Source organism: Callithrix jacchus, chromosome 4 (assembly GCF_049354715.1).
Source record: "Callithrix jacchus isolate 240 chromosome 4, calJac240_pri, whole genome shotgun sequence".
Classification (NCBI taxonomy): Eukaryota; Metazoa; Chordata; class Mammalia; order Primates; family Cebidae; genus Callithrix; species Callithrix jacchus.
The window spans coordinates 32,199,577-32,260,524 of NC_133505.1; the positions used below are offsets into that span (position 1 = coordinate 32,199,577).

General features: G+C 41.7%; 2 pseudogenes across 1 annotated transcript; one reads left to right on the plus strand and one right to left on the minus strand.

Moving 5' to 3' along the window:
* The first annotated feature begins 30,680 nt into the window (after nucleotides 1-30,680).
* On the plus strand, nucleotides 30,681-32,873 carry LOC144582258 (heat shock protein HSP 90-alpha pseudogene; annotated as a pseudogene).
* Nucleotides 32,874-37,028: 4,155 nt separating this feature from the next.
* Nucleotides 37,029-53,975, minus strand: LOC144582385 (Y-box-binding protein 1-like; annotated as a pseudogene). Its single transcript, XR_013534985.1, has 3 exons — nucleotides 53,882-53,975; nucleotides 37,511-37,989; nucleotides 37,029-37,207 (listed from the first exon to the last, which is right to left on the minus strand). The product of XR_013534985.1 is annotated as a Y-box-binding protein 1-like (transcript).
* Nucleotides 53,976-60,948: the final 6,973 nt, after the last annotated feature.

Consider the following 60,948-nt stretch of genomic DNA (forward strand, 5'->3'; position numbering starts at 1 on the left):
AGTTAATGCTACTATGGAAGTCATGGGACCCTTGCAACCGGGTCTGTCTTCTCCTGTCATTGTGCCTCAGACTTGGAAACTGTTAGTGATTGATCTGAAAGATTGTTTCTTTTCCATTCCTTTGCATCCCTCAGATTGTCATCGTTTTGTCTTTAGCATACCGTCCACTAATTTTGATAGACTGTATGAGCAGTATGAGTGGATTGTGTTGCCTCAAGGTATGGCTAACAGCCCCACTTTGTATCAGACCTTTGTGTCTAAAGCCATCCAACCCATTCATCAACAATTTTCTGATATCCAACTACTACATTATATGGATGATCTCCTCTTAGCTGCTCCAACTGAGACCCTTCTTTATCAAGCCTTTGAATGTTTGCAAACCTGTTTGACAAAAAATAACCTTGTTATCACACCAGATAAAGTTCAGAATGCCATTCCCTACCATTACTTGGGAAAGCTTATTGAATCTAACCAAGTTTCCTTAAGACTCATATTCTCTCCACAGCAAATTTAACCACACTGCATGACTTTCAGAAATTTTTAGGAGACATTAACTGGATTCACCCGAGCTTGAAACTTACCACAGGACAATTGAAGCCCTTATTTGACATTCTCAAAGGACCCTCTAATCCAACTTCCCCTTGTTCTTTGTCAGCTCCTGCCAAGGTGGCTTTGCAATTAGTTCATGACGCCTTGTCCCAGCAAAAACTTTCTCGTATTAAGGACAACTCCTGCTGGTGTTATTGTGTTCTTCCCACTGTTTATACTCCTACTGGGGTTTTTTGGCAACAAGGTATCCTGGAATGGCTTCATCTCCCAGCCAGCTGTGGGAAAGTTGTAACCCCTTACTTTGAGTTAGTTTCTGTTTTGGTAGCTAAAGATCGTGTACAGGCTCTTTCTCTTTTTGGTACTGATCCTCCTGAAATCATTGTTCCTTATTCTAGCACTCAGCAACAGTGGCTTTGGCAGTTCTCTGACTCCTGGCAATTAGCCTTTGCTGGCTTTTCTGGTCAAATACTGTGCCATTAACCTGCTGATAAATTGTTACATTTTTACTCCCAAAACTTCCTTATTTTTCCACAGACCTGCCTCAAGTCACCGTTATCTGAAGCATTCTTTACTGACAGCTCCTCTTCTGGTATTGACACAGGCACTGTTAAAGCACACCCTTTTTTTGTTTCAGACCCCTGAATGCTCCGCTCAGTGCGTGGAGCTCCTGGCAGTCCAAAATGTCCTGACTAATTGGGATGTCCCTTCGAATATTTACTCTGATAGTCAATATGTTGTTAATTTGGTTCAAAATCTGGAAACAGCCCCTTTGTCCTTTTCTGACTCCTCCTCTATAATTCATCTTTTGCTCCTTTTACAGCAGACACTTCACCGCAGATCGCATCCTTTTTTTCATTGGTCATATCAGAGCCCACTCCTCCCTGCCAGTTCCTCTAACTGAGGGCAACGCCCAAGCTGATCAGCTCACTCAGTGTATTTTTCCTGTTCTGTCCCCTGTACAGCAGGCTGAGACTTCTCATGCCCTGCACCATCAGAATGCTCACAGTCTGCAATTGCAATTTCAGATTACCAAAGAATAGGCCCACCAAATTGTTAAACAATGCACAGCCTGTTTGACTTACTTGCCTGTTGCTCACCACTATGGGGTGAATCCCCCAGAACTGCAATCTGGCCATGTATATCAAATGGATGTTACTCACTCTCCCCCATTGGGTAAATTACAGTATGTGCATGTTTCCATTGACACTTTTTCTCATTTTATAGTTGCTACCACTCATTCTGGGGAAGCAGTTAAGGATGTTGTAGCACATTGCCTAACCATTTTTTCTATTATTGGCCACCTAAAATCCTAAAGACAGACAATGGACCTGCTTATACCAGCAAAAGTTTCGCTTCGTTTTGCTCTCATTTTCAGATTTCTCACCGTACAGGCATTCCTTTTAATCCTCAAGGCCAAGGCATCATCGAAAGAAGCCATGCTGTTTTGAATGACCACACCAGGCTCGGCTAGAAGTCCAGTGCACTATCCATTGCACCACAGAGCCAGCTGAAGCCATGCTGTTTTGAAAAATTTATTACACAAATTAAAACATGGTTCAATTTCTGACATTACATAAAACCTCTCACACTTGGCTTAAACATGCTGTTTATGTTCTCAATTTATTAATTTTAGATGCTGATGGACTCTCTGCAGTGGATTGCCATTGGCACCCTAATAATATATCTCATCCCTAGGTCTTGTGGAAAGACACACTCACTAACCAGTGGCATGGTCCAGATCCAGTCCTAATATGTGGACGAGGACATGTTTGTATTTTTCCCAGGTCTGCTCCCTCTCCAGTTTGGGTTCCTGAACGCCTTGTCAAGCATGAATTCTTCACCAGGTGGGGCAGACGCCCTGATACCCCGTCTTTGTCGTCTCCAGCTGACGCCACCCCCGCCTCACCGCTGCCGCCGGACTCGCCGAGCAGCTTGATCAGCAAACTTCCAGACTCCGCAACGAGACAGGCCCCTGCCGACGTGGGCCCAGATGTGCCATCTGACTGCTGAAGCAGCCACCCTGGTTGCATCTTCCAGACAATCCCATTCTCCTACTGTTATGTTTATTGCTATCATGGCTATATTGTATTGTCAATTAGCACAGGCCTTCCCTCTCCCTGATTCTCATGTTATGTGGGCTTATGTTCCCAACCCTCCTTTTCTTCAACATGTTACCTGGAATGATCCCACCTTCCCCATCTACATTAATGATACTTCTATTCTTGGCTTCCCCTCTTCTTCTCATATTACTCCTCAGGTTGCTACCTATACTTACTCTACCCAAGTTGTTTCCCCTCCCACGTGCTTCTATGCCTCCAAAATCTGGGATCGTGATTCCTCTGCTAATGTCTATTCCCCTCCTTCTATTCTTTCTTTTTCTGGTTCTTATTGCTTTGATCTTGGAATTCACCGACTTCATACCTTTTCTGGCCCCTCTGACCTCTTCCCAGGTGAAACCGTTTATTCTCGTGATTGGATACTTAGCCATGTGGGAATTCGAGAAACTTATAACTTTTCCTCCACTCAGCATTTTCCCCTCATGGAGTGCCAGCGTTGTCAACGTTCTAACTCCTCTTTGGACCCTTCCCCGCACTGGCAGTTCTGTTTCCCTAACCAAAAGCAAGCTATTAATTACACCCTGCCTTTTGGTTTCTCCTTGTATGACTGGTCTGTTCCTCATCCTCTTGACATTGCCTTAGCTCATTATGAAACACCTGGTGGTTGGAGCACTCCCATTTACACTACCTTCTCCAGCAAAGCCTACACTTCTCTCTGGAAGCTGTTTGTATCCTTATCTTCTACCTTTGTTCACGCTGGTTCCCGTAGTTTATCTTATCCCGCCAATCAGACTATTTATACTAAATCCTCCGTTGCTTCTCCTTATGCTATTATTGCGGGTAATGTTTCCATCACCCAAGCTTCTGACTCATATTCCATTTATTGTGAAAACTGGATTCTTAAAAACTGCATTGATTCTTCCTTTTTCCCTGTTCATACCCTTCTTCTTGTACACCAGCCCCCCTATGTTATGTTACTTGTTCATGTTTCTGGACCCTGGTATGATGAAAGAGCCCTACTTATTTTTTAACAAGTCTGCAATCTTATGATCCACCCTAAATGTTTCCTTGGTATTCTCATTGCTAGCATTATTGCTGTTGTTTCAGTTGTAGCTACAGCTGCTATGGCAGCTGTTAGCCTTGCAAACAGTGTTCAAACTGCTACTTATGTTAATCATCTTGCAAAGAATATTTCTGTTATAATGGGAACTCAAATGGATATTGATAAGAAAATTGATGAGGGACTTAATGTTTTGGAACAAACTGTTACTACTCTTGGTGATAAACTTTATAATTCAAAACCACCTGGCCCTTCATTGCCATGCAGGTTATAAATATATCTGTGTTACTAATACTCCTTATAATGACACTAAATGGCAGTGGCCTCTTGTTAAGGCCCATTTACAAGGAATTTGGACTCATGACAATTTATCCCTAGATGTTTTCAAGCTTCAGCAGGAAATTCATGCCATTGATTTTTCTTGTCAGGAGCTGCCTGAGGATGACACAATCACCTGTGATATTGTTGACACTTTGTCTTCTGGTTCACCAGCTTTCACCTTCCCTCCTTTTCGTCCATGATTGCTGTTGGTGCTTGTGTCCTCTTTCTCATCCTTCTCTTACCATTCCTCTTTCACCTTGTGTTCTCCACCCTCCAGCGTTTTCAGCTCCAATTATTTGAGCTTCATTTAAAAACACGGAAAAGAGAGAATATTGTGGGGGTCGCCCCTGCAACCCCCACAAGGCTAACAACTTGCCCTCCGCCATTAGGTGAGCTTGACTCCTTACACATTTTCCCTGGCTGGAGGCTATTGAGCTATGAGTGAGAAAAAATTAAGAAGAGAATGAAAGAGGAAATGGAGAATGATTAAGCAGGACACTATCCTCAGGCTTCTTGGCCGATGAGATAATGGCCAGGTGAATGCTGAGGTGAGTTAATTGGGTATTGTGTTTCCCTTTCTGGCTCCTGATCTAAGAATTTGTTTACCAGGCATTGTTTCAGCCTAGGACCTCCCCTGCAGTCCTTGTCTCTCACAGATGCACAGTTTACTGCTGAGCTTGTGACTTCTAGTTAATTAAAGATTGTTATCCAAGTTACTGATTGTTTTTGACAATATCAGTAATCAGCATTACCTATTTCCCATTGATCTTTTAAATTAGTATTTGTTCCCTTTGACAGTTCCTCAGAATCATCTCCCAAGGAATTTTCTGTTCCTTTTATTGTTTGAGTAATGATATACATTGAGGTAATGATGTTAAAGAAGAAAGTATATAAGGAAACCTACTGCACAAATAAAATCACTGTATGGGCATAGCCCATCCAGTCCTCCAGACACCTCCTCTCTCTGTCTCCTTTCTTTCTGTGTACACCCTCTTCCAGGTTTGGGACCCTCTCGCTGGATGAGATTCACTGGCTCACGTTCAGTTCACAACAGATGGGCACATTTGTTTAAGTCCTCTTTTGCTTTTTAACATCATTTGAACTTTCCACAGCCTACCTGGCCCACCAAGACCAAGGACATCCAAAGCTTGGGATGTCACCAAGGGAGAGATCTTTGCCTTTATGTGGTGACTGCATTAAATTAAGAAGGATGATAAGTGCCTACTTCAAGGAAAGAGGTCCCGGGCTGGGGTGGGCTGTGCACAGCAGAGGATCCAGGCTCACCACCCACTGAGTGCTCCTTGTTGCACATCACGGGACCACGCTGTTGGCACCTGCTCACTCTTGCAGAAAGGGCTGTGTGCCTGGAGGTACGCAGGTCCCCGAGGTCCTGGCTGCCTTTCCCAGTGTTTCTGAGGTTGCCTTCCACATCACCATATTGTCAAAGTTTGTACATCTTTTGTTTTTCCTGTTGTTTCTTCATGTATTCATTGAATTTTTTCTTATTGAATCTAAAAACTAGGTCACGTTTGACAATTGATACTGTAAGTGATCATCTATAACACCTCACCCATTTGATGGGGCAAGGTGCAATGCCATTTTACAGCAGTGTAGACTCAGTGAGGTAGCCTGGCTTCCTGAAGGTGTTCACATTGTTAGTGGCTCACATTTCCATTCAGATCCTTGTCTCTAAAATCCAGGCTCAACTCTCACCCCAGTCCATTTATTCCAAGACACACAATAAAGGCCAGAATAAGATTCAAGTTGTTTTATTGTCACTCACATATTTAATAGAAAAAGAAATGCAGCAAATGGCTTAGGGTAATATATTTTTTAAATCCAGGTTTGTGCAGGTTGGTCTATTTACATCTTGGAGCAGAGCTGTTTCCACATCAGGCACAGTGACTGCACTTCTCAGATGCTCCTTTGCAGATGCAGCACTGGGCACACTTGACACAGCCTATGGGGCAACAGGAACAGCAGCCTGAGGTGAAAGGGAAAAATGAGAGGTGAGCTGACTTGATCAGGCGCCTCCCTGCCCCAATAGCAAGTTTGACTGCAGCTCAGATGGCAGACCCAGAGGGCACAAAGCCCTCTGAGAGAAAATGACACAGCCAACAGGGACAAAGAAAGCCTAGTTTCCCAGAAGAATGTACTCAGTGCCAGCCTTGGATTTCCTCCCAACCTTAGCCACAGCCCCAGATTCCTGGAGATGGCCCCACACTCACTCTTCTTTCAGGAGGTGCATTTGCACTCTTTGCACTTGCAGGAGCTGGTGCATGTGCAGGAGCCAACTGCAAGGAAAAGAAAAGGCGGTGGTCAGTGAGTGAGATGCAGAAGGTACAGCAGTGGGTCAATGGGTCTCCAGTACCCCTCCTCTGTGCAGGGGCAGCCCTCAGAACTCTTGTCCTGATCAGGACAGAAGACCACAAGCCCCATGTCCTCCCCACTCAGGCTGGAAAGGGCAAACACCCTCCTGTTTTACCCCACCAGGAAGGTCCCAGGTGCACACACAACCCAGAAATACTGAGATTCCGAGCTGGAACCTTCTGTCCTGAACCTGAGGGTTCAGGGTTTCCAGTCCCCATCCACCCTGATTGCCCAGAGCCACCCTGATTGCAGAAAGGGCTGTGTGCCTGGAGATACGCAGGTCCCCGAGGTCCTGGCTGCCTTTCCCAGTGTTTCTGAGGTTGCCTTCCACATCACCAGAGCATTGGGGGCAGCAGGGTGGGGGGGGAGTCTGACCAACTGGGTGATTTGCAGCAGGACAGCCTTGAGACTCGGTATCCGAACTCTTACTTAGAGACCCAGGGAGGAGGTCAATGCTCTCAGGGGTGTGATCAGGAAGACAGCACCTAACCAAGTAAAGGAATCCCCTTCCTTTCAGAACTTAAAATGCGACTTCCAGGTCAGGCGACATGGTTCATGCCTGTAATCCCAGCATTTTGAGAGGACAAGGTGGGGGGGCTCACAAGGTCAAGAGTTGGCGATTAGCCTGACCAATATGGTGAAACCCCGTCTCTATAAAAAATACAAAAATTAGCTGGGTGTGGTGGCATGCATTTGTAATTTCAGCTACTCCGGAGGCTGAGGCAGGAGAATTGCCTCAACCCGGGAGGCGGAGGTTGTAGTTAGCCGAGACTGAGTCATTGCACTCCAGCCTGGGCGACAGAGCAGGACTCCCTCCAGGCCCTGTACCCCCCACAAAAAAAGTGACTTCCTGAATTGCAGAGACCCTCTGTCCTGGGGATGGAAATGGGGATCCCAGGGTACAGAGTTGGGCTTCTCTTACCAGTGGCTCAGGAGTAGTTGGGGTCCATTTCGAGCTGCGATGAGGCTAGAAATCCCACGCGAGAAATTCACGGACTATGAGGCATGTGGAAGGTGTGGCGCAACCCAACAGCCTCGGCTGCTTTTATAGTCAAGGAGGGACCTGGCGCAGAGGCCCCACCCCGCACTTGCACCCCAACTTGCTGAGTGCGAGCCGCTGGCGGTCCTGGGCTGGGCTGTGCACAGCAGAGGGACCACGCACACCATCCCCAGCTCTACTCCGTGCGCACCACGGGACCACCCCTTTGGCTGTGCGCCCGGTGGTGCGATGCGTCCCCAAGGTCCCCACCACCTTTCCCAGTTTCCACGAGGTTGCCTTCTACCCTCCTCCCTGCCGGTTCCTGGAACCCAGACTTACCGTAGCGATAGTCTCCACCTCACACCTCGCCCCACCGTTTTCTGCCTGGCCTGTCCCAGAGTCTGTGTGCAGCTTACTGCTCGCTTACCAGAATTGGCTGAGTGCGGGGCGGGGAGGGTGTGGTTTTGAGCGAGTTGTGTGCAGAGCATCCGCCACCCCTGTGGCTTTTATTTCTCCTTGTCCTGTGCCATGCTTGTCCCTGTCCACACCTTGGTCCCTCAAACAAGCTCCTCCATCCACAGTAACATGGGAACACGGGTTGGCCCCTCTCTCCTGTCCATTCTGCTCGCCTGAGAGGATGTGGGGCAAATTTATTTAGGTCCTCCTTCACAAAAAACTCTCCATGTCCCCATAGGCTTAGGGCCACCTCATTATCAGATGGCAGTTCTGGACATGCAAGATGTCCCCAAAAGAGCGATGACTTCAGGTGATATGCAGACCCTGCTTTAAATTAGAAAGCAAAATGGGGGAGGTGGCAGGAAGCTGTAGTCTCAGCTACTTCAGAGGCTGAGGCAGCAGGATCGCTTGAGTCCAGGAGCTTGAGTCATGCCTGGACAACACAGGGAGTCAACGTCTTTAAAAAAATATTTTAAAAAGACATCCAGTTATTTCTCTAGTACATCTGACTATTCATAACATTAAGTTGATACCATTCCCACCCTCCCCTACCCCATGCCTTTCTCTTTTGCTTTTTTTTTCTTTTTTTTTGAGACGGAGTCTGGCTCTTGTGGCCCAGGCTGGAGTGCAATGGCAGGATCTCGGCTCCCTGCAGCCTCCTCCTCTTGGATTCAAGTGACTCTCCTGCTTCAGCCTCCTGAGTAGCTGTTATTACAGGCCCCCACAACCATGCACGGCTAATGTTTTTGTATTTTTAGTAGAGACGGGTTTCACCGTGATAGTCAGGGCCTCCTCTGTGCAGGGCGGGCCTGCAGAGTTATTTTCCCAATCAGGACAGAAGAACAGTAGCCCCATGTCCTCTCCACTCACGCTGGGAAGAGCAACCACTCTCCTGTTTTACTTTGCCAGGAAAGTCCCAGGTCCACAGGCAACCCAGGAATACTGAGATTCCGAGCCATAACTTTCTTTCCTGAACGCTGAAGGTTCAGGGTTCCAACCCCCATTCACCCTGATTTTTGTTCAGAATCTGCACAGAGAATTGGGGACCAGCCAGTAGTCCCCTGACCAACTGGATGATGTGCAGCAGGACAGCCTTGAGCCTCAGTATCCTTAACTCTAACTTAGAGGCCCAGGCAGGAGGACAATTGTCTCAGGGGCATCATTAGGAAGAAAGTACCCAACCAAGTAAAGGAATAACCTTCCTCTCAGAAGTTAAATGTGACCTCCAGGCTGGGTGCAGTGGCTCATGCCTGTAATCCCAGCACTTTGAAAGGCCAAGGAGAGCACATCATGAGGTCAGGACTTCGAGACCAGCCTGACCAACATGGTGAAACCCCATCTCTACTAAAAATACAAAATTTGGGGGGGGCCACAGTGGCTCTGGCCAGTTGTTCTGGTGCTTGAGGAGGTGAGGCCATGAGTTCAAGGCTAACCTGAGAGGTGGAGGTTGTAGTGAGCCAAGATTGTGCCATTGTATTCCAGCCTGGGCGAGAGAGCCAGAATCTGTATAAGAAAAAAAGAGAGAGAGAGAGAGAAAGAAAAGAAAGGAAGAAAAAGACGCGTTGGGAGGCCGAAGCCAGCTGATCTCGAGGTTGGTGATTGAGACCATCCTGGCTAACACGGTGAAATTTCGACTCTACTAAAAATACAAAAACTTAGCTGGGCGTGGTGGCAGGCACCTGTAGTCCCAATTACTGGGGAGGATGAGGTAGGAGAATTGCTTGAACCCGGGATGTGGAAGTTGTAATGAGCTGAGATCACGCCACTGCACTCCATTTTTGGAGACACAGTAAAACTCGTGCTTGCACCTGCCCCGCTGAGTCCTCGCCGCCAGCGGTCCTGGGCTGGGTGGTGCGCAGCAGAGGCGCTGGGCGCACCATCCCCGGAGCTCTGCTCCGTGCGCACAGCGGGACCGTTCCTTTGGCGCCAGAACGCGTGCGAGGGGCTTTGCGCACAGCGGCCCGTGGGGTCCCTGAGGTCCTAGCTGCTTTTTCCAGTTTCCACGAGGTTGTCTCCCACCCTCTTCTCCTCGAGTCTGCGACCCCAACCTTGGCATCGCCGTGGTCTCCACCCCACCCGTCGCCCCGCCGTTTTCAGCACTGCCTGCCCCGGAGTCCCTGTGCAGCCCCAGCCTCCTGCTCCAGTCCGGGGATTGGCCGAGTGCAGAGCGGGGAGAGTGCGGTTGCGAGCGAGTTGTGTGCAGAGCTCCCGTCACCCACGTGGCGTTCGTTTCTCCTGTTCCCCGCCATGCCTGTCCCTGTCCACACCTAGGTACCTTGGACCTGCTCGTAGGTGCACAGCAACACTAGAACATGAGGCGGCCTCTCTCTCCCGTCTATTCTGCTTGCCTGAAAGAATGTCGGGGCACATTTCTCCACGTCCTCCTTTGCGTATAAGTTTCCATGCTCCCCACATCCTTAGGGCCGCCCCACTACTGGTGGCAGTTCTGGACATGCAGGATGTCCCCAAAGACAAATGACTTCAGGTGATACGCAGACCCTGCTTTAAGTTGAAAAGCAAGACGGGGGAGGTGGCGGGAAGCTGTAGCTCCAGCTACTTAGGAGGCTGAGGTGGGAGGATCGCTTGAGTCCAGGAGTTTGAGTTATGCCTGAACAATATGTGGAGTCAACCTCTCTAAAAAAATATTGAAAAGAAGACATCTAGTTATCTCTCTTCAATATACCTATTGCATAACATTAAGTCTATCTCAGTGTTCTTTTGTTTTTGTTTTGTTGTTGCTGTTGTTGTTGACACATTCTCAATCTGTCACCCAGGCTGGAGTGCAATGGGGCAATCTCCTCTCACTGCAGGCTCCGCCTCTTAGGTTCAAGCAATTCTCCTGCCTCAGCCTCCTGAGTAGCTGGAATTACAGACATCCGCCACCATGCCAGGCTAATTTTTTTACATTTTTAGTACAGACGGGTTTTCGCCATGTTGACCAGGCTAATCTTGAATTCCTGACCTCATGATCCACTCACCTCAACCTCCCAAAGTGATGGGATTACAGGCGTGAGCCATTGTGCCTGGCCACCAGTCCCTTTTCAAACATTTCCATTCTTTGAATCCTCAGAACAATCCTAAATGGAATTAGAATCATAAACCCATTTTCTAATCAAAAGACTACTAAGAAAAGAGTTCAAGTAACTGGCTAGTCATCACAGAGATGAAAAGTTTTGCACTGATTTAAATCCAGCCAGTCTCTTCAAGGAAAGTGTCCATGATAAATCGTTCCTTTGGCCCAGGTATGTCGCCAACATGTCTCTATTGCTGGAAATCTTTTAAGCAACAGGGGCCTGGCTCACACCTGTAATCCCAGCACCTAGGAAGGTCGAGACCGATGGATCACCTGAGGTCAGGAGTTAAATACCAGCCTGGCTAACATGGTGAAACCCCATCTTCACTAAAAATACCAAAATTACCCAGGCATGGTGGTAGTCACCTGCAATCCCAGCTACTCAGGAATCTCAGGCAGGAGAATTGCTTGACTCCAGGAGGCGCAGGTTGCAGATTGTGCCATTGCATTCCAGCTGGGAACAAAGACGAAACTGTCTCTCTAAAAACGAATCCAAACAACTCCCAAATAAACAACAGGAAGCTATCAGCTACATTGGGGTACTGCAAAGACAACCATAAATGTAATACATGCACATACACACACATGCACATGTGCACACACACACATTAATGTGGGGCTATCTTCCATGTGTGGGACAAGATTTATTTTAATTTTCTTTGGTAAAAAAGAGTTTTCTTTTCATAAAAGTATGTTTAAGAAAATATGAATAATTTCAATGTAAAATATTAACTAAAAGATGGTGCAGGTGGTAACAGAAAGGCCAGTCATTCCTCTGTATCTGACATGAAGCACAGAACTTTGCTCATAAATTTATAAACCTAGTGTTGATTAAAAGTTTCTGGGAACAGTGAATGGTCTCTTTGGACCACAGGACACATGCTTTGTGTGGTAGATGAGAATAACAGGATACACAGCTGAGCACTCCAGGCCTTTGTGTGCAAAGAAATAAATATCCCCTTTGCTCCTTAAAGTGATACAAAAAAGCAATAGTTAATATTGTAGAGCACCCACCTCACACAATTTTAAGTTCCTTCTAAGTGTTAAATTCTTTAATGTTATAAGCCAGAGGTTAGTATTATGCCCCTTGTACAGTGGAGGAGACTGGGCCACAGAGAGGTTATGTCATGCAGCTAAAAGTGACAGAGGTAGGATTTGCACTCGTGCATGCTGACTGCACCATGATACCCTCACCCACTACTCTGTGCCACCAAGTCATGTGAAAAATAAGGACATGGAAAATGTAGCACAGAGGCAGCAGTAGGAAGTGAACTCTGTTGACAGTCATGTCCTGCTGCACAGCTCTGTGATTGCTCTGGGCATCAGTCTCATCTCTCAAGCCAAGAGCCAAATTTGTGCATCCCAAAGAGTCTGTATCTTTGAATTGAGATAGGCAAGGTTTAGCATCCAGTGGCATCATAATCTACCAGCTGTGTTCAGGGCAACAGGTCCAGGGCAACATAGGTTCATTCATCCCTTTACTTCTGAGATATGTGACATTGGGTAGGTAACTTAACTACTCTGGAAGATAGTGTCAGCACTCCAGGCCCTGCATATTTGCTGTCCCAGTCTTGAGGCCTGTGACTGTCATTCCTGAAGTCGTGTGATTAGATGAGATGAAGGATGGGAAAGGCTTTTATGTCTGCTCAAATGCAGGGGCAGCATCTGATTGAAAAGTGCTTTCCACAGGTTATCCACCCTCCTCCTGGCAGGATCAGCCAGGTTGCAATCCCATTCCCAGCATCCAATCCACAGCAATGTTTTCAAACCTTTAAGCATTCTCTTAGCTTTACTATTTAAGCAGATTCATTCTCCAAAAAAGCCAGTGTACAGAGAATCATCATGATTGCTACTATTTATTAAACCCTAGTCAGGGGCCAGACCATGCTGTTGGTTAATCCCTGCATTGAGATACAATCTGCTTTCTACAAACAAGGAAGTGAAGGCTCAGAGAGTTTCCATGATGCACTCAGGCCACATAGCCAGTACATGGAAAAGTGGGCTGTGAACCAGGACTGCCTGACACTAAAACCCATGACCCAGGCACAGGCTGCCTTCTGAAATCTCTTCACAGGGCAGCAGTTGGCAAGCCTGGTCTTCACCTCTAGGCCAGAAGGATCACCTTCCTCTTTGATTGAACATCAAATTGCATTCTCGCCACATAGCCAGGGGAACTAATTGCTGGCTTTAATTACAAGTCAGCCAGAGCCTCACTTCTTCCTAACGAGCCCCACCACACTCTCCAAACTGCAGAATCTGCCATCATGCCTGCATAGGCAGACATGAAGTATTTCATATGGAACCCATGATCACACACACCTCATTGTGTCAGGAACATGCCAGGTATTTCCTTCCAAATTCCCAGTCACTTTACTGGTTTGAAGTAGTCAAGGGCCGAAATTTGAAAGAGGAACAAATTCAGCCTGATCTTGGGAGAAATTTCCAAATATTCAGAGCCATTTCACAACAGGGAGCTCTCAGGGGTCAGTAAGTGTCTTGTCAGTGAGTCTGGGAAGGCCAAGCCTGATGGTCCCTTGTGGGGAAGTGCTGGGCAGTGCTGCTCAGGTTATGTAGCCACACACTGGGGCCTGTTTGCTCTTTCTTTCTCTTTTTTTGTGACAGAATCTCAGTTGCCCAGGCTGGAATGCAATGGTGCAATCTTGGCTCACTGTAACATTTGCCTTGGGGGTTCAAGCAACTCTCATGCCTCAGCCTCCCAAGTAGCTGGGATTACGGGAACATGATTTCATACCTGACTAATTTTGGTATTTTTAGTAGAGATGAGGTTTTATCATGTTGGCCAGGCTGGTCTTGAACCCCTGGCTTCAAATGATCCACCCACCATGGCCTCCCAAAGTGCTGGGATTAGAGACAGGCCTGAGCCACTACACCTGGTCTAGTTTGCTGTTTCCTGTCTGCAGTGAACATCATCATATGTTCAAATCTTGTACATCTTTCATTTTCCATTATTTCTTCATGTAGTCATTGAATTTTTTTCTAGTTGAATATTAAATATTGGTTTTGTATCTTTCGTTTTATTTCATTATCTCCATAATCGATACAATCACATTTACCAAGGTTTGAGTCTGCAATGGATAGAAAATAAACACTGTCCCTTCCCATAGTGTTTAAAAAGCCCCACTGTGTTGGTCTATTTGCTTTGCTGGAAGGGAATCCCTGAGACTATGGAATTTAAAAAGAAAAAATGTTTGTTTTGACTTCTGCTTCTACAAACTGTGCAGAAGTGTGGTGCAGGCATCTACCTCTGGTGAGGGTCCCAGGAAGCCTACAATTCTGGCGGAAGGCCAAAGGAGAGAAGATACATCACATGGAGAGATGGGGAGCAAAAGAGAGAAGGGGCTGGTGCTTGGCTCTTTTAAACCACCAGCTGCAGAATGACCTACCAGAGGAATAACTCTCTTCACCATGGGATGGCACCAAGCCATTCTTTAGGGATCACTCCTCATGATTCCAAAACCTCCCACTAGACCCAATATTGGAGGTCACATTGCAACATGAGATTTGGCAGTGACAAAACATCTGAATCATAGCACCCATGTAGGATTCAAGAACTGAGGAGTTGGGTTCCAGCACTGTAGACACTTTAGAGCCTAAAATCAAATGTGGATCAAAGTTGGGCAGGAAAATCAGAAAACAAAAATGAAGGATGAAGCTTCTGTGCCACATTTGACATGAGACTGGAAGCGATCATGTATGGTTCCCATCCATGTAGTGTGGCACAGTGCAATGCCATTTTACAGCAGTGTAGACTCAGTTAGGTAGTCTGGCTTCCTGTAGTTGTTCACGTTATTAGTGGCTCAAATTTTCATCCAGAGCCTGGTCTCTAAAATCCTGGTTCAACTGCCACCCCAGTCCATTTTTTCCAAGGCCACACAAAGAAGACCAGAGTAAGATTCAAATTAAAATTGTTGTATTGTCATTCACCCATTTAATAGAAAAAGAAATGCAGCAAAAGGTTCAGGGTTGAATTTTTTTAAAATCCAGGTTTGTGCAGGTTAGTCTGTTTATATCTGGGAGCAGGGTTGTCCCCACATCATGCACAGCAGCTGCACTTCTCTGATGCCCCTTTGCAGATGCAGCCCTGGGCACACTTGGCACAGCCCATGGGGAAGCAGGAGCAGCAGCCTGGGGAAAAAGGGGAGAGTGCGAGGTGGCAGTAGACTTGACCAGGCACCTCCCTGCCCCAATAGCAAGTCTGGCTCCAGCTCAGACCCCAGACCAAGAGTATGCTTTTTTAGCTTGGTGCAACTCTGTTTTGAAACCATGGGTGGTACAGTTGGGGTTTGTGTCACAACAGAAAAAGTATTTGCTGTTCTGTCTCAACTCAGGCCACAAAGCATGGAGAGAAAATGACACTGCCAACAGGGACAAAGAAAGCCCAGTTTCCCAAAAGGATGCATTCAGGGCCAGCCTAGGGCTCCCTCCCAACCTTAACCACAGCCCCAGATTCCTGGAAATGGCCCCACACTCACTCTTCTTGCAGAAGGTGCATTTGCACTCTTTGTGCTTGCAGGAGCTGGTGCATGTGCAGGAGCCACCTGCAAGGAAGAGAAAAGGTGGTGGGCAGTGAGATGCAGAAGAAGTGAGTCAATGAGTCTCCAGTATCACCTCCTCTGTGCAGGGCCAGCCCTCAGAGCTCCTTTCTCACTCAGGACAGAGGAACAGAAGCTCCATGTCCTCTCCACTCATGCCGGGAAGGGGAAGCACCCTCCTGTTTTACCCCACCAGGAAGGTCCCAGGTGCACACACAACCCAGGAATACAGAGATTGAGAGCCAGAACCTTCTGTCCTGAACCCTGAGGGTTCAATGTCTCCAGCCCCCATCCACCCTGATTGCTCAGAGCCTGGACAGAGCATTGGGGACCAGCCAGCAGTCCCCTGACCAGCTGGGTGATTTGCAGCAGGACAGCCTTGAGCCTCAATGTCCAGAACTTTTACTTAGAGGCCCATGGAGGGGGGCAATTCACTCAGGGGTGTGATCAGGAAGAAAACACCTAAAGAAGTAAGTTGGGGAGAGATATTATGGGGAGAAATGCCAGATATAGTTGAAGGGGAGAAAGGCAGCAAATCACACTGCCACGTGTGTACCTATGCAACTATCTTGCATGTTCTTCACATGTACCCCAAAACGTAAAATGCAATTAAAAATGTTTTAAATTAGCCAGGCCTCGTGGTGCATGCCTTCAGTCCCCAGGCTACTCAGAAGGCTGAAGCTTGAGGAGCACTTGAACATGGGAGGTCAAGGCTGCAGTGAGCCACAATCACATGACTGCACACCAGGCCGGTGACAGAGCAGAACCCTGTCTCAGAAAACTGATCTCTGGAGAAGGCATTTTCTTTTTCTGCAATGTAGCCAAACAGCTAAGTATGTCTTAAAGTCATCTTTTAATTTTTAACAGGGCAAGAATGTTTTATAAAACCCCAATCTCCAGAGTTGCGATGGGGCAAATCCTGAAGCATACATGGAAATCCCTGACAGTTAAAGCATCTCTCACCCCATCCAGTACTTCTTACCCCTGGAGCATGAGAATCACCTTCAGGAAGGGAAACTTTCAAAATCCCTTAAGCCAAAGTTGTGACAGAGCAATCAGATCAAAATCACTGGAGTTAGATCTAAAAAACAAGATGGTTTCCAGATGATTATAATGTGTAGCCAAGCCACAAAACAACAGCTTTAACCAGCAGCTTTTGTTATAAATGATTTCTCAAATGAGAAATGTTTGCTGCTGAATTGTGACCTTTCAGTTTTACCTGCATTTCCTACTAAATATTCTTGCAGACCCAACCTCTTCTACTCATTTTGTTTCTGATTCCCCCAGTTCCATGTGTGCTCAGTGCATCCTGTTCACAGGTGCTGTGTGTGTGCCCTGGCCTGGGGAGCATCATTCTCAGGGGAGAACCTTGCTGAAAACAAAGCTGCATTCCAAAAAGTTAAAACCATGCTATTTACTGTATTGAGGTAAAAATTAAAAGACCTAGCTGGCTCACCCAAAGGTTAAAACATAAATAAATAACTTGGAACATTAATATACACCTGATGATGTCCTGAGCAAATATGTTCCACGTTAAAATAAAACAAAACATTACTATTATACTAAAATATTAATTTAGGATTATTATGCACATAGGTACTATTTAGATTTTTATTAATGTATAACATGTATACAGAAATATATGCACAAACATTTATGGAACACTGCTCTGTTGCCCAGGCTGGATTGAGTGCTGTAAGACAATACCGGCTCACTGCAATTTCCACCTCCCGAGTAGCTGGGATTACAATTGCCCCCCCACTACACCCTGGCTAATGTTTGTATTTTTAGTAGAGATGTGGTTTCACTATTGCCCCCACCTCAACCACCCAAAGTGCTGGGTTTACAGGTGTGTGCCACCACACCCGGCCTATACAAGTATTTTATTACAGAATGTTAAAAAATACAAAAAAGTATAGCAGAACTGTCACCCAACTTTAATAGCCTCTAGTCATGTGTCATTTTTGTTTCATTTATACTTCCAGCCATTCCCCTCAGTTTTATAAGATTTTAGGTTTTTTGAATAAAATGTATATTCATTGCAACGTACAATCTGAACTGTACCTTTTTGACAAATGAATATACTCATATAAACTTTCCCCCTTTTAGAAATAAAATTACAACACGTTGCAATCATTAATGTGCATATTAGTTACCTCAAATAATTATTTAAAATCTAGATTTGTATTTAATAGGTCTGAGATTTGACTGAGAATTCATATTTCTAACAAAGTACAAATCCATAGGGCACATGACAACTGCAATGTCTGTTTATCTACAGTAAATACAATTTGATGGATAAAATTAAAGGCAATTGACCTAAGGCAAAAAAAAAATACCAAAAAACACAAAGCATTAGTGCTATGTGCTATCTCTAGGAGCATTTGGTTACTAACAACAAACTAAACAATTTTATTATTCTAATAACCAAAATTGGTAAAATTTCTACTATTTTTTTCATAGAAATGCTCTTTGCCAGAAAAAAATTTTATATGAGAGCAAAAATGGCAAACATTTGCAAGTAAATTTTCTTTTTTTTTTGAGATGGAGTTTCGTGCTTGTTACCCAGGCTGGAATGCAATGATGTGATCTTGGCCCACCACAACCTTCACCTCCTGGGTTAAAGCAGTTCTCCTACCTCAGCTTCCCAAATAGCTGGGACTACAGCCTGTGCCACCATGCCCAGCTAAGTTTTTGTATTTTTAGTAGAGACGAAGTTTCACCATGTTGACCAGGATGGTCTCGATCTCTTGACCTAGTGATCCACCTGGCTTGGCCTCCCAAAGTGCTGGGATTATAGGCATGAGCCACCGCGCCCAGCTGCAAGTAAATTTCTTATAAAAGTAAGTAGCAGATATTTTTTCAAGCCCATGGCCTTCAGATTGTTACCCAAAACTCAATCATGTACATAGAAAGTGCAAATAATTTTCATAGCTTCCTATTAAAATTATATTTTAATGACTTTACAAATTATAACTGTTTTTAAATAAAGTTCACTATAATTTTGTATATGACATATGATAAGTTCCCCTTAAAGTTACCTTAAATTTACTTAATTGTATTAGGCAGTGTCTGTCTACCATCCAGTACTATTAGGGGATCCTCTCTCCATTTGCACAGGCTTCATAGCTGGGGAAACAGGGATTCACAGAACACAGGCTTTTCCCTGCATATTTTTCCTCCTCAGATATCAGTTCATCTGTCAACTAACTCATGTGAGAGTTGAGGCCATGCATTCCCCATTATTCCTGGGCAGTCTCCTCAAAGGAAGAAAAGGTCAGGAAGTCCTGTTATGGGATGCCTGCTAACAGGCTAAGCTCCCTAAGCTGTGGGAGCTTTAATCATCAGGTGTAGACTTTTCAGAAGGGAGAAATGAGGCAGACATTCTGAACCTGAAACTTCATCACATTTTGTTTCATCTTAGGACAGTTTTGACAGGCTGTTTTGGAAAATGTCTGGAAGGTGAACTCTGAAGAAGAGTGTACTTTGATGTGACTCAGATGAGGTCTTTCATGCGGATCAGGAATTCAATGCCCAGTATCTGACCTGGTATCTTTGAGGTCATAGGTTGCCTCTTTCTATCAAGTCCACTGTTACCAGGGAGTAGGCTGGAGATTCTAAATGGCTTCCAGAACCCCTCTCCCCTCTCTGATTCTCTTTGGAAGACAGGGTCTGAAAAAGACAAAGTCAGTATTTTTGGGAAATTCTAGAAAGTCTGGTTGGAAACCTGGGAGGACCTCTTGCCTGATGCCTTAATGCTCAGTTTTCAACTCTAGCTTGGTAGGCGTAGAGCTGGGTTTGCATTTATATCAGCACAACCCATGTCAGAGTTGAAGAAGTAGCCGGGATAAAGTGTCTTGGTTGCAGGCTGGGGAACATCTTAAAAGCAAACTAGTCTGTTGACTTTCATCTTGGCAATGAGTGTTGGGTCCTAGCCAAAGTGCTTGAATGCAGCATGAGTCCAATCCATAAATACACCTTCTAATGGAGAAATGTTTGTATATTTTCAGTTTGATGCAATCAAGGTGAAATTACAATGCTATTGGCTTCTTTACTTTTTATTATTTAATATCAAATTTAAGACAAAACACATTAAATGCTTATTGATGTACATATTTGTTCTTCACCAGGCTCGTAGTATCTGCCTAATTTTAAGCTTTCTTCCATTTTGTAGGTTTCAACTTATTTTATTGTGGAATATTAAATCTAATACAGACATTGTCCTTTTACATATAATTTCCTTTTATGTAATATATTTTTTTGGCATTTTACCTTAAATTATGGACTATTTTTATCATATAAATAGCTTCATTTCTATTTAGAAGATTAAAGTATTGGGGTTTCTTGTCTTGTAATTCTTATATTACTTAGTAATGAGATAAACATTAATTTTTTCAGGGTATTTTAAATTTTAGATAATCACTCATTATATCCATGTGAAGCTTGTTTTTACTGCATGTATGGGTTGGAGAGTTGTTTTCACTTCTGTTTCAGCTTTACTCTGATCTCCCTAGAACTCTTCGCTCTTGTAGTTGGGAAATAGCAGGTTCTCATTCCAATAAATGGGACAAATTCAATAATACCCCACTACAAATGAGTTAGAAAGTAGGACATGTCTTCAAAGCATAAACAACATGAGCCTACATATGTACAACAATAGTAATGTGTAAGTTACAGTTTGGATGAAAAATAAAAGCACAGAAAATTTGTTAAAGTAGATTAAAAGGACATCAGGTCTCAAGAATTTCTGAGCAGACAAAATTAGTTAGGTCTCATAAGTAATCTCAACCTTTCTTGATTTGCAAATATAAGCAAAACTTAAATTATTTCTCATAGCTGCCTATTTAAAAAACAAAAATTAAGCTCAAAAATCAGGAGTAGTCAGCAATCTTATATAAATAGGAACTGTCCAATAAGGTAAAAAAAAAGAAAGGAAAAACCAATCAAAGAGGAAAGAATAAAAAATTTTGTACTACCACTAAGCAAATGATTTCTTTCTACATTTTTCCTTTGAATACCTGCTTCTTACACTGTAAATGAAACACTATGTTTCAGCAGATGTTCTACAACTTATCAATTTCTTTTACTCAAATAAACACTTTACAATTTCATTGTGTCTCAAATTACTTATTAGAAGAATAAATAAACTATCAAGGAATCAACATTACAAAAATGTGTACAGAATATGAAAAAAACCATATAAAGTTTTAAAATATATGAATGTAGACACAAGCAAATAGAAAATTTGTATCATATTCTTAGGCAACAAAACTCGATATTATCAATGTAAATTGTCCTTAAAGTAAGTTATAAATTCAATTTTCTTTCAATAGAGATACCAGATACCATTAGATATGGGAAGTAGGCATGTTACTATTATATATTATACAGATGAAAACACAAATAAGAATAGCCAAGAAAACTAAAAAAAAAAAGACTGGCCAGCCCTGTGAAAAATCTTGGTTGATTAAAAAACACAGATCATTGAAACTAAAAATTCAGAAATAGACCAAAGGGCCTATGAAAGTGTCAAAGTGCATCCAGGCTGCTACACAAAAATATTTTAGACAGAGTAAGAATTAACAACCTAAATATTTTTCACAGTTCTGGAGGCTGAAAGTGCAAATTTTGTGTTTGGTGAGAGCCCTGTTCCCCATAGATGGTACATACCTTCTTGCACAAGGGACAAAGGTGTTCTCTTTAACATCCTCTGAAAAGGCATTTATTCCATTTATGAAGATGAAGCACTCTTGGCTTAATCATCTGGCTTAGGCATCTGGCTTTGAGAGAGTTCTCAAAGGCCAGATGCCTAATACTCTCCACATATAAATTTGAAAGGGGACCTAAACATTCAGGCCAGAGCAATAATTTAGTAAGCAATAAAAGCAATGTGGAGAATGGCATCATTAATACTTGAGGTATAAAAATATGATGCTCTTAACACAAAAATAATTCATTTTTCATGGCATATAACAAAATAAAAGTCCAATGAAATTATATTTTTCATAAATATAAATATGTATGGCAAAAAGTTAAGTGTTGATAAGGTTAATTCTACAGGTGGTATCAGGATTTCCTAGGTTTCTGAGGATGGGCAAGGCTCCAGATTTTTCTTCTGTAATGTTTTCCTAGAAGGTGCCAATGCTCTTATGCAATTTGAAAGTAGATAAAAATGTTTGTTTCCATTTCAACATTTTCTACATTTAAAATAATAAAGGCCAATTTATAAATAATTCAACTATGATTCATCAGTGGTGCTGTGCTTAGGAAGACACAGACTCTCTGACACACACACGTGTAATTTTTGGTCAAATGGATTTCTCCTTGTGCCAGAGTCACAAATGTTACACTTGATCAGAGGTTTTCACAGGCAAGCATTGCTCTGCAGCCCTACCACAGACTTTAACCCTGAAACTATGATCCAGAGGTGAGGGATAAACATCCACCCTAGTGTTCTGATCTACATGAATCATTTCTTAATAATAACTTACATGGATCTGGAATCTTTTGTGAATTCATCAGCCACACACAGATAGATTTGAAAATTTGGACAGAAGTTTTTATTCTCACTGGGACTCCTGCCCTGTACTGCCAGCTTCTCTAGAAGTACACTTTTCTAATCACTCCTGAGACATTCCATCTAAAGTTATCTCTCTGTGTCAACATTATTGATCTCATAAAGTGGGATGAGAAATAGTTTAGAATCCAGCTATGCTAGTGTCTGTGTCCAGGATTTCTTACCTGACTTATGTTTCTGACTTACCTGACTTATGTTTCTGACTTACCTAAATATTGATAAGTGCAGATTTATCTCCAGAAGGTAGAAAAACTAAAGAAGAAATTCCAGTTCACAGAGGAAGACCTAATTGTTTCCAGATTAGGTCAAACTTAGTTTGACAGGAGTTCTGTGGCAAGCTCTTAGCTGACTAAAATCTGTGTAACCAGTAATAGTGTCAAGATGGCTATGAGTCCAAAAGCCAAAAGAACAGCTTTAGGTGGAGGCTAATCCTTTACTGAAGGCTCTAAATGTCAAAATCAAGATTTGATTGGCCTCAGGATGAATTGCACAAAGCAAATCTCCCCAAATATTTTTACTAAACCTTAATTGGAAAGTAAGACTCTAAATTGTTTAACCCTCACAAAAAATAAATTTCTGATCTTTTCACCTGGGATCTATATATGTGTGTTGGAGCATGCCTTTACCAGACAGCATGAAGTTACAACTCCCCTTGTGCCTCTACTTTGTACTTGCACAGACTTTCAAATACAGAGGTGAGAGCTTAGGGTTTCCTGGTCTTTGCTAAGCATGGCCCTTTGAATCCCCATTTCCTTCTATTATTAGGACTATGACCAGAGTCCCGATTCCCAGCAGCTTTTTGCTTTATCTCCTACGGCCTTTCAGTATGATTATTTTAAGGCCCAATTGATACCTTTGTTCCTGGTGGACTGGGTAGTTGATTTCAAAGTAAATGCTTTTACAAACATCTCAAGCTATTAATTTAAGTTTTCTCTGCTTTTTAAATGAAGTAATTCTGCTGTCACCTTTCCTCATAACTTGAGGGTTATAAATAAAGAAAGCATAAATATTTAATACAAATATTTAAAATACAAACAGCATAAAAAGAGACTGGGGGTGACTATATTAATAGCAGACAAAATACACTAAAAATTAGAAGAGAAAATAAGACATTATATAGTAATAAAATGTTTACTTGGCAAAAAGATAGTAATATTTTAAACAATTACATACCTAATAACAAAACATTAAGATATAGAAAGAGTAAGTTGATAGAATCAGAGCAACAAATAGACAGTTCTAAAATAATAGCTGAAGATGTTAATACTCCACTCAATAATAAATAGAATAATGAGACACATGATAAATTAGAAAGTAGAGAGCCTTCTACTCAAAGAAGGCGCTGTAGGACCAACTCAGGATTGTAGCTCCCAGTGAAACCTCGGATGGTGAGTAGATGCCACATTTCCAGACGGATCTTTATTGCCCACAGACCAGGAGATTCCCAGCTGTAGAAGCCGGACGGGCCACCAGCGCGACTGCTTGGGCTGGCGCAGCTGTTTGGGCCGGGGCCACAGTGCAGTGGCATTCCATACAAAATACACTGGTTTGGTTGCCCTATTAAACCGGCAATGGGAGATTTCAGAAGGCAGATTAGCACATTCATCTGATTAAATGGGACTTAAACAGAAAGCCAGGCCATAGATTCCCAGGCAGCAACGTGGTTCCAGCTGGCATGAGGGTCGCTGCACAATAAATCCCACAGGTCCTGGAGCCCTTTCAGCAGGCTACTGGAACACCTGAAAGAGAGTAAACTGTTCAACTTTAAAAAAAAGGGGGCTCTGAGGCAGGGAGCCAGATGATCAGGCTCGGCGGGTCACACCTCCACAAAAACAAACAAAACATAAATTGGAAATGCTCAGGGTCGAGAGCTTGACAGCAAGCATAGCTGAACCCAGAATGGTGCAGTTGATAGAAAGAGGGGCATCTGCCATTACTGAGGCACTCAACCCCTACAGAAGTATACTGCCATTCCTGATGCAGCCTGCCATTGCCAAGGCAACCCATCATAACATAGGGAGTCCACAACTACAGAGGTGGGCCATTAGCACAATGGCAGCTCTAGCCACACCTATATTAACAAGACTATAGGGAATTACACACGACAGCAGGGCAGAGCCCACAGCAGCAGGGCAGAGACCATGGCAACAAAGTGGACCCCATGGCAAAAGGGCAGAGCCCACAGAAGCTCAGCATAGCCACTACAGGCAGGCAGTAATTAGGCTGCCTCCCTGCTGGGCAGGACAGTGCAACAGATACTCATAAATAAAGCCCTAACTCTTCAGAACCAAGCACCTGAGGAGAAAAAGGGGCTTTATGAGTTCTGCTGCAGTAGACTTAAACATACCTGCGTAGCAGCCTTGAATGAACAATGGAGCTCACAGCTCAGCACTTGAGTTCCTATAAAGTACAGACTGTCTCCTCAAGTAAAAAGTACTGATAATCTTCTCAAGCAGCTCCCTGAACCCTGTACATCCAAAGAGTCACCTCACAAAAGACCGATCAGACTGACATTTGGCAGGCATCATTCAGGGACAAAGATAGCAGAAGAAGAAACGAGTAGCAATCCTCATGGTTTTGCAGATGCTACAGGTGTACCCCAGGCAAGCAGGGCCTGGAGTGGACCTCAGTAGTCCTACAGCAGAGGGGCTGGACTGTTAGAAGGAAAACTAAGAAACAGACATACTTCATTATTGACAATCTGGACGTCCACTCAGAGACACAATTCAAAAAGCAGCAACTACACAGACGACAGGTGGATAAATCCACAAAGATGGGAAGAAACCAGCGCAAAAAGGAGGAAAACAGCCAAAATCAGAACACCTCACGTCCCACAAGGGACCACAACTGCTCACCAGCAAGGGAACAAAGCTGGACAGAGAATGACTGTGATGAAATGACAGAATCAGACTTCAGAAGGTGGGTAATGAGAAATTTCCATGAACTAAAAGAACATGCTTTAACTAAATGCAAAGAAACTTAGAACCTTGTAAAAATAATTATAGGAAATGATAACAAGAATGGACAACTTAGAAACAAATATGAGAGAATTGATGGAGTTGAAAAACACAACACGAGAACTTCACGAAGCATGCACAAGACTCAACGGCCAAATTGACCAAGCAGAAGAAAGGATATCAGAAGTTGAAGATCAATTCAATGAAATAAAATCAGAAGGCAAAATTAGAGAAAAAAGTGCAAAAAGGAATGAACAAAATCTCCAAGAAATGTGGGACTATGTGAAGAGAGCTAATCTACATTTGATAGGTGTACCTAAATGTGATGAAGAGAATGAATCAAAGCTGGAAAATACTCTTCAGGATGTTATCCAGAAGAATTTCCCCAACCTAGCAAGGCAGGCCAATATTCAAGTCCAGGAAATACAGAGAACACCACAAAGATATTCTGCAAGAAGAGCAACCCGAAGGCATATAATCGTCAGATTCACCAGGGTTGAAATGAAGGAGAAAATGCTAAGGGCAGCCAGAGAGAAAGGTCGGGTCACCCACAAAGGGAAGCCCATCAGACTCACAGCAGATCTCTCGGCAGAAATGCTACAAGCCAGAAAAGAGTGGGAGAAAATATTCAACCTTTTGAAAGAAAACAACTTACAGCCCAGAATTTCATATCCAGCCAAAATAAGCTTCATAAGTGAAGGAAAAATAAAATTCTTCATGAACAAGCAAGTACTCAAAGATTTTGTCACCACCAGGCCTGCTTTACAAGAGCTCCTGAAAAAGGCACTACACATAGAAAGGAACAACCAGTACTAGCCATTCCAAAAACATGCCAAATGCTAAAGAGCATCAACAAAATGAAAAATATGCATCAACTAACAGGGAAAACAGTCACCTAGCATCAAAATGGTAGTATCAAATACACACATAACAATATTAACCCTAAATGTAAATGGGCTAAATGCACCAATCAAAAGACACAGACTGGAAAATTGAATAAAAAACCAAAACCCATCGGTGTGCTATATCCAGGGAACCCATCTCACATGCAAGGATACACAAAGGCTCAAAATAAAAGGCTGGTGGAAGATTTACCAAGCAAATGGTGAGCAAAAAATAGCAGAAGCTGCAATTCTTGTCTCTGATAAAATAGACATTAAAGCAACAAAGATCAAAAGAGACAAAGAAGGACATTACATAATGGTAAAAGGATTGATATTACAAGAAGAGCTAACGATCCTAAATATATATGGACCCAATTCAGGAGCACCCAGATATATAAGGCAAATTCTTAATGACTTAAAAACAGACTTAGACTCCCACACAATAATAGTGGGAGATTTTAACAGTCCACTGTTAAAATTAGACAGATCAACCAGATGGAAAATTAGCAAGGATATCCAGCACTTGAACTCAGACCTGGGACAAGCAAACATGATAGACATTTACAGAACTCTCGACCCTAAGTCCACAGAATATACATTCTTCTCAGCATCACATCACACCTACTCTAAAATTGACCACATGATTGGAACTAAATCACTCCTCAGCAAATGCAAAACAACTAAAAGTATAACAAACTGTCTCACACCATAGTGCAATCAAGTTAGAACTCAGAATTCAGAAACTAACTCAGAACCGCACAGCTTCATAAAAACTGAACAACTGGCTATTGAATGTTGACTGGATAAACAATAAAATGAAGGCAGAAATAAAGAAGTTCTTCAAAACCAATGAGAATGAAGACACAACATACCAGAATCTCTGGGAAACATTTACATTGGTCTCTAGAGGAAAATATATAGGTATAAGTGCCCACATGAGAAGAGTGGAGAGATCCAAAATTGACACACTAACGTCAAAATTGAAAAAGCTAGAGGAGCAAGATAAAAAAAACTCAAAACCTAGCAGAAGACAAGAAATAACTAAGATCAGAGCAAAACTGAAGAAGATAGAGACATGAAAAACCCTTCAAAAAATCAATAAATCCAAGAGCTGGTTTTTTGAAAAGAACAACAAAATAGACCACTAGCCAGATTGATAAAAAAGAAAACAGAGAATAACCAAACAGATGCAATAAAAAATGATAAAGGGGAAATCACCACAGATTCCACAGAAATTCAAACCATCATCACAGAATATTACAGACAACTCTATGCGTATAAACTAGTAAACCTGGAAGAAAGGGATAAATTCCAGGACACCTGTGTCCTCCCAAGCCTAAACCAGGAGGAAGCTGAAACTATGAATAGACTAATAACAAGGTCTGAAGTCAAGACAGAAATTAAGAGCCTACCACACACACACACACACACACACACACAAAAAAAAAAAAAAAAAAAAAAAAAAAGCCCAGGTCCAGATGGGTTCACAGCCGAATTCTACCAGACACACAAATAAGAACTGGTACGATTCCTTCTGAAACTATTCCAAATAATCCAAATAAAGGGAATCCTTTCCAAATCATTTTATGAAACCAACATCATCCTGATACCAAAACCTGGCAGAGACTCAACAAGAAAAGAAAACTTCAGGTTAATATCCATGATGAACATAGACGCAAAAAGCCTTCAATAAAATACTGGCAAGCCAATTGCAAAAGAACATCAAAAAGTTTATCCATCATGACCAAGTAGGATGCATCGTGGGGATGCAAGGCTGGTTCAACATATTGAAGTCTATAAACGTAATTCACCACATTAACAGAACCAAAAACAAAAACCACATGATTATCTCAATTGACGCAGAAAAGGCATTTGACAAAATTCAAAAGCCCTTTATGCTAAAAACCCTCAATAAACGCGGTATTGATGGAATGTATCTCAAAGTAATAAAAGCTATTTATGACTAACCAACAGCCAATATCATACTGAATGGACAAAAACTGGAAGCATTTCCTTTGAAATCTGGCACTAGACAAGGATGTCCTCTCTCACCACTCCTATTCAATATAGTACTGGAAGTTCTAGCGAAAGCAATCAGGCAAGAAAAAGAAATAAACGGTATTCAAACCGGAAAGGAGAAAGCCAAACTGTCTCTATTTGGAAACGACATGATGGTATATTTAGAAGACCCCATCGTCTCAGCCCAGAAACTCCTGAAACTGGTAAGCAACTTTAGCAAAGTCTCAGGACACAAAATCAGTGTGCAAATATTACAAGCATTTCTATACACCAATAACAGACTTAGAGAGAGCCAAATCAAGAACGAACTGCCATTTACAATTGCTACAAAAAGAATAAAATACCTAGGAATACAAATTACAAGGAACGTAAGGGACCTTTTCAAGGAGAATTACAAACCACTGCTCAACGAAATGAGAGGACACAAATAGATGAAGAAACATTCCATGTTCATGGTTAGGAAGAATTAATATGGTGAAAATGGCCATACCGCCCAAAGTAATTTACAGAATCAACACTATCCCCATCAAGCTACCATTGACTTTCTTCACAGAACTGGAAAAAACCTCCTTGAACTTCATATGGAACCAAAAGAGAGCCAGCATAGCCAAGTCAATTCTAAGCAAAAAGAGCACAGAAGGAGGCATCACACTAACGTACTTCAAACTATACTACAGAGCTACAGTAATCAAAACAGCATGATACTGGTACCAAAACAGAGATATAGACCAATGGAACAGAACAGAGGAATCGGAGGCAACATAATATATCTACAACCATACAATCTTTGATAAACCTGAAAAAAAACATGCAATGGGGAAAGGATTCCCTGTTTAATAAATGGTGTTGGGAAAACTGGCCAGCCACGTGCATAAAGCAGAAACTGGACCCCTTCCTGACACCTTACACTAAAATTAACTCCAGATGGATTAAAGACTTAAACATGAGACCTGACACCATAAAAACCCTAGAAGAAAATCTAGGCAAAATCATTCAGGACATAGGAGTAGGCAAGGACTTCATGACCAAAACACCAATAGCATTGGCAACAAAAGCCAAAATAGACAAATGGGACCACATCAAACTCCACAGCTTCTGCACGGCAAAAGAAACAGTCACTGGAGTGAATCGGCAACCAACAGAATGGGAAAAAATTTTTGCAGCTTACCCATCTGACAAAGGGCTGATATCCAGAATTTACAAAGAACTCAAGCAGATTTACAAGAAAAAAACAAACAAGCCCATTCAAAAGTGGGCAGAGGATATGGACACACACTTTACAAAAGAAGACATACATGAGGCCAACAAACATATGAAAAAATGCTCGTCATCTCTGGTCATTAGAGAAATGCAAATCAAAACTACATTCAGATACCATCTCATGCCTGTTAGAATGGCAATCATTAAAAAATCTGGAGACAACAGATGCTGGAGAGAATGTGGAGAAATAGAAACACCTTTACACTGCTGGTGGGAGTGTAAATTAGTTCAACCATTGTGGAAGACAGTGTGGCGATTCCTCAAAGACATAGAAATAGAAATTCCATTTGACCCAGCAATCCCATTACTGGGTATATGTCCAAAGGACTATAAGTTGTTCTACTATAAGGACACATGCACACGAATGTTCATTGCAGCACTGTTTACAATAGCAAAGACCTGGAACCAACCCAAATGCCCATCGATGACAGACTGGACTGGGAAAATGTGGCACATATACACCATGGAATATTACGCAGCAATCAAAAACGATGTGTCCATGTCCTTTGTAGGGACATGGATGAACCTGGAGAACATCATCCTCAGCAAACTGACACAAGAACAGAAAATAAAATACCACATATTCTCACTCATAGGTGGGTGATGAACAATGTGAACAAATGGGCACAGGGAGGGGGAATAGGGGAGGGACAGCGGAGAGGGGGAGCTGGGGAGGGATAACACTGGGAGAAATGCCAGATGTGGGTGAAGAGGAGGAAGACAGCAATTCACCCTGCCACGTGTGTACCTATGCAACTATGTTGCATGTTCTGTACATGTACCTCAAAACCTAAAATGCAATTAAAAAATTGTAAACATTGAAAAATGAAAAAAAAATAGAGAGCCTGACAAACAAAACAAACCAAATCGATCTCACAGATATATACAAGACACTCCATCAAACAAGAGAGTACACACTCTTCGCAAATGCAGATGTGGAATTTTCCATGTTGGGTTGTATATTAGATCAAAAATTAAATCAATAACAGAAGAAAAACTAGAAAATTTGCAAACTTGTATAAATTAAGCAACATACTCTTAAACAACCAACAAGTAAAGGAAGAAATCACAAGGGAAGTAGGAAAATACAGAGGAAGAAAAATGACAAAGCAACATATCAAAAGTTATTGGAAGCAGCAAAAACAGTGCTAAGATAAAAAGTCTGCAGCTAGCGGGGCACAGTGGCTCACACCTATAATCCCAGCACTTTGGGAGGCCGAGACGTGTGAATCACAAGGCCAAGAGATCGAGACCATCCTGGTCAACATGGTGAAACCCTGTCTCTACTAAAAATACAAAAATTAGCTGGGCATGGTGGCACATGCCTGTAGTCCTAGCTACTCGGAAGGCTGAGGCAGGAGAATTGCTTGAACCCAGGAGATGGAGGTTGTGGTGAGCCGAGATCTCATCATTGCACTCCCCCAACTGGGTAAAAAGAGCGAACCTCCGTCTCAAAAAAAAAAAAAAAAAGCCTGCAACTAAAAAACATTTAAAAAGTACAAAGACCGCAGTTGCTTCAGCATCCTGGTGCTGCTGCACTGTGAAGCCTGTGCAGTCCTTTAGCCAAGATGCCTGAGGAAACCCAGACCCAAGACCAACCAATGGAGGAGAAGGAGGTGGAGACGTTCGCCTTTCAGGCAGAAATTGCTCAGTTGATGTCACTGATCATCAATACTTTCTATTCGAACAAAGAGATCTTTCTGTGAGAGCTCATTGCAAATTCCTCAGATGCCTTGGACAAAATCCGGTATGAGAGCTTGAAGGATCCCAGTAAACTGGACTCTGGGAAAGAGCTGCATATTAACCTTATGCCGAACAAACAAGATCGAACCCTCACTATTGTGGATACTGGAATTGGAATGGCCAATGCTGACTTGATTAATAACCTTAGTACTATGGCCAAGTCTGGGACCAAAGCATTCATGGAAGCTTTGCAGGCTGGTGCAGATATCTTTACAATTGGCCAGTTTGGTGTTGGTTTTTATTTTGCTTATTTGGTTGCTGAGAAAGTAACAGTGATCACCAAACATAAAGATGATGAGCAGTATGCCTGGGAGTCCTCAGCAGGGGGATTATTCACAGTGAGGACAGACACAGGTGAAACTATGGGTCATGGTATAAAGGTTATCCTACCCCTGAAGGAAGACCAAACCGAGTACTTGGAGGAATAAAGAATAAAGGAGATTGTGAGGAAACATTCTCAGTTTATTGGCTATCCCATTATTCTATTTTGGAGAAGTGGAAGTCAGCAATGATGAGGCTGAAGAAAAGGAAAATAAAGAAGAAGAAAAAGAAAAATAAGATAAAAAGCCTGAAGACAAACCTGAAATTGAAGATGTTGGTTCTGATGAAGAAGAAGAAAAGAAGGATGGTGACAACAAGAAGAAGAAGATTAAGGAAAAGTACATCGATCAAGAAGAACTCAACTAAACAAAGCCCATCTGGACCAGAAATCCCGACGATATTACTAATGAGGAGTATGGAGAATTCTACAAAAACTTAACCAATGACTGGGGAGATCACTTGGCAGTGAAGCATTTTTCAGTTGAAGGACAGTTGGAATTCAGAGCTTTTCTACTTGTCCCACGACGTGCTCCTTTTGACCTGTTTGAAAACAGAAAAAAAAAAGAACAACACCAAGTTGTATGTATGCAGAGTTTTCATCATGGGTAACTGTGAGGAGGTAATTCCTGAATATCTGAACTTCATTAGAGGGGTAGTAGATTCAGGGGGTCTCTCTCTAAATATTTCCCATGAGATGTTGCAACAAAGCAAAAATTTGAAAGTTATCAGGAAGAAATTGGTCAAAAAATGCTTAGAACTATTTACTGAACTGGTAGAAGATAAAGAGAACTACAAGAAGTTCTATGAGCAGCTCTCTAAAAACATAAAGCTTGAAATATGTGAAGACTCTCAAAATTGGAAGCTTTCAGAGCTGTCGAGATACTACACATCTGCCCCTGGTGATGAGACGGTTTCTCCGAAAGACTACCGCACCAGAATGAAGGAAAACCAGAAACATATCTATTATATCACAGGTGAGACTAAGGACCAAGTAGCTAGTTCAGCCTTTGTGGAACGTCTTCGATCTAGGCCAAACATGGCCTAGAAGTGATCTATATGATTAAGCCCATTGATGAGTACTGTGTCCAACAGCTGAAGGAATTTGAGGAGAAGACTTTAGTGTCAGTCACCAATGAGGGCTTGGAACTTCCAGAGGATGAAGAAGAGAAACAGAAACAGGAAGAGAAAAAAACAAAGTTTGAGAACCTTTGCAAAATCATGAAAGACATACTGGAGAAAAAAGTTGAAAAGATGGTTGTTTCAAACTGATTGGTGATGTCTCCATGTTGTATTGTCATAAGCACATATGGATGGACAGCAAATATGGAGAGAATCATGAAAGCTCAAGCCCTAAGAGACAACTCAACAATGGGTTACATGGCAGCAAAGAAACACCTGGAGATAAACCCTGACCATTTCATCATCGAGACCTTAAGGCAAAAGGCAGAGGCTGATAAGAATGACAAGTCTGTGAAGGATCTGGTCATCTTGCTTTATGAAACTGTGCTTCTGTCTTCCAGCTTCAGTCTGGAGGATCCCAGAGGGATGCTAACAGGATCTACAGGATGATCAAACTTGGTCTAGGTATTGATGAAGATTACCCTACTGCTGATGATATCAGTGCAGCTGTAACTGAAGAAATGCCACCCCTCAAAGGAGATGATGACACATCATGCATGGAAGAAGTAGACTAAGTTCCAGCTGAGGGATGACTTACCTGTTCAGTATTCTACAGTTCCTCTAATAATATATTTTCAAGGATATTTTTCTTTATTTTTGTTAACATTAAAAAGTCTGTATGGCATGACAACAACTACTTTATAAGGGGAAAATAAAGATTTCTGTCGACTTCTAAGTGATGCTGTGATACTTTAGGCAGTAAAGCAGAGCTAGTAATGCTTTTTTAGTTTCACATTGACTTACATTAACAGATCGAGGTACTGTGTGTTGTAAGATGTATGTAACATGTTAACTTTGTGGTCTAAAGTGTTTAGCTATCAAGCCAGATTCCTTAGTAGACCAAATCTTGTTATCGAAGTGTTTCCAAGCTATACCTTGATGTTTAGAAGAGAAGTATTTGTTATATCTTGTAGGATCTACTCTCTGAACTTTTCATTCCCCGTACCTGCCAATTCTGCATGTACTAGTCCTCTAGAAATACGTTAAACAGAAGCAAATTGATGAAACTCTCCACAGGGCTTGTTTCCCAAAGAAAAGTATTGTTTGGAGGAGCAGTTACTAGCCTACCCAAGCATATCATAAGCTTTTCAAAAATAACTCAGAGCCAGCCTTGTGGATGGAAATGTAGTGCTCAAGTTACATTCTGCTTAAAGTTGTAACAAATACAGATGAGTTAAAAGAAAAAAAAAGTACAAAGACCTTAAATCAATAATAACTTTGTCCCCTAGCAATTCAGAAAAATAATACCAAATTAGATTTAAAGAAAAAAGTAATAAATAAAGCTTTTAGCAGAGATAAATGAAATAGAGATTATACAAACAACAGAATACCAAGAAACTAAAAACTAGTTCTCAGTTCTTCAAAAAAGAATTAACAATTGGCAAATCTTCAGCTATACTGAAAAAAATCAGAGTATTTACATAATAAAAAGAGAAATAAATATGAGACAATATTAATTCTAAAGGATAAGAATGTTTTAAAAAGTGTACTATAAAGTATGAGAGGACAATAAATTGGAAAATCAAGATTAAATAGGCAGATTTCTATGTATACAAGACTTGATTACAAAGAAATACAAAATCTGAATATACCTACAACTATTACGGAAATGGAATCAGTCATTAAAAACTTGATGAAGAAAAACCTTTGATTTGTTGGCTTCACTAGTGAATTATGTCAAGCATTTATAGAAGAAAAATTATTTCCAAACTCTACCAAAACTACTCAGCCAAATCCGAGCTAGCCACATTCAGCAGCCTACTAGCAAGATTACACCCCATGACCAAGGAGAATTTATTATTGGAATGCAAGAAAGTTTTAGCATATGACTGGTTTCTGTGCAGTGGTATTTAGAAATTAATTGCAACCAGTTACAGATTTCTTTACTCCATCTCCACTCCCACTGCTTCACCTTTCTTAACAAACATTTTAGCATATGAAAATTAATCAATGCATAGAGCACATTAATATGTTTTTATTAAAAAATATTATTAATACAGAAAAAGGAGTTTACAAAATTCAAAATATTTTACTTCTTTTTACACAAAGACAATTATTTAAGATCTTTATTAACAGGTGTTTGCAGTTTGTTGACTTTTTGAAAAAATCAAGTTGTAAACTTTTATTACAAATTAAAAATGAAGTTCTTAAAAATCTCAATTTGACCAGATATGAAACAATTTAAAAACCTTTAACGGTGTATTGAGAAAAACCAAGCTTTTTTAAAAAACACATTTGTTATTACCAAAATGAGACATCTTTAGGTAAAAATAATAAAAACCCCATGCTGCATAGATAATGCAGGTAGTTGTATTTATCTTGTCAATGGGCAAAAGCAAGCACTTAAGGTGTTCAGCTCCAATCTTTAGTTCATTTCTTATTGCTAGAAATTCTTTTTTTTTTTAATTTTATATTGGATTATAGGTTTTGGGGTACATGAGCAGAGCATACAAGACAGTTGCGTAGGTACACACATGGCAGTGTGCTTTCTTTTCTTCTCCCCTTCACCCACATTTGGCTTTTCTCCCCAGGCTATCCCTCCCCACCTCCCCCTCCCACTGGCCCTCCCCTTTTCCCCCCAATAGACAACAGTGTTTAGTACTCCCCTTTCTGTGTCCATGTGTTCTCATTTTTCATCACCCGCCTATGGGTGAGAATATGCGGTGTTTCATTTTCTGTTCTTGTGTCAGTTTGCTGAGGATGATGTTCTCCAGATTCATCCATGTCCCTACAAACGACACAAACTCATCATTTCTGATTGCTGCATAATATTCCATGGTGTATATGTGCCACATTTTTCCAATCCAGTCTATTATCAATGGGCATTTGGGTTAATTCCAGGTCTTTGCTATTGTAAACAGTGCTGCAATGAACATTCGTGTACATGTGTCCTTATAGTAGAACGATTTATAGTCTTTTGGATATATACCCAGTAATGGGATTGCTGGGTCAAATGGAATTTCTATTTCTAAGGCCTTGAGGAATCACCACACCGTCTTCCACAATGGTTGAACTAATTTACCCTCCCACCAACAGTGTAAAATTCTTCCTTTTTCTCCACATCCTCTCCAGCATCTGTTGTCTCCAGATTTTTTAATGATCGCCATTCTAACTGGCGTGAGATGGTATCTCAATGTGGTTTTGATTTGCATCTCTCTGATGACCAGTGATGATGAGCATTTTTCATATGATTGTTGGCCTCATATATGTCTTCTTTCGTAAAGTGTCTGTTCATATCCTTTGCCCACTTTTGAATGGGCTTGTTTGTTTTTTTCCTGTAAATCTGTTTGAGTTCTTTGTAAATTCTGGATATCAGCCCTTTGTCAGATGGGTAGACTGCGAAAATTTTTTCCCATTCTGTTGGTTGCCGATCCACTCTAGTGACTGTTTCTTTTGCCGTGCAGAAGCTGTGGAGTTTGATTAGGTCCCATTTGTCTATTTTGGCTTTTGTTGCCAACGCTTTTGGTGTTTTGTTCATGAAGTCCTTGCCTACTCCTATGTCCTGGATAGTTTTGCCTAGATTTCCTTCTAGGGTTTTTATCGTGCCAGGTCTTATGTTTAAGTCTTGAATCCATCTGGAGTTAATTTTAGTGTAAGGTGTCAGGAAGGGGTCCAGTTTCTGCTTTCTGCACATGGCTGGCCAGTTTTCCCAACACCATTTATTAAACATGGAATCCTTTCCCCATTGCTTGTTTTTGTCAGGTTTATCAAAGATTGTATAGTTGTATGTATGTTGTGTTGCCTCCGGTGCCTCTGTTTTGTTCCACTGGTCTATATCTCTGTTTTGGTACCAGTACCATGCTGTTTTGATTACTGTAGCCTTGTAGTATAGTTTGAAATCCGGTAGTGTGATGCCCCCCGCTGTGTTCCTTTTGCTTAGAATTGACTTGGCTATGCGGGCTCTCTTTTGGTTCCATATGAAGTTCATGGTGGTTTTTTCCAGTTCTGTGAAGAAAGTCAATGGTAGCTTGATGGGGATAGCGTTGATTCTGTAAATTACTTTGGGCAGTATAGCCATTTTCACAATATTAATTCTTCCTAACCATGAACATGGAATATTTCTCCATCTGTTTGTGTCCTCTCTGATTTCGTTGAGCAGTGGTTTGTAGTTCTCCTTGTAGAGGTCTCTTACGTTCCTTGTGAGTTGTATTCCAAGGTATTTTATTCTTTTTGTAGCAATTGCGAATGGCAGTTTGCTCTTGATTTGGCTTTCTTTAAGTCTGTTATTGGTGTAGACGAATGCTTGTGATTTTTGCACATTGATTTTATATCCTGAGACTTTGCTGAAGTTGCTTATCAGTTTCAGGAGTTTTTGGGCTGAGGCAATGGGGTCTTCTAGGTATACTATTATGTCGTCTGCAAATAGAGACAATTTGGCTTCCACCTTTCCTATTTGAATACCCTTTATTTCTTTTTCTTGCCTGATTGCTCTGGCTAGAACTTCCAGTACTATATTGAATAGGAGTGGTGAAAGAGGGCATCCTTGTTGCTGGAATTTCTTATTTCTTCTTGTTGAATGACTAAACCGGATGATGGTAGAGATGGTAAGCTGGCATTTACTCAGGCCAACCCTGCTCAGCTGGTGGATTGGCTGCTTCTCTGTCTTTGCCATCTTGTGGTTTAGGGTTTTCTGGGTGTCTGCAGCCGTAATTGAAGTTGTGGCGGTACCGACGTTGAGGTGGCTGCTGACCTTGGGTCTCATCTTCTTGGTTTTCTTTATCCTCTTCATTGCCGTCCTCTCTAGGCTGACTTTGGCAAGGAGGGCCCCTGCGGAATCATGGTCTATATATCCGATACATATTCTGCCTCACTGGTCTACCTTGTTCTCCTGCACCCTGGTTGTCAGCACCTTCCATCACTTCTCCCTGTACAGGAGGGTTGGAATATTGTGGTTGATGCCCACAGGGTCTCCGCATGTAGTAAGGTGGGAATCTCCACCTGTGGTAGGGCCGGCATTGTTGGGCCTGGCCTTCAGGAGCACTCTCTGATCCCTCGTTCTTTTCCCCACTCTCACTATTCTGGCAATTTTGCTGGCAATTGCGTGGGGGACCCCTATGACATGGATAGCATCTATAATGGTTACGGTCTGTTGCATATTTACTGCCTTGAACTGGAACACCACCAGGACCTGTAACATTTGCTGCCTCTGCACCTTTTTCTCCTTCAACAACATCAAACTCCACAGTCTCTCCATCTCCTACACTGCGAAGGTACTTCCTGGGGTTATTCTTCTTTATGGAAGTCTGGTGTACAAATACATCTTCCTTGGTGTCATTCCTGTTCATGAAACCATATCCGTTTCTTACACTGAACCATTTTACTGATCCCAAAACCTTCTTTGCGAGGACCTTCTTGTCCCCGCCGGCAGTCACCGCCAATGTGAGGCCACCCGGGCCATCGCTTCCTGTGCCACTGCCCATGGTGCTGGGCTTGGTGTCGGCTGCGCTGAGGGAGGGGGCGGCGGGGGGGTGGCGGGCAACTGCTGGGTCTCAGCCTCGCTGCTCATGGTTGCAGTGATGGTGACTGGAGCTGGCTTTGGCAGCTATGGCTTTTCCAGGGATGTGATGGTAACTAGGCCGGCGGTGGTGGTGGGGCTGCTCAGGGTTCTCTGGGGTCCACTCTCTGCTCCCACTACCGATCAAACTCTCAAAATATTTTTATAATAAATTAGGAATTTATTGTGTTCAAAGAAATAGAAGGAAACCATCTTTGTAAAATTCACATATAAAAACCAACAGCAAACAACATATTCCAAAGGAAAAGACCAAAAGGCTTTTCTCTAAGCTCAAAAGTAAGGCAAGAATGTCTGCACTTGCAACTTCTATTCAACATGGTTTTGGAAGTTCCAATCAGAGAAATTTAAAAAAAGAAATAAATAAACTGCATCAAAATATGGACAGAAAATATATCCTTATATGTAGAAAATTTTAAATATTCCACACAAAAACTATTACAATTAATGAATTCGGCAAAGTAGAGCATTTAAAATTGACATAAAAAAATAAATTGTATTGGTGTAGACGAATGCTTGTGATTTTTGCACAGCTTCTGCACGGCAAAAGAAACAGTCACTAGAGTGGATCGGCAACCAACAGAATGGGAAAAAATTTTTGCAGTTTACCCATCTGACAAAGGGCTGATGTCCAGAATTTACAAAGAACTCAAACGGATTTACAGGAAAAAAACAAACAAGCCCATTCAAAACTGGGCAAAGGATATGAAGAGACACTTTACGAAAGAAGACATATATGAGGCCAACAATCATATGAAAAATGCTCATCATCACTGGTCATCAGAGAGATGCAAATCAAAACCACATTGAGATACCATCTCACGCCAGTTAGAATGGCGATCATTAAAAAATCTGGAGACAACAGATGCTGGAGAGGATGTGGAGAAAAAGGAAGAATTTTACACTGTTGGTGGGAGTGTAAATTAGTTCAACCATTGTGGAAGACAGTGTGGCGATTCCTCAAGGCCTTAGAAATAGAAATTCCATTTGACCCAGCAATCCCATTACTGGGTATATATCCAAAGGACTATAAATCGTTCTACTATAAGGACACATGTACACGAATGTTCATTGCAGCACTGTTTACAATAGCAAAGACCTGGAATCAACCCAAATGCCCATTGATAATAGACTGGATTGGAAAAATGTGGCACATATACACCATGGAATATTATGCAGCAATCAGAAATGATGAGTTTGTGTCGTTTGTAGGGACATGGATGAATCTGGAGAACGTCATCCTCAGCAAACTGACACAAGAACAGAAAACGAAACACCGCATATTCTCACTCATAGGCGGGTGATGAAAAATGAGAACACATGGACACAGAAAGGGGAGTACTAAACACTGGGGTCTATTGGGGGAAAAGGGAGGGCGAGTGGGAGCGGAAGGTGGGGAGGGATAGCCTGGGGAGAAATGCCAAAGGTGGGTGAAGGGGAGAAGGAAAGAAAAGCAAACTGCCATGTGTGTTCCTACGCAACTGTCTTGCATGCTCTGCTCATGTACCCCAAAACCTAAAATCCAATAAAAAAAATAAAAATAAATTGTATTTTTGTATAGCAACATAATCTGAGAAGTAAACTATAAAAGTAATTTAATTTACAATAACATACAAATAATAAAGTACTTAGAGTGTAACCAAAAAGTAAAATTTCAATGACTTAGTGTAGACATTAAAAATAAATCAATTTATAAGTTTATGTAAAATCTCAAAGGGACCCTAAATGGCAAAAATAATTTTGAAAAAAAAATCAGTTAGAGAAGTCACACTTACTGATTTAAGAACTTAGTATAAAAGTTTTAAATAATATACTACAAATAGACTAGTAGAGTAATATGGAAAGCCAACATAAATAAACATGCTGAAGTGCAATAAAATATATGTTAAAAAAGAAATAAAATATTTGAATATGTTTTTTAAAAAATTAAAAATATTAACATGCATATATATGGTCTAATAATTTTTATGAGAAAGAAATTGTCTTTACAATTGGTGCTAGAAAACTGGGTACCTACATGTAAAAGAATAAAACCGAACCCTAAGAAATAAATTAACTAAGTGGATTAGAGACCTAAACATAAGAGCTAAAACTAAAAGTTCTTAGAATACAATATAGGTAAATGTTATAACATCGGATTTGGCAGTGATTTTTTTTAGCAGGACACCCAAAAAGCAAGAAAAAACGAATGAAAAATAGACAAATAGAACTTTATCCAGAATATACAAAGAACAATTCAGCAATAATGAAACAAACTACTTGTTTGAAATATAGGCAAAAAAACTTAAACAGTCATTTCTCTAAAAATTATGTAAACTGGCTAATAAGCACATGAAACGATGCTCAACAAAACTAATAATTAGTGAAATGCGAATGTAATCCCAAATTACATATCACTTAAATCCCATCAGCATAGCTACTACCAAAAGTAAAACAAGCAAACAAACAACAAAATCACAAGTGTTGGTGAGGATGTGGAGAAATTAGAACATTTGTACACCGTTGGCAGAAATGTAAAATGCTGCAGCTGCTATAAAATAACAGTATAGTAGTTACTAAAAATGTTTACACAAAAAATTACCATATGACCCAGCAATTTTACATCTGGGTATGTAATAAAAGATATAAAAGCAAAGACAAAAATAATACATGTACACCCAGATTTATTGCAGCATTACTCACATCACCCAAAAGGTGAAAGCAACCCAAATGTTATTTGAATTATCATCAAGGAATAAATCGAAAAAAATGTGACTTATACATGCAGTGGAATATTACTGAGTTAAATAAAATAAGGAAATTCTGGCACATAATATATCAGGCGTAAACCATAAGAAATTGTGCAACGTGATATGAGCCAGACATAAAAGGACAAATACTATATAATTCCACTTATGAGACACTTAAAGTAGTTAAATTCTAAAAATCCAAGTAGAAGAGCTGTTCCTAGGAGCCAGAGGAGGAATAACAGGGAGCTGTTATTTAATGGATATAGAGTTTTGGTTTTGCAAGTTGAAAGATTGTCCTTATGAATGGGAATGATATTTGTAATACAATGTAGATGTACTTATTTTTTTTGAGATGCACACTTAAAGTAGCTAAAATGGTTAATTTTATGTATACTTTACCAAAATGTGAAAAATAATTTTTTAATTATACTTTTAGTTCTGGGGTACATGTACAGAATGTGAAGGTTTGCTACATAGGTATACACGTGCTGTGGTGTTTTGCTGCACCCATCAACCTGTCATCAACATTAGGTATTTTTCCTAATACTATCTTTCCCCTAGTCCCCATTCCCCCTGCCAACAGGCTCCAGTGTGTGATGTTCCCCTCCCTGTGCCCATGTGTTCTCATTGTTCAACTCCCACTTATGAGTGAGAACATGCCGTGTTGTTTTTCTGTTCTTGGGTTAGTTTCTGAGATTTATGGTCTCCCACTTCATCCATGTCCCTGCCAAAGAAATAAACTCATTTTTTTATAGCTGCATAGTATTCCATGGTGTATATGTGCCACATTTTCTGTATCCAGTTTATCATTGATTCTTTGGGTTGGTTCCACGTCTTTACTATTGTGAACAGTGTCACAATAAACATATATGTACATGTGTCTTTATGGTAGAAAAATTTAATGTTCTTTGGGTATATAGCCAGTAATGAACTTGCTGGGTCAAATGGTATTTCTGGTTCTAGATCCTTGAGAAATTGCCATACTGTCTTCCACAATGGTTGAACTAATTTACACTCCCACAAACAGTGTACAAGCATTCCTATTTCTCCACATCCTCTTCGGAATCTGTTGTTTCCTGACGTTTTAATGATCACCAATCTAACAGGCATGAGATGCTATCTCATTGTGGTTTTCATTTGCATTTCTCTAATGACCAGTGATAATAATCTTTTTTTCTTATATATTTGTTGGCTGCATAAATGTTTTCTTTTGAAAAATGTCTGTTCATATCCTTGACCCCCTTCTTGATGGGGTTGTTTTTTTTTCTTGTAAATTTAAGTTATTTGTAGATTCTGGATATTAGCTCTTTGTCAGATAGAAAGAATGTAAAATTTTTCTCCCATTCTGTAGGTTGCCTGTTCACTCTGATGATAGCTTTTTTCTGTGCAGAAGCTCTTTAGTTTTCTTAGATCCCATTTGTCAATTTTGACTTTTGTTGCCATTGCTTTTGATGTGCAGTCATAAAGTATTTGCCCATGCCTATGTCTTTAATGGTATTGCCTAGGTTTCCTTCTAGGGTTTTAATAATTTTAGATCTTACATTTAAGTCTTTAATCCATCTTGAGTTAATTTTTGTATAAAATGTAAAGAAGGGGTCTAGTTTCAGTTTTCTGCAAATGGCTAGATAGTCTCTGAACACCATTTGTAAATAGGAAATCCTTTCCCCATTGCTTGTTTTTGTCTGGTTTGTCAAACATTAGATGTATGTAGATGTGTGGTGGTATTTCTGAGTCCTCTGTTTGGTTCCATTGGTCTATAAACAACTCTATGCAAATAAACTAAAAATTCTAGAAGAAATTGATAAATTCCTGAACACATACATCCTCCCAAGTCTAAACCAGGAAGAAGTTGAATCTCTGAATAGACCAACAACAAAATTGAGGTAGTCATTCTAAAATTGAGTAATTAATAGCCTAGCAACAGAAAACAGTTAAGGACCAGATGGGTTCACAGATGAATTCCACCAGAGATACAAAGAAAAGCTGGTATTATTTCTTTCGAAACTCTTCCAAACAATAGAAAAAGAGGGACTCCTTTTCTATCTCATTTTATGAGACCAGCATCATCCTGATACCAAAACATAACAGAGACACAATGACAACAACAACAAAAATTTCAGGCCAATGTCACTAATAAATATCAATACAAAAATCCTCAATGAAATTCTGGCACACTGAATCCAGCAGCAAATCAAAAAGGTTATTTATCATGATCAAGTTTACTTTATCTCTGGGATACAAACCTGGTTCAACATATGGAAATTGATAAATGTAATCAACCACATAAACAGAACCAATAGCAAAAACCACAGGATTATTTCAATAGATGCAGAAAAGGCTTCAAAAAGATTCAACAGCTCTTCAAGCTAAAAACTCTCAATAAACTAGGTATTCATGAAACATATCTCTAAATAATAAGCTCTATTTATGACAAACCAATGGCCAATATCACACTGAATGGGCCAAAGCTGAAAGCATTTTCTTTGAAAATTGGCACAAGAAAATGATGCCCTCTCTCACCACTCCTATTCAACATAGTATTGGAAGTTATGGCCAGGGAAATTAGGCACGACAAAGAAATGAAGATTATTCAAATAGGAAGAGAGGCAGTCAAATTGTCTCTGCAGATCACATGATTTTATATTTAGAAAACTCCATTATCTCAGCCCCAAATCTCCTTAAGTTGATGAGCAAATTCAGAAGTTTCAGGATATAAAATCGATGTGGAAAAATTACAAGCATTTCTATACAACAATAGCAGACAGAGAGCAAAATCATGAGTGAACTCCCATTCACAATTGCTATGAAGAGAATAAAATACCTAGAAATACAACTAACAAGGGATGTGAAGGACCCCTTTAAGGAGAACTACAAACCACTGCTCAAGGAAATAAGAGAGGACACAAACAAATGGAAAAACATTCCATGCTCATGAATAGGAAGAAAAAATATCGTGAAAATTATTGTACTGCCCAAAGTATAGTATAGATTCAGTACTATTTCCACTAAGCTACTACTGACTTTCTTCACAGAGAGAACCCACATAAAAAATTATTTTTTAAGTGAACAAACTATAGCCATCTGCAATAGCATAAATCTAAATATAATGTTGCATAGAAGAAAGTTGATGTAAAAGTGTGCATATTATATAATTTCACTTACATGAAATCTAAAAAGTGAACAAAACTGAGGTTCTGACTTCCAGTAATAATGAAGTAGTTTGTTGAATAACTATTTCACAGATAAGTATAATAAAGCTTAATAAAATATTATATTTTGCTATTTAGAAATGCACATCTATGTATAATGCATATATAATATGCATCTTTGGAAGAACTGAATGAGGATTTCAGCTATGTCACTGTAACAGATGTAAGAATTGAAGTTTGAATCTATTCAAATTAACTCCTTCTTAAAATAATAAAAATTTTCAAAGATATACAACAGAATTCAGAGTCCCTGTAGTTCCTATTACACAATTTAAAAATTCATGAGGGGGGTGTTCTGGAAGATGGCACGGTAGGAGCAACTCAGGATTGCAGCTCTCTGTGAAGGCACAGAAAGTGAGTCCAAGCTGCATTTCTGGACGGACCTCTGCTGCCCACAGAACGGGGAAATTCCCAGGTGTAGGAGAAACACGGGATGCCAGTGCATCTTTTTCAGCTGGTGCTGCCATTCTGGCTGGCGCTGCAGTGCAGGGGCACTCTGCACAAAACGCACTGGTCTGGGTGCCCTGTTAAACCGGCAATCTGAAACTTGGGAGGGCAGATTAGCATTTCCATCTGATTAAATAGGAGTTGAACAGTGAGCCAGACCAGGAGATTCCCATGAAGTGACATTTGAGCCAGTGCAGTGGGTTGCTGCACGGAAAATCACACAGATCCCTGTGCCCTATCAGCAGGACATTGAAACACCTGATAGAGAGTCAACCACTCAACTTAAAAATAAAAGGGCTCTGAGGCAGCGAGCCAGGTGATCAGGCTGGGCGGGTCCCACCCCAACAGGGACAAACAAAATGGCGATTCAATACGCTCGGGGCTGAGAGTTTCACTGTGAGCACAGCTGAACCCAGAATGCTGCAGCTCTGTTGGAGAGGGGCGTCTGCCATTACCGAGGCATTGCACTTCTACTGAGGTACACTCCAATTGCTAATGCAGCCTGCCATTGCCGAGGCAACCTGCCATAACAGAGAGACTCTGCCAATACAGAGGCAACAGAGTGGAGCCCAAAACAGCAGGGCAGAGACCATGGCAACAGTGCAGAGCCCATGGCAATAGGGCAGAGCCCATGGCAACAGGGCGGAGCCCATGAAAGCAGGACAGAGCCCATGGCATCAGGGCAGAGCCCACAGCAAAAGGTCAGAGCCCATGGCAACAGGCAGGACCCCATGGCAGTAGGGCGGAGCCTTAGCAGGCAAATAGTGACTAGACTGCCTCCTAGATGGGCAGGACAGTGCAACAGATACTCGTAAAGAAAGCCCTAACTCTCCGAGACAGAGCATCTGAGGAAAAAAAGGGGTTTTATTAGTTCTGCTGCAGCAGACTTAAACGTACCAGCCTAACAGCACTGAGTGAACAACGCAGCTCACAGCTCAGCACTTGAGCTCCAATATAGTACAGACCGTTTCCTCAAGAAGCTCCCTGACGCCTGTATATCCAAGGAGTCACCTCAAAAAAGGACTAATTAGACTGACATTTGGCGGGCATCATTCTGGGACAAAGATAGCAGAAGAAGAAATGGGTAGCATCCCTCACTTCTCTGCAGCTGCTGTAGGTGTACCCCAGACAAGCAGGGCCTGGAGTGGACCTCAGCAGTCATACAGCAGAGAAGCTAGATTATAAGAAGAAAAACTAAGCAACAGATATACTTCATCATCAACAATCTGCGTGTCCACTCTGAGACCCAATCGAAAAGTCAACAACTACTAAGGCGACAAGTGGATAAATCCACAAAGATGAGAAGAAACAAGCACAAAAAGGAGGAAAACACCCGAAACCAAAACACCTCACCTCCTACAAAGAACCAAAACCTCTCACCAGCAATGGAACAAAGTTGGACTGAGAATGAGTGTGATAAAATGACGAAATCAGACTTCAGAAGGTGGGTAATGAGAAACTTCCGTGAGCTAAAAGAACATGTTCTAATTCAATGCAAAGAAACTAAGAACCTTGAAAAAAAATTTGGAAAAAGACTCGAGAAAATGATAACAAGAATGGACAACTTAGAGAGGAATATGAGTGAAGTGAAGCAGCTGAAAAACACAACACAAGAACTTCGTGAATCATGCAAAGTTTCAACAGTTGAATTGACCAAGCAGAAGAAAGAATATCAGAAGTCGAAAATGAACTCAATGAAATAAAATGAGAAGGCAAGATTAGAGAAAATAGCACAAAAAGGAATAAAACAAAGTCTCCAAGAAATGTGGACTATGTGAAAAGACCTAACCTACATTTGATAGGTGTACCTAAATGTGACGAAGAGAATGAATCCAAGCTGGAAAATACTCTTCAGAATGTTATCCAGGAAAATTTCCCCAACCTAGCAAGGCAGGCCAATATTCAAGTCCAGGAAATACAGAGAACACCACAAAAATATTCTGCAAGAAGAGCAACCCCAAGGCACATAATCATCAGATTCACCAGGGTTGAAATGAATAAGAAAATGCTAAGGGCAGCCAGAGAGAAAGGTCGGGTCACCCACAAAGGGAAGCCCATCAGACTCACAGCAGATCTCTGGGCAGAAACTCTACAAGCCAGAAGAGAGTGGGGCCAATATTTAACATCCTTAAAGAAAAGAACTTTCAACCCAGAATTTCATATTCAGCCAAACTGAGCTTCATGAGTGAAGGAAAAATAAAATCCCTTGCAAACAAGCAAATACACAGAGATTTTGGTCACCATGAGGCCTGCTCTACAAGAGCTCCTGAAAGAGGCACTACACATAGAAAGAAACAACCAGTAACAGCCATTCCAAAAACACACCAAAGGCTAAAGAGCATCAACAAAATGAAGAATCTGCATCAACTAAGGGGCAAAACAGCCAGCTAGCATCAAAATGGCAGTATCAAATTCACACATAACAATATTAACCCTAAATGTAAATAAGCTAAATGCACCAATCAAAAGACACAGACTGGCAAATTGGATAAAAAGCCAAAACCCATCGGTGTGCTGTATCCAGGAACCCATCTCACATGCAAGGATACACAAAGGCTCAAAATAAAGGGATGGAGGAAGATTTACCAAGCAAATGGAGAGCCAAAAAAAAGCAGGAGTTGCAATTCTCATCTCTGATAAAATAGACTTTAAAGCAGCAAAGATCAAAAGAGACAAAAATGTCATTACATAATGGTAAAAGGATTAATACAACAAGAAGAGCTAACGATCCTAAATATATATGGACCCAATACAGGAGCACCCAGATATATAGGGCAAGTTCTTAACGACTTACAAAGAGACTTAGACTCCCACACAATATTAGTGGGAGACCTTAACACTCCACTGTCAATATTAGGCAGATCAACCAGACAGAAAATTAGCAAATATATTCAGGGCTTGAACACAGACCAGGAAGAAGCAAACATGATAGACATTTGCAGAACTCTCCACCCCAAATCCACAGAATATACATTCTTCTCAGCACCACATCACACCTACCCTTAAATTGACCACATAATTGGAAGTAAAGCACTCCTCAGCAAACGCAAAGCAACAAATAGTCTCTCAGACCATAGTGTAATGAAGTTAGAACTCAGAATTCAGAAACTAACTCAGAACCACATAGCATCATGAAAACTGAACAACCGGCTCTTGAATGTTGATTGGATAAACAATGAAATGAAGACAGAAATAAAGAAGTTTTTCAAAACCAACGAGAACAAAGACACAACATACCAGTACCTCTGGGACACATTTAAAGCACTCTCCAAAGAAAAATATATAGCAATAAGTGCCCATATGAGAAGAGTGGAGAGATCCAAAATTGACACCCTATCATCAAAATTGAAAGAGCTAGAGGAGAAAGATAAAAAAAAACTCAAAACCTAGCAGAAGACAAGAAATAGAGACTGAAGGAGATAGAGACACACAAAAAAAAAACCCTTCAAAAAATCAATAAATCCAAGAGCTGGTTTTTTTAAAAAGATCAACAAAATAGACAGATTACTAGCCAGACTGTTAAAAAAGAAAAGAAAAAACATCGAATAGATGCAATAAAAAAGATAAAGGGAATATCATCATAGATTCCACAGAAATTCAAACCATCATCAGAGAATATTACAAACAACTCGATGCACATAAACTAGTAAACCTGGAAGAAATGGGTAAATTCCAGGACACTTGTGTTCTCCCAAGCCTAAACCAGGAGGAAGTCAAAACTATGAATAGACCAATAACAAGGTCTGAAGTCGAGGCAGAAATTAAGAGCCTACCACACAAAAAAAGCCCAGGTCCAGATGGGTTCACAGCCGAATTCTACCAGACACACAAAAAGGAGCTGGTACCATTTTTTCTGAAACTACTTCAAATAGTCCAAAAAGAAGGAATCCTTCCCAAATTATTTTATGAGACCAACATCGTCCTGATACCAAAGCGCGGCAGAGACTCAACAAGAAAAGAAAACTTCAGGCCAATATCCATGATGAACATAGATGCAAAAATCTTCAATAAAATATTGGCAAGCCGATTTCAACAGCACATCAAAAAACTTATCCATCATGATCAAGTACGATTCATTCTGGGGATGCAAGGCTGGTTCAACATATTGAAGTCTATAAATGTAATTCACCACATAAACAGAACCAAAAACAAAAACCACTTGATTATCTCAATTGATGCAGAGAAGGCTTTTGACAAAATTCAACAGCCTTTATGCTAAAAATCCTCAATAAACTCGGTATTGATGGAATTTTATTATCTCAAAGTAATAAAAGCTATTTATGACAAACCAACAGCCAATATCATACTGAATGGGCAAAAACTGAAAGCATTCCCTTTGAAATCGGGCACTAGACCAAGGATGCTCTCTTTCACTACTCCTATTCAAAATAGTACTGGAAGTTCTAGCCAGAGCAATGAGGCAAAAAAAAAAAAAAAAAGAAATAAAGGATATTCAAATAGGAAAGGTGGAAGCCAAATTGTCTCTATTTGCAGACGACATGATAGTATACCTAGAAGATCTTATCACCCCAGCCCAAAAACTCCTGAAACTGATAAGCAACTTTAGCAAAGTCTCAGAATATAAAATCAATGTGCAAAAATTACAAGCATTCCTATACACCAATAACAGACTTAAAGAGATCTAAATCAAGAATGAACTGCCATGTACAATTGCTACAAAAATAATAAAATACCTAGGAATACAACTTACAAGGAACATAAGGGACTTCTTCAAGGAAAACTACAAACCACTGCTCAACAAAATAAGAGAAGACACAAACAGATGGAGAAACATTCCATATTCATGGTTAGGAAGAATCCATATCATGAAAATGGCTATACTGCCCAAAGTAATTTACAGAATCAATGCTATCCCCATCAAGCTACCATTGACTTTCTTCACGGAACTGGAATAAACCACCTTGAACATCATATGAAACCAAAAGAGAGCCCACATAGCCAAGTCAATTATAAGCAAAAAGAACACAGCAGGAGGCATCACACTACCGGATTTCAAACTATACTACAAGGCTACAGTAATCAAAACAACATGGTACAGGTATCAAAACAGAGATATAGACCAATGGAACAGAACAGAGACATCGGAGGCAACACAACATATCTACAACCATACAATCTTTGATAAACCTGACAACACAAGCAATGGGGAAAGGATTCCCTGTTTAATAAATGGTGTTGAGAAAACTGGCTAGGCATGTGAAGAAAGCAGAAACTGGACCCCTTCCTGACACCTTAAACTAAAATTAACTCCAGATTGATTAAAGACTTAACCATTAGACCTGCACCATCAAAAAGCTAAAAAAAAAATCTAAACAAAACCATTCAGGATATAGGAGTAGGCAAGGACTTCATGACAAAAACACCAAAAGCATTGGCAACAAAAGCCAAAGTAGACAAACAGGATCTAATCAAACTCCACAGCTTCTGCACGGCAAAAGGAACAGTCACTAGAGTGAATCGCCAACCAACAGAATGGGAAAACATTTTTGCAGTTTACCCATCTGACAAAGGGCTGATATCCAGAATTTACAAAGAACTCAAACAGATTTACAGGAAAAAAACAAACAAGCCCATTCAAAAATGGACAAGGGATATGAACAGACACTTTACAAAAGAAGACATACATGAGGCCAGCAAACATATGAAAAAATGCTCATCATCACTGGTCATTAGAAAGATGCAAATCAAAACCACATTGAGATACCATCTCACGCCAGTTAGAATGGCGATCATTAAAAAATCTGGTGAAAACAGATTCTGGGGAGGATGTGGAGAAATAGGAACACTTTTCCACTGTTGGTGGGAGTGTAAATTAGTTTAACCATTGTGGAAGACAGTGTGGCGATTCCTCAAAACCTTCGAAATAGAAATTCCATTTGACCTAGCAATCCCATTATTGGGTATATATCCAAAGGACTATAAATCGTTCTACTATAAGGACACATGCACACGAATGTTCATTGCAGCACTGTTTACAATAGGAAAGACCTGGAATCAACTCAAATGCCCATCGATGATAGACTGGACTGGGAAAACGTGGCACATATACACCATGGAATATTTTGCAGCCATCAATAATGATGAGTGCATGTCCTTTGTAGGGACATGGATGAATCTGGAGAACATCATTCTCAGCAAACTGATACAAGAACAGGAAATGAAATACCGCATATTCTCGCTCATAGGCCAGTGATGAACAATGAGAACACATGGACACCGGGAAGGGAGTACTACACACTGGGGTCTATTGGGGGGAATACGGGAGGGACAGCATGGGGGGGATGAGGGAGAGATAGCCTGAGGAGAAATGACAAATGTGGGTGAAGGGGAGGAAGGCAGCAAAGCACACTACCATGTGTGTACCTATGCAACTATCTTGTATGCTCTGCACATGTACCCCAAAACCTAAAATGCAATTAAAAAAATTTCATGAGATGTATGAAGAAGCATGAAAATGCAATCAATTCACAAGATAAAAAGCAGACAACGGACCCTATTCTCAACATGTCCAGGATGCTGTAATCAGTATCTCAGACTTGAAGAAAGCTATTGTAAGTATGTTTATGAGGTAAAGAAAAACATTCTCATGACAAGTGAACAGATCTGTAAGAATACACTCCCAGTCCTTTGTTCAGAGGGCTAAAAGACTACAATCCCAGCATGGACCGGGCTCAAAGACAATGTGCATTATTGGAGGAAGAGGCGAGGTTGTGTGCACCTCATTAGGCTTGTTGGGAGATGTAGTCCTATAGTTACTCCCATCCCTTTCATCACAGTGCTACGGGATAATTCCACTATGCACTGGGTTAACATACAGCTCATGTCTGTTAGACTGGAAGAAAAGGGGAGAGGCTATAAGCACATTTTGGGCTTGCTGGGAGATGTAGTCTTATAAACACTCCCAGCCATTTGGTCACAGGGCTACAGCACAGTCATCCCAGCATATACTGGAATCAGGAACAGTACACATCGCTGGAGGAAGAGGTAGGGCTGTGAGTGAATTGCTGGGCTTACTGGAAAATGTCATCTCATGAACACTTCTTCAGGGACCATGTGCATCCCTGGAGGAAAAGGCGGGGCTCTGCATGCCTCACTTTGCTTGCTAAGAGATGCAGTCTCATAAACACTCCAAGCCCTTTGGTCGCAGGGCTGCTGTACTACAATCCCACCATGCACCCTGCTCAGGAATAGTGTGTGTGACTGGAGGAAGAGGCAGGGCTGTGCGTGCCTATTTCAACTTGCTAGGAGATGTAGTTTTATAAAAACTTTCATTCCTTTCATTACAGGGCTGCAGGGCTACAATTCCCTTATGTACCAAGATCAAGAATAGTGCATGTCCCTGGAGAAAAAAGGCGGGGCTGTGCATGCCTTGCTGGGCTTGCTGGGATATGTATTTTCATAAACACTCTCAGCTCTGGTCACAGGGCTGCAGGACTACAATCCCAGCATGCACCTGGCTCAAGGACAGTGCCCATCACTGGAGGAAGAGGCAGTGCTGTGCACTCCTCGCTACGTTTTTTTGGGAGATGTAGTCACGAGGCTGTGAGACCCGTGCCAACACCTGTCTCAGGGACATTTTTGCATCACTGGAGGAAGAGGCTGGGTTGTTTGTGACTCGCTGGGCTTGCTGGGAGATGGATTCTCAAACACTCTCAGTTTTTTAACAAAAGGGCTGAAGGACTACAATCCCAGAGTGCACCAGGTTCAGTGACAGTGCTGGTAACTGGAGGAAAACGCAAGTTATGAGCACCTCACTAGGCTTTCCAGGAGATGTAGTCTCAAGAACACCCTCAGACTTTTGGTCACAGGGCTGGAGGACTAAAATCCCAGGATGCAACAGGCACAGGACAGTGCGTGACACTGGAGGAAGAGGCAGGGCTGTGTGTGCCTCGCTGGGTTTGCTGGGTTATGTATGCTCATACACACTCCCAGACCTTCGTTCACAGGACTACAGGACTACACTTCCAGCATGCACCGGGTTTAGAAACAGTGCCCCTCACTGGAGTAAGAGGCGGGGCTGTGCACTTTTGGCTATGCTTTTTGGGAGATGTAGTCACATAAACACTCCCAGTCCTCTGGTTGCAGGGCTTCAGGACTACAATCCCAGCCAGCAACAGGATCAGGGACACAGTGTGTCACTAAAAGAAGAGGTGCAGTTGCAGGCGACTCACTGGAATTGCTGTGAGATGTATTCTCATAAACACTCCTGGCTCTTTGGTCACAGGGCTGAAGGACTACAATCCCAGCGTGTGCAGGGCTCAGGGACAGTGTGGGTCACTGGAGAAAGAGGCGGGGCTGGTTGCAGCTCGCTGGGCTTTCTGTGAGATGTAGTTTCAACAACACTCCTAGCCCTTTGGTCACAGCACTGCAGGACTACAGTCCCAGCCTGCAGTGGGCACAGGGACAATGCTGTGTCACAATGCCATGTCACTGGAGGAAAAGGCGGGGCTGCACATGCCTCGCCTGGACTGCTGGGAGATGTAGTCTTATAAACACTTCCAGCACTTTGGTCACAGGGCTACAGCACCACAATCACAGCATACACCGAGCTCAGGGACAATGTACGTCAATAAGGAAGAGGCGGGCTGCGTACACCTCCTTGGGCTTGCTGGGAAATGTATTCGCTCCCAGCCCTTTTGTCATACGACTGGAATACTTTAACACCGGAGTCAGGGACAGAGCACGTCACTGGAGGAAGAGAAAGAGTTGTGCACTTCTCACTATGCTTTTTGGGAGATGTAGTCTCATTAACACTCCCAGCTCTTTGGTCACAGTGTTCCAGGACTACAATCCTAGCATGTATGGGGCTCAGGGACAGTTCTCTAGTCACTGGAAAAAGAGGCGAGGCTGTGCGCACCTCGCTGGTCCTGCTGGGAGATGCAGTTTCTTAAACACTCCCAGCCCTTTGGTCACAGGAATGCAGTACTAAATTCCAGCATGCACCGAGCTCAGGGAGAGGGCACTTCACTGGAGGAAGAGGAAGAGCTGTGCACACCTCACTTGGCTTGCTGGGAGATGTAGTCTCATAACCACTCCCAGCCTTTTTACCATCAGGCTGCAGGAGTGCAATCCCAGCATGCACTCGGCTCAGGAACACTACGCATTACATGAGGAAGCGGCAGAGCAGTGAGTGCCTCCTTCTCCTTGCTGGGAGATGTAGTTTTATAAAGACTCCCGGACCTTTTCTTAAAGGGCTGAAGGACTACAATCCCAGTATACACCGGGGCGCGTCACTGGAGGAAGAGTCGGTCCTGTGTGTGACTCTCCCAGGCTTTCTGGGAGATATATGCTCATAAACACTCCCAGCCCTTTGGTCACAGAGAGACGACAATTCTAGCATGCACCAGTCTCAGGGACAAGGCAAGCGAGGGGGCTGTGTGCACCTCCCTAGGCCTGCTGGGAGTTGTATGCTTATAAACACTCCCAGCCCTTTGGTCAAGCAGCTGCAGGACTACAATCCCAGCATGCAGCAGGCTCCAGGGCTTTGCACAGCTCTGGAAAGAGGAGCAGAGTGGTCCACATCCCACCTAGTCATATGCTGGGAGCTCTAGTCCATTAACTGCTCTCAGCCTGTTTGTCGGTAGGCTTTAGAAATATAATCCCACCATGTCCCAGGATCTGGAGTGCATAGCCCTGGAGGGAGGGGCAGACCGGTGTTGACTTCTTGGTGTACAAAGTACTGTTGGACTCTGAATCCATGCTGACTCTTTGCCAAGAATAGTGAGTGCAGATGTGGACATTAAGGGAAGGTCTGGGCTGGGCACTGAGAAAGGCATTACGCTACAAAGATACCTTACCTTTGCCATAATTGGGCGGGTTGTTCTCACCCTATTGGTTTTGTCCTGCTTGATTTTCTCTTTCACCTGCACCCAGGGTTCTTTCCAGAACATTGCGTCTTCTGCAGCCCAGGGCGCTGCCTTCTTTCCTAAACTGTTGGGGAAACTGTGCTGATATCTGAGACACTCTCCATTGTGCCAAAACCCTCTTTTTCCTCTAGCCAGAGCACATGCTCAACTGCTTTTGAGAGAAATCCTCCACCTGGCCTGATTATGAACAGCATCAGAGCTCTGTAGAACAGTGACCAAGACTGTGACTTTCTGGAAATGTCACTCTCAATGGCGGGTTTTTCATGAATGTGAAAGTCGAGACATTAGGAAGGTTAAGTGTAGGGTTGCACAAAATATGCTAAAAGTAAAGGAGAAAACCCCATTTCTGAGGCATGAGTTTTGTGAGCCATTTTCATCAACCCATTAAAGTGGACTAGCTCCAAAATGCAACCTGAAGCTGCTGACGATTTAGGCACTTTACAATTGAATCATCGGTCTCATCTCAAGTAGGGCCTAACTTGCCAGTGTCTCAGAGACACTAATGGGATCTGATCCTTCAAGAATAGACAGCGTTCCAGCTTTGTGGGAGTGACTTTTAAGATGTGGAGTACTTGGAGTCATTTGAAACCTGTATTCCATAGGGACTTTTACTTCTAGAGGGCACGTGCATTTTTATTTTACCTGTCCTCAAGCTGACGCTTTGCTCATTTCAATAATAAAAAACACACTCTTGGGGGAATATTTAAGATGCTAATGAGATATGCAATGGATGCACAAATATGTAGAGCTGCTGCACATGTGCACTGAGAAGATCAGGCAGAACATGCTTAGTGAAACATTTCTTTCCACCTTCTTGTGAATAATCATGTAAAACTCCTCATAAAGAGGGTTTCTCCACCAATAATTAATGCTATCTTACCATTATGAGCAGGCTGCCCTGGAATTTTTTTTTATCAGAGTGTACCATCTATTCTGCATTTAATTTTCAAAATATTCTTTTTTTTCAATAAATTACTCTATGTTGTACTTCTTTTGCTGTGTATCTTGTTTAAATTCTTTTAAACTGGGGGAGGACTCAAGATGGCGCTGTGAGAACAACCCAGGATTGGAGCTCGCGTTGAACCCGCAAACAGTGAGTCAGAGCTGCATTTCCAGACTGATCTTTGTTGCCCACAGAACGGGGAAACTCCCAAGTATAAAAAAGACACGGGACGCCAGGCAGTAGGTCTGCCTGGCGAAGCCAGCAGCCGGGGCGGCGACAGCCGGCCCTACCCAGCAATCCCCACAGGGCGCGCTTGTCCGGGTGCCCTGTTGAACCGGCAACCTGAGACTTGAGAGGGCTGGACTTGAGACTGAACAAGATTTGGACAGTAGACCAGCCCAGGGGATTGCAGGAACAGATCGTTGGGGATACCCAGTGGGATGAACAAAACCGGGATTTCAAACTATCCCGAGCAGACAGTTTGAGATGCTCTGTGGGGGAGGGGCGTCCACAACTACCGAGGCAACCCGCCCCAACTGAGATACACGCCCACTGCTGACGCAGCCAGCCGTTGCCGAGGCAACCCGTCCCTACTGAGATACACGCCCACTGCTGACGCAGCCTGCCGTTGCTGAGGCAACACGCAACAACGAAGAGAGTCCACCGCAGGGCGTGGCGGAGACCACAGCAGAGCCTGCAGGAACAGGGCGAATCACACAACAGCAGGGCGGAGCCTCGACAGCCAAACAGTGGCTAGTCTGCCTTCTAGCTGGGCAGGACACCTCAACGGACATCCAAAAATAAAGCCCAAACCCCTCAACACAGAGCATTTGAGAAAAAAAAAAGGTTTTTTTAATGACCTCTGTTGCAGCAGAATAAAACATAGCAGCCTAACAGCCCTGAATGAACAACAGAGTGCACAGCTCAGCAATTAAGACCCTATAAAGTACAAACTGTCTCCTCAAGCAGCTCCCTGACCCCTCTATATCCAAAAGACTGACATTAGACAGACATCATCCTGGGACAAAGATAGCAGAAAAAAAAACTGGTAGCATCCCTCGCAGTGCCACAGCTGCTAGAGGTGCACCCCAGACAAGCAGGGTCTGGAGTGGACCTCAGCATTCGTACAGCGAAGGGGCTAGACAGGTAGAAGGAAAACCAAGCAACAGAAATACTTCATCATCAACATTCTGGGTGTCCACTCAGAGACCCAATCGAAAAGTTAGCAACTACATAGATGACCAGCGGACAAATCCACAAAGATGGGAAGAAACCAGCGCAAAAAGGAGGAAAACACCTGAAACCAGAACACCTCGCCTCCTAGAAAGGACCAAAACTCCTCACCAGCAAGGGAAAAAACTGGACGGAGAATGACTGTGACGAAATGATGGAATTAGACTTCAGAAGATGGATAATGAGAAACTTTTGTAAGCTAAAAGATCATGTATTAAATCAATGCAAAGAAACTAAGAACCTTGAAAAAAAATTTGAAAAAAGATTCGAGGAAATGATAACAAGAATGGATAACTTAGAGAGGAATATGAATGAATTAAAGGAACTGAAAAACACAATACGAGAACTTCGCGAAGCAAACACAAGTTTCAATAGCCGAATTGACCAAGCAGAAGAAAGAATATCTGAAGACGAAGACCAACTCAATGAAATAAAATGAGAAACCAAGATCAGAGAAAAAAGTGCAAAAAGGAATGAACAAAGTCTCCAAGAAATGTGGGACTCTGTGAAAAGACCTAACCTACGTTTGATAGGTGTACCAGAAGGGGACGAAGAGAATGAATCCAAGCTGGAAAATACTCTTCAGGACATCATCCAGGAAAATTTCCCCCACCTAGCAAGACAGGCCAACACTCAATTGCAGGAAATACAGAGAACACCACAAAGATATTCTGCAAGAAGAGCAACCCCAAGGCACACAATCGTCAGATTCAACAGGGTTGAAATAAAGGAGAGAATACTAAGGGCAGCCAGAGAGAAAGGTCGGGTCACCCACAAAGGGAAGCCCATCAGACTCACAGCAGATCTCTCGGCAGAAACACTACAAGCCATAAGAGAGTGGGGGCCAATATTCAACATTCTTAAAGAAAAGAACTTCAACCCAGAATTTCATATCCAGCCAAACTGAGCTTCAGAAGTGAAGGAAAAATAAAATCCTTTGCGAACAACCAAGTACTCAGAGATTTTGTCACCACCAGGCCTGCTTTACAAGAGCTCCTAAAAGAGGCACTACACATAGAAAGGATCAACCAGTACCAGCCATTCCAAAATCACACTGAATGCTAAAGAGCTTCAACATAATGAAGAATCTACAACAACTAACAGGCAAAACAGCCACTTAGCATCAAAATGGCAGTATCAAATTCACACATAACAATATTAACCCTAAATGGAAATGGACGAAATGCACCAATCAAAAGACACAGACTGGCAAATTGGATAAAAATCCAAAACCCATCAGTGTGCTGTATCCAGGAAACCCATCTCACATGCAAGGATACACAAAGGCTCAAAATAAAGGGATGGAGGAAGATTTACCAAGCTAATGGAAAGCAAAAAAAAGCAGGAGTTGCAATTCTCATCTCCGATAAAATAGACTTTAAAGCAACAAAGATCAAAAGAGACAAAGAAGGCCATTACATAATGGTAAAAGGATCAATACAACAAGAAGAGCTAACGATCCTAAACATATATGGACCCAATGCAGGAGCACCCAGATACATAAGGCAAGTTCTTAATGACTTACAAAAGGACTTAGACTCCCACACAATAATAGTGGGAGACTTTAAGACTCCACTGTCAATACTAGACAGATCAACCAGACAGAAAATCAACAAGGATATCCAGGGCTTGAACTCAGACCTGGAGCAAGCAAACCTGATAGACATTTACAGAACTCTCCACCCCAAATCCACAGAATACACATTCTTCTCAGCACCACATCACACCTACTCAAAAATTGACCAATAATTGGAAGTAAAGCACTGCTCAACAAATGCAAAACAACTGAAATCATAACAAACAGCCTCTCAGACCATAGTGCAATCAAGTTAGAACTCAGAATTCAGAAACAGACCCAGAACCGCACAGCTTCATGGAAACTGAACAACTGGCTCTTGAATGTTGACTGGGTAAACAACGAAATGAAGGCAGAAATAAAGAAGTTCTTCGAAACCAATGAGAACGAAGACACAACGTGCCAGAACCTCTGGGACACATTTAAAGCAGTCTCTAGAGGAAAGTATATAGCAATAAGTGCCCATATGAGGAGAATGGAGAGATCCAAAATTGACACCCTATTGTCAAAATGGAAAGAGCTAGAGGAGCAAGATCAAAAAAACTCAAAACCCAGCAGAAGACAAGAAACAACTAAGATCAGAGCTGAGCTGAAGGAGATTGAGACAAGAAAACCCCTTCAAAAAATCAATAAATCCAAGAGCTGGTTTTTTGAAAAGATCAACAAAATAGACAGACCACTAGCCAGATTGATTAAAAATAAAAGAGAGAACAACCAAATAGATGCAATAAAAAATGATAAAGGGGAAATCACCACAGATTCCACAGAAATTCAAACCATCATCAGAGAATATTACAAACAACTCTATGCGCATAAACTAGTAAACCTGGAAGAAATGGATAAATTCCTGGACTCCTGTGTCCTCCCAAGCCTAAACCAGGAGGAAGCTGAAACTATGAATAGACCAATAACAGGTCTGAAGTTGAGGCAGCAATTAAGAGCCTACCACACAAAAAAGCCCAGGTCCAGACGGGTTCACAGCCGAATTCTACCAGACACACAAGGAGGAGCTGGTCCCATTCCTTCTAAAACTATTTCAAACAATCCAAAAAGAGGGAATCCTTCCCAAATCATTTTATGAGACCAACATCATCCTGATACTAAAACCCGGCAGAGACCCAACGAGAAAAGAAAACTTCAGGCCAATATCCATGATGAACATAGATGCAAAAATCTTCAATAAAATATTGGCAAGCCGATTGCAACAGCAAATCAAAAAACTTATTCATCATGATCAAGTAGGATTCATCCCGGGGATGCAAGGCTGGTTCAACATACGCAAGTCTATCAACGTAATTCACCACATAAACAGAACCAAAAACAAAAACCACATGATTATCCCAATTGACGCAGAGAAGGCATTTGACAAAATTCAAGAGCCCTTTATGCTAAAAACCCTCAATAAACTCGGTATCGATAGAACGTATCTCAAAGTAATAAAAGCTATTTATGACAAACCAACAGCCAATATCATACTGAATGGGCAAAAACTGGAAGCATTCCCTTTGAAATCTGGCACTAGACAAGGATGCCCTCTCTCACCACTCCTATTCAATATAGTACTGGAAGTTCTAGCCAGAGCAATCAGGCAAGAAGAAGAAATAAAGTGTATTCAAATAGGAAAGGTGGAAGCCAAATTGTCTCTATTTGCAGACGACATGATAGTATACCTAGAAGACCCCATCACCTCAGCCCAAAAACTCCTGAAACTGATAAGCAACTTCAGCAAAGTCTCAGGATATAAAATCAATGTGCAAAAATCACAAGCATTCGTCTACACCAATAACAGACTTAAAGAAAGCCAAATCAAGAGCGAACTGCCATTCGCAATTGCTACAAAAGAAATAAAATACCTTGGAATACAACTCACAAGGAACGTAAGAGACCTCTTCAAGGAGAACTACAAACCACTGCTCAATGAAATCAGAGAGGACACAAACAGATGGAGAAACATTCCATGTTCATGGTTAGGAAGAATTAATATCGTGAAAATGGCTATACTGCCCAAAGTAATTTATAGAATCAACGCTATCCCCATCAAGCTACCATTGACTTTCTTCACAGAACTGGAAAAAACCACCATGAACTTCCTATGGAACCAAAAGAGAGTCCGCATAGCCAAGTCAATTCTAAGCAAAAAGAACACAGCGGGGGGCATCACACTACCGGATTTCAAACTATACTACAAGGCTACAGTAATCAAAACAGCACAGTACTGGTACCAAAACAGAGATTATAGACCAATGGAACAAAACAGAGGCACCGGAGGCAACAGAACATACATACAAGTACACAATCTTTGATAAACCCGACAAAAACAAGCAATGGGGAAAGGATTCCATGTTTAACAAATGGTGTTGGGAAAACTGGCCAGCCATGTGCAGAAAGCAGAAACTGGACCCCTTCCTGACACCTTACACTAAAATTAACTCCAGATGGATTCAAGACTTAAACATAAGACCTGGCACGATAAAAACCCTAGAAGGAAATCTAGGCAAAACTCTCCAGGACATAGGAGTAGGCAAGGACTTCATGAACAAAACACCAAAAGCATTGGCAACAAAAGCCAAAATAGACAAATGGGACCTAATCAAACTCCACAGCTTTTGCTTGGCAAAAGAAACAGTCACTAGAGTGAATCGGCAACCAACAGAATGGAAAAACATTTTTGCAGTTTACCCATCTGACAAAGGGCTGATATCCAGAATTTACAAAGAACTCAAACAGATTTACAGGAAAAAACAAAGAAGCCCATTCAAAAGTGGGCAAGGGATATGAACAGACACTTTACGAAAGAAGACATATATGAGGCCAGCAATCATATGAAAAATGCTCATCGTCACTGGTCATCAGAGAGATGCAAATCAAAACCACATTGAGATATCATCTCACGCCAGTTAGACTGGCGATCATTAAAAAATCTGGAGACAACAGATGCTGGAGAGGATGTGGAGAAAAAGGAACAATTTTACACTGTTGGTGGGAGTGTAAATTAGTTCAACCATTGTGGAAGACAGTGTGGCGATTCCTCAAGGCCTTAGAAATAGAAATTCC